We start from the raw sequence: 72089 nt of genomic DNA on the forward strand, positions 1-72089 counted from the left end.
TTTAAAAAACAACTTATTGACTTATTGGCTTTTCCCACCCCATAAGCTAATCCAAACACTTTTTTTAAAAACTCCTTTTCAAAAAGTCCTTTTCAACTTAAATAAGCTTAGCCAAACATGCCCTAAGTGTCTCCTACTTATGCACACCATTCGTATACATCAAAAAGAGGTTGGCCTTCTCACACTTATATATATCACTTCGGTTATGTGTATGGTGAGGTGTAGGGCTGTCCAAAAAGTTCGCGGCTCGGAGCTCGCTCGGATTTAGCTCAGAAAAAGCTCGCTCGATATGGCTCAGTTTGAAAGTGAGCTGAGTCGGCTCGGTTAGAAAGTGAGCCTAGCTCGGCTCGGCTTAGCTCGAATTATTTTACTTATAATATATTTTATTTTTATATACATATAATATATTACAAAAAAAGTGATTATTATTTATATGTATTTAGGCTTGTAGTTTGATATCTATGACATATTTAAAGGTTGATTGTCGTGCTAATGAACAAATATTGTATTTACTTGAAATATAAAACTTATTTTGTGTTATTAAACGTGATTTTGGCTTGTAATGTATTAGGTTGAACTTGTTTTTAATATGTTCTTTTGAAGTATTGAATAATATTTTAGAATACTGAATTTAAGAGCTATGTATTAATTTTTATTTTTAAAATCGAGCCAAACCAAGTCGAGCCGATCCAGCTCGGTTTAAAACCAAGCCGAGCCCGAGCTTAGATTTTCAGTTCGGTTTCAAATCTGAGCCGAGCCGAGCCAGCTCGGTTTATAATAGAGCCGAGCCCGAGCTTGCCCTAGCTTGGCTCGGCTCGGCTCATGAACAACCCTAGTGAGGTGAAAGCTGAAAAAAGTGTTGCCACGTAGGTAAGAATGTTTTCACATTTACCTTTCACTAATGATGAGGCGCGTAATGGACACTTGCAATTATCTTTGTAACACCTCGTGTTTTCGAATGTCAAAGTCAAAGTCAAAGTCCAAGTCAACTTTGACTTCTTTGACTGTAAATGGTCTATTTTATGTTTTATTTGTATTATGTGGAGTAAGTGTTGTTAACCTAAGAAATCGTAGTAATCGAATGTTTAATCGACGCGAACCGATTTACGACTGTGAATGGTAGGAAGTAACAATGCGATAAAGTTAACTAATCAATAATCAAACTGATCGAACCAGCATCGAACTCGAATCTCGAATTACGCGAACTTGGTTGTTGCTATACGTGTGTGTGTGCCTTATGTGTTACTTGTGCATGTTTACTTTATGTATTGTGGTGATCAATCGAATCGAAACTCGAAACTCAAATCAAATGCAATCGAAATCGAATTATGACGAATGGTGACGTAAGGATAGTGTGAAATATAGATGATTGTATGTTAGATATAGTGATTAGGACTGAAAGTAATTTGAATAGTAAACTCCATCGTATTCGTATCGTCATCAATCGAAATCGAAATATAAGAAATCGTCGCACTGAACACTCGAACCAGGCTGTTGATCGATCAGGCTGTCAGCCGATCGAACAGCCCAGCCGATCGGACGGACTGTCCGATCGGGATGCCTAGCCAATCGGCCAGCCCTTTCCTCTTTCGGAGCCTATAAATAGGGTTGTCATTGTCATTCTTTCCACTTTTGGAAACTCTCTGACCGACCAGCTCGTGCTCCTCATCTTTTCTCAGATTTCTTTCGATTCCGGGAAGTTTTCATCCTAAATCTTGTATTTTCTTGATCATTACACACTCCTACACCTTTCTATCTTTCAAATCTTGATTTCTAACCGTGAAATCATCAAGATCTAAGCATTCTAGGATGATGTCATCATGGTGTTCTTCAAGAACATCATGTTTTGGCCACAATCCACCATGAATAGCTCGGATCTAACCGATTTCCACATAAACAAGCCAAGATCTACCATAGATCTGAACATTTACATGGTGTGAAGGATTGAAAGTAGGAGTTTCCAACTTTCTTTCAACTCTTTTACACTCAATGCCTTCAAACCGGTAGGGACGGAGCTTGAGTCAACTCACCAATCATTCTGTGACACTCTAGGTTTTTCCCGAGTAACCCTCTTGTATTAGCAGTGTGTACGTATGAATTATTAAGTGAAAGTTGTGATTATCTTGTTATGCTATGGTGTTGTATGTATGTATGTATGTATAAAATATGTATGCGTGTATATGCGTGAGCCGAGACACAAGGACCCGACTCGAGACCGCTTGGTCTCGAGTGAACAGTTGGGCTGCACTTCCTTTGAGCCCACTGGAAACCGTGGAAAAACCCAATAGGGTGCACCAACCCAAAGCCAAGTATAAAACCCATGCCATCATCCACATTTCCACCCAAAGCTCTCTCACACACACACTTCTACCTTCTCTCTCACTAAAACCCTAACAATCAAGCATCATCCTCTTCCCTTCTACTCGGGACCAACCGACAACAAAACGGCCTTCGGATCGACTTATAATCATCACTCGAAGACTCCACTCTATCACCTTCTTGCACACCTTTGTGTCACACAACAATCGGTTAGTTGTTTCTTTTGAACAAGATAATATTCTATGCAAAAAGTGCTCATTTGTGTGAATAGTTTGATGGGTGATAATAATAATAGATGACAAAGGTGTGTGCTTGATGAACAATGTACATGCTTGGTTCCAAATGTCTAAGATGAACAATATTCTCTTTGGTGAAAAGTGTGAAATGTGGTAGGATAATATCTTGTTAAGATATTTTGAATGATAGTTAAGATTGTTCATCCGATTTATGCTAGATAATTATAGAACAAATGTTTTGTTTGCCTTGGTATCTAAATTATGTGTTCACGGAATGCATGAGTATGGGTAACATGTTGGTTGAATATGAAAACCCTAATGATGAACTGTTTGAATGTGACTTAAATATTTGAAAAGTTGCATGTTTGATCTGTTTTGAATCAATGTTAGACAAGAAAACATGTTTGAGCATTGTGGTTGGATAGTACATAATATCATGAAATCGTAATTCTATTGGTTAGTACAAGTTTGCAGATGTTCAAAAATCAGCAGGTGATGGAGTCGAGACCCCTGGTCTCGACTCGAGACCATCGAACTACAACTCGAGACAGACTTCAGGGACTCGAGACTATCAATGTCTCGACTTGGGATCTCATGGTCTCGACTCGAGACTAGACTCGAGACCTTTGAGGTTGCGACTCATGCCTGCACCACTCGAGACCAGCCATTTACAACTCGAGATCTCCTGGATGCGACTCGAGACCGCGTGTTCTCGAGTCAAGACCGCCTGGTCTCAACTGGGCTGCTTGTCTCCGTTATTGGGCCGAATTATATGGACTGTTCATGCTTGCTACTGTTTAACTGGACTATGTGTTACTATTAACTGATCAGGTGAAAGGACTGGCCCAATAACCGTATATGTTATGTGCACTGTGTGATAGATACGTGTAGAATATACGTGACTTCTCTGTACCCAAACCTGACCTATACTGGTAACCATGCTAGGACGTGGTGACCAGCGTGCTTGACCAAGTAACCTAATCTGCCGAGCAACCCAAGGTGAGTTCACACACTAAAAGCATGCGTCCCAGGGAGGGACACGGACAAACTGACATCTTGGGAAGAATACTTCCAAGCTAATACTTCCGAGGGAAAATACGAATGGGTACTTTTAATTCACTATCTCCGGGGGAGATACGTTTGGATATTATTTATAAATCACAACTAGCAAAACTAAACGAAACTCTATCACATTAAGTCCCTGCTTACAGTACCGATTAATTGCCGGGGGCGAACGGGTTATTAGTTGATAGCGCTATTAGGTTTGACAATCTCACACCGTGACCGGGGGGATCGGGCGTGAACTAGTAGACCTTGGATCCTGGTCAATGACGATAGACATTGACTCGGGGCACAACAACTTTCCGACAACAGTTTCGGTATCTACAGTTTAGTGAGCTTACAGATGGGGTAGCTCCCCATAACGTGATTATAAATGCTTTATCTAAACAACTTACGTTTTCGAAAACTAAAACTTGACACCTCGTGAACTTGCCAATATTATGTTGATACCCTACTGCATGCTTTGAAGGTACTCAGTGACTCAGGAGCTTGCAGCTTGTGGATGTGTAGTGGTCGTCTAACCCATGTGTTGGGTTCTAAACAAACTTGAACTATGAACTTTGTTTTAAACTATTTTGTCTATGCTTCCGCTACTTACCTAAACTACTATTTGAATCTAAAACTTTTGAACTTTGGTTATGATATTTGCTAACCCTATGGTTAGTGAATACTACTTATGTTATTAATTAAATTGCTCAGTATAATTGGTGGCTGGATCCTGGTCAGTCACGCCCCCAGGCGGTGGCACTCCACATGTGGATTTTGGGGGTGTGACAGATTGGTATCAGAGCCATTGGTTATAGTGAAATTGGTTTTAAAAAGGGAATCTTTTTGAGAAAAACCAGACTATAACCCATGACTCGTGACGACACTACACTCCAAGTGCAAGACTCAACACATTAGACCTCATAGCTCGGACTAGTGTTTACTTGCTTGCTTACTTTATGCTTTCTGTTCTGCTATACGTACTAGTGTGCCTAGTTAGATAGATACACCTCCCTCTTCTATCTCATTCTCGCTACATTACGACATCACACTCATACTATGTTTTCTGATTATGAAGACAATGAGTGGACGTGGAAGAGGTCATAGGTCTCCTACACTGGATTGAGAAAGTCGAAGCCGTCTTTGCTGAGGGTGCCATAGGTCAGCATGCGCCTGCGCAACCACATGTTTGTACTTTCAAAACCTTCATGGATTGCAAGCCTCTCCCTCTCAATGGCACTGAGGGTGCCATAGGTCTCCTACACTGGATTGAGAAAGTCGAAGCCGTCTTTGCTGTTTGTGAGTGTCCCCCTGCGAATTGGGTGAAGTTTGCTACTGGTACGCTTGAAGGAAACACGCTTTCCTGGTGGAAGGCGCAAATTCAGATGTTTGGTTTGGAAACTGCTAATGCTACCGCGTGGGAAGATTTTAAGGACATGATTAAGGAAGAGTATTGTCACAGGGATGACATCCACAAGCTCGAAAACGAGTACTTTGAGCTCAAGATGGTTGGATCAGAGATCGAGACATACACCAAATAGTCCAACGACTATGCTGCTCTTTGCCCAAACATGTCTCGACCTATGTATCGAAGGATCGAATTGTACATCAAGGGTCTGGCCCCAGAAATCCGGAGCCATGTGACCGCAGCCAACCTCAATACCATTCAGCCAGTCGTCCGTCTTGCTCACAAACTCACTGATCAGGCTGTGGAACAGGGCAAGCTGCCCAAGAGGATCAGCGTTACTACTGGAACTTCTAGTGATAACAAGCGTAAGTGGGAAGGAAACCAAAACAAGGATGCTAACCCCACTCAGGTCCCATCTCAGCAAAGGAAAACTGAAAACAACAAGGGCCCTCAACAACAGGGTGGCTATCGAGGGAACCACCCCAAGTGCAACAAGTGCAACCGACACCACAGCGGGCCTTGTGGGAAAGGTCAGTGTCAGCGATGTAACAAGATGGGGCATGAGGCCAAGGACTGTAGGAGTCCACGTCCCGCAGGGCAGAACCAACAACAGCAGCAGCAATATCATGGGAATGTCAAGGGTTGTTTACAGTGTGGAGCTCAGGGACACATTAAGAGGAATTGCCCCCAGCTGAATCAGAACGACAACAATCAGGGCACCGGGAACAACAATCAAAACAACCACAATGCTGGGAATGGTGCAAGAGGAAGGGCATTTGTTATTGGAGCTGGAGAAGCAAGGAATGACCCCAACGTCGTGGCGGATAAGTTCCTACTCGATGATCATTATGTTTCTGTATTTTTTGATTCTGGAGCCAATGCTAGTTATGTATCCCTACGTATTAGTAAGAAGCTTAAGCACCCACCTACGTTATTAAGTTCTAAGCATATCGTCGAGTTAGGTAATGGAAGAAACATCGAGGCCTCACATGTTATCAGCATGCAAACTAGTATTGTCTGGTCAGACCTATAGCATCGATCTTTTCCCTATCATTCTTGGAAGCTTTGACGTCGTCATCGGTATGGATTGGTAATCCAAACATCGCGCTGAAATCCTCTGTCAAGAGAAAATGGTTCGCATCCCCAGCCATTCTTGCAAACCCCTCATCGTACAAGGTGACAAAGGCGGAGAAGTCACAGGCATCATCTCGTTCTTAAAAGCCCAGAAGTGTTTACGAAAGGGGCACACCGCTATCTTAGCACTTGTCACCAACACACAGGAAAAGGAAAAGAGGATTGAAGATTTTCCAGTGGTACGTGACTACCCCGAGGTATTTCCTGAAGAACTGCCTGGATTTCCTCCCCACTGTCAGGTCGAATTCCAAATCGAGCTAGCTCTCGGAGCGGCACCTATAGCTCGTGCGCCTTATCGACTAGCCCCCGCAGAACTGAAGGAACTCTCTACGCAACTACAGGAACTATTGGATAAAGGATTTATCCGTCCTAGTTCGTCACCCTGGGGAGCACCAGTACTCTTTGTTAAGAAAAAGGATGGCACATTCCGAATGTGCATCGATTATCGTGAGCTGAACAAGGTTACCATCAAGAATCGTTACCCTCTCCCATGTATCGACGATCTATTCGATCAGTTGCAAGGATCGAGCTACTACTCTAAGATTGACCTACGATCAGGCTATCATCAGCTAAGAGTCGGTAATGAAGACATCTCCAAAACTTCGTTCAGAACTCGTTATGGACATTACGAGTTCCTCGTCATACCCTTTGGAATAACTAACGCGCCAGCGGTTTTCATGGATCTCATGAACCGAGTGTGCAAGCCTTACCTCGATAAATTCGTAATTGTGTTTATCGATGACGTCCTGATCTACTCAAAAAGTCAAGAGGGGCATGAACAACACCTGCGTCTTATCCTCGAACTCCTTCGCAATGAACAACTGTATGCCAAGTTCTCGAAATGTGACTTCTGGCTTCGAGAAGTCCATTTCCTTGGGCACGTGGTCAATAAGGACGGAATTCACGTCGGCCCAGCTAAGATCGACTCTGTAAAGAACTGGCCTACACCTAAAACTCCGACCGAAGTTCGCCAATTCTTGGGATTGGCAGGATACTATCGTAGATTTATTAAGGGATTTTCGAAGATTGCTCAGCCCCTCACAACTCTCACCCAGAAGGGTATTGCTTACAAATGGAATGAAGCTCAGGAGTCCGCATTTCAGAAGCTGAAGGATAACCTCTGTAGTGCTCCTATTCTCTCGTTACCTGAAGGTACCGACGACTTTGTGGTTTACTGCGATGCGTCTATTCATGGGCTCGGTTGCGTGTTAATGCAACGCGAGAAAGTTATTGCCTACGCTTCTCGACAACTTAAGACTCACGAAAGGAACTACACTACGCACGACTTGGAGCTGGGAGCAGTGGTTTTTGCTCTTAAGATATGGAGACATTACATGTACGGTACCAAGTGCACCATTTACACCGATCACAGGAGTCTCGAGCATATCTTCAAGCAAAAGGAATTAAACATGTGACAACGTTGATGGGTCGAACTCTTGAATGATTACGAATGCGCAATCAAGTACCATCCGGGCAAGGCCAATGTCGTGGCAGACGCCCTCAGCCGAAAAGACACTACACCCAAGCGCGTGCGAGCGCTACAACTTACCATCCAGTCTAACCTCCCTACTCAGATTCGAAATGCTCAGGTTGAAGCACTGAAACCAGAAAACATCAGGGCTGAGTCCCTACGAGGATTGAGGCAGAGGTTAGAACAAAAAGAAGACGGCGCTTACTATGTAACCGGGCGCATATGGGTCCCCCTTTAAGGAAAGTTACGCGAGCTCGTCATGGACGAAGCCCACAAGTCCCGTTACTCAATACATCCTGGTTCGGATAAGATGTACCACGACTTAAAGACTACATATTGGTGGCCGGGCATGAAAGCCCACATAGCAGCATATGTCAGCAAATGTTTGACTTGCGCGAGAGTCAAGACCGAGTATCAGAAACCCGCGGGCCTACTCCAACAACCAGAGATCCCGAAATGGAAATGGGAGCAAATTTCCATAGATTTCGTTACTGGCCTGCCTAGATCTCAACGCAGAAATGACACTATCTGGGTGATAGTGGATCGATTAACTAAGTCTGCACACTTTTTGGCTATTAAAGAAACAGACAAGTTCTCTACCTTGGCAGACATTTACTTAAAGGAAGTGGTTTCGAGGCACGGGGTGCCAACCTCCATTATTTCTGATCGAGACGCACGTTTTAATTCTGAGTTGTGGCAAGCTATGCATAAATCCTTTGGCTCACGTTTGGACATGAGCACCGCTTATCATCCACCAACGCATGGGCAGCCTGAACGCACCATCCAAACCCTGGAAGACATGCTTAGAGCATGTGTGATCGATTTTGGCAAGAGTTGGGAGAAGCATCTACCTCTAGTGGAATTCTCGTATAATAACAGCTACCACACCAGCATTCAGGCAGCACCCTTTGAGGCATTGTACGGTCGTAAATGCCGATCACCTCTTTGCTGGGCGGAAGTTGGTGACAGCCAGATCACAGGCCCAGAACTGGTGGTAGACACAACGGAAAGGATTGCCCAGATCAGACAACGCATGGCGGCAGCTCGTGACCATCAGAAAAGTTATGCTGACAAGCGTAGGAAACCGCTAGAATTCCAGGTCGGTGACCGGGTTCTACTCAAAGTCTCACCCTGGAAGGGTGTGGTTCATTTTGGTAAATGGGGCAAGCTGAATCCGCGATATGTTGGACCATTCGAAATTACCGAGAGGATCGGTAAGGTTGCTTATAGGTTGAACCTACCAGAAGAGCTGAGTGCGGTGCACAACGTCTTCCACGTGTCTAATCTGAAGAAGTGTCTGTCAGATGAAACACTCATAATTCCTTTCAAGGAACTCACTTTTGACGAACAGCTACACTTCATTGAGGAACCAATTGAGATCACGGATCGAGAGATCAAAACCCTCAAACGTAGCCAGATACCTATTGTACGAGTTCGTTGGAACTCGCGTCGTGGCCCAGAGTTTACCTGGGAGTGGGAGGACCAGATGAAGCACAAATATCCCCAGTTGTTCCCTAACAAAACTCCCAGCACTGAAGCAACAACCGAATTTCGGGACGAAATTCCAAACTAACAGGGGGATGATGTGACACCCCGTTGAAACGTTCTCACTCATACTAGCTTGTCAGTGGCTGCCTTAACTTTCGGGACGAAAGTTCTTAAAACTTGGGGATAATGTGACACTCTAGGTTTTTCCCGAGTAACCCTCTTGTATTAGCAGTGTGTATGTATGAATTATTAAGTGAAAGTTGTGATTATCTTGTTATGCTATGTGTTGTATGTATGTATAAAATATGTATGCGTGTATATGCGTGAGCCGAGACACAAGGACCCGACTCGAGACCGCTTGGTCTCGAGTGAACAGTTGGGCCACATTTCCTTTGAGCCCACTGGAAACCGTGGAAAACCCCCAATAGGGTGCACCAACCCAAAGCCAAGTATAAAACCCATGCCATCATCCACATTTCCACCCAAAGCTTTCTCACACACATTTCTACCTTCTCTCTCACTAAAACCCTAACAATCAAGCATCATCCTCTTCCCTTCTACTCGGGACCAACCGACAACAAAAGGGCCTTCGGATCGGCTTGTAATCATCACTCGAAGACTCCACTCTATCACCTTCTTGCACACCTTTGTGTCACACAACAATCGGTTAGTTGTTTCTTTTGAACAAGATAATATTCTATGCAAAAAGTGCTCATTTGTGTGAATAGTTTGATGGGTGATAATAATAATAGATGACAAAGGTATGTGCTTGATGAACAATTTACATGCTTGGTTCCAAATCTAAGATGAATAATATTCTCTTTGGTGAAAAGTGTGAAATGTGGTAGGATAATATCTTGTTAAGATATTTTGAATGATAGTTAAGATTGTTCATCTGATTTATGCTAGATAATTATAGAACAAATGTTTTGTTTGCCTTGGTATCTAAATTATGTGTTCACAGAATCCATGAGTATGGGTAACATGTTGGTTGAATATGAAAACCCTAATGATGAACTGTTTGAATGTGACTTAAATATTTGAAAAGTTGCATGTTTGATCTGTTTTGAATCAATGTTAGACAAGAAAACATGTTTGAGCATTGTGGTTGGATAGTACATAATATCATGAAATCGTAATTCTATTGGTTAGTACAATTTTGCAGATGTTCAAAAATCAGTAGGTGATGGAGTCGAGACCCCTGGTCTCGACTCGAGACCATCGAACTACAACTCGAGACAGACTTCAGGGACTCGAGACTATCAATGTCTCGACTTGGGATCTCATGGTCTCGACTCGAGACTGGACTCGAGACCTCTGAGGTTGCGACTCATGCCTGCACCACTCGAGACCAGCCATTTACAACTCGAGATCTCCTGGATGCGACTCGAGACCGCATGTTCTCGAGTCAAGACCGCCTGGTCTCGACTGGGCTGCTTGTCTCCGTTATTGGGCCGAATTATATGGACTGTTCATGCTTGCTACTGTTTAACTGGACTATGTGTTACTATTAACTGATCAGGTGATAGGACTGGCCCAATAACCGTATATGTTATGTGCACTGTGTGATAGATATGTGTAGAATATACGTGACTTCTCTGTACCCAAACCTGACCTATACTGGTAACCATGCTAGGACGTGGTGACCAGCGTGCTTGACCAAGTAACATAATCTGCCGAGCAACCTAAGGTGAGTTCACACACTAAAAGCATGCGTCCCAGGGAGGGACACGGACAAACTGACATCTTGGGAAGAATACTTCCAAGCTAATACTTCCGGGGGAAAATACGAATGGGTACTTTTAATTCACTATCTCCGGGGGAGATACGTTTGGATATTATTTATAAATCACAACTAGCAAAACTAAACAAAACTCTATCACATTAAGTCCCTGCTTACAGTACCGATTAATCACCGGGGGCGAACGGGTTATTAGTTGATAGCGCTATTAGGTTTGACAACCTCACACCGTGACGGGGGGGATCGGGCGTGAACTAGTAGACCATGCATCTTGGTCAATGACGATAGACATTGACTCGGGGCACAACAACTTTTCGTCAACAGTTTCGGTAACTACAGTTTAGTGAGCTTACAGATGGGGTAGCTCCCCATAACGTGATTATAAATGCTTTATCTAAACAACTTACGTTTTCGAAAACTAAAACTTGACACCTCGTGAACTCGCCAACATTATGTTGATACCCTACTGCATGCTTTGCAGGTACTCAGTGACTCAGGAGCTTGCAGCTTGTGGATGTGTAGTGGTCGTCTAACCCATGTGTTGGGTTCTAAACAAACTTGAACTATGAACTTTGTTTTAAACTATTTTGCCTATGCTTCGGCCACTTACCTAAACTACTATTTGAATCAAAAACTTTTGAACTTTGGTTATGATATTTGCTAACCCTGTGGTTAGTGAATACTACTTATGTTATTAATTAAATTGCTCAGTATAATTGGTGGCTGGATCCTGGGCAGTCACGCCCCCAGGCGGTGGCACTCCGCATGTGGATTTTGGGGGTGTGACACATTCTAGTGGATGAGTGGTTCAAGATTCGGATTCTATCTACGAGGTTCACCGATTTCGGATTAAACATTAAACTACCGTTCCGAACCGTTCACCGGCCGGACTTGGGTGGTTCCTGTCCGAGCCGGAGAAACAAGTAAGAACGAAGGTTCCATGGTTCAGCTCGTTGTCAAAATACCTCGATATAACGTCAAATAATCAGAACAGCCTAGATGTTAGACGAACAGGCCGACCAGGTCAGGATGCTGACCGAATGGTTAGGCTGTCCGAATGGACAACCCAACCGATCGGACATGTCAGCCGATCGACCAGGCCAGCCGATCGGCTAGCATATGGCCCCACAAATTGATAACTTCATGAAGTATGGTATTGAGCGAAGTAATGACCGATCGAACGACCGTTTGGTAAACATTACTCTTCGGATCATGAGATACTATGCTTCAACACTTAATCGATTTACAACTCGTAGCAGTACGGAGTGCCACCCGATCGAACATGTTGTTCGATCGATCAGGTGACATCCAGCTGAGGACTCACTATCGAAGTGTCTAACCGATCGGTTAAGCCGGCCGATCGAACAGACCGTTCGATCGATCGACCTGAAAGGTAAGAACACTTCAGTGTTCTCAAATACTACAACGAAAACTTCAAAAGGACAAACCATCATACACAAACACATCCTACTCAAAGGAAGAAACAATCCACTCGAACAGTCCAGCCGATCGAGCCTACCGGCCGATCGAACAGACTGTCCGAACGGACTGTCCAGCTGAACGAACAACCCGTTCGATCGAACCAACTGTCCGATCGACCAGGCTGTTCGACCCATCATCATTTGTTTCCATTCTACATGTTATTCATCGTTATGCTATCGAACTATTCAGGCTAACCCTACTCTCAAGCGCTCCCTTCAATCCATCAATCAATCGCTGTGAGTATACTCGATCCCTTTTTGCTTTTAGCACTTTTGGGTGTTACATACGTTACTTATATCAAAACACAATCGATCACACTACTCAATTATTCGAACGCTAACCAATTATGCATGTATTATGTGACTAAATGAATGCTTGTTGATTATGTTTACACGTGGAATGCTGTCTACCTGCCTTAACGACGTAGTACTATAGTTTGGACTCAGCACCCGTTCACACGGGGGTTGTTAAGGACAATTACTTGCATGAATTATGGTGGTAATCATGTATTGCGAACTGTCTCGGACACTCAACCCGCAGTCATTGGTATCGATAGATCCATGTCGATAATTAACATGCTTCGTTTTCCTCTGTGTACGTGCTGGTTATGCGTAAACTATTTCGAACTCTATATGCTATTATCAAACTTGTATGCTCACCTTTACATCATATGTATTGCCTTTATTTTAACGTATGTGACAGGTGTTTAAGATGTTTGCTTGCTAGGAAAGCGAAGCTAGAATAAAGCTCTAAAGCCCCCCAACAAATAGTTGTCTGACAGGAACAAGCTTCTAGAGCATAGTTATCTGTAGATCTTGTCCGACCGGGTCTTTAGGAGCATTTGAACAATATTTATTTGTTTTATTTAAATCTGAGTTGTCGTAACAGAATTACTTGACTAGTTGTTATCTGTAATAATATATTGTATTATTTGGGATACGGTATGGGACGTATCATTTAACTGAATAGTATTAATAGTTGTTGTGGAAACTTCTGGACAATCTGTTTCGCTCAGTGCCATGCCCCGATGATTCCGCCATCGGTTGGGGTGTGACAGATTGGTATCAGAGCCATAACTATAGGGAATTAGGCTAGACACGACCTAGTCCGGCTCGATGTCTTAGAGACCTAGACTATAGTTAGGAACCAACAGACCAAGTTTAGGTGCTATAACCAGCTACTCTTCACTATCACTGCACTCGAATCAAGCGATTGAGTCAGGATTAGGTGTGAAAACCGCAAACTCCCGACTAGATTACTTGCTTTAATTCTGATTTTATCGATTTATCTATGCTTTCCTCATTATTTTCGATAACAAACGAGGAGAATTTTACCAAATCAGGAGTGAAATCTCTATTTTGATGAATAATCTCCTCAATTTTACTAAAACAAGGAAGAAATTGCTAAGCCAGGGGTGAAACCCGAACCTTGGCAACTTATTCCGACTTTCACTTATCTCACCAAAGCCTCGACGGAACTCCAACGACCTGAACTCACAAGTATGACCTAGGGAATACGTGTTGAAAGCCTAAGAATCGAGGCAGCAACGCGAGCCCAAAAGTGAAAAAGTGACGACAAGTCTATTGTGAATAGTCGAATCGCTTTGGGTAGTCAATGTCTAGTAGCCGTAGACAATCTATCTCTCGATTTCTATGTGTTTTCGATTCTGAGCCGCAGACCGCCGACTCTGATGACTCGTTGTTTTTATGTGTTATATGTGTTTAACTGTTTATGTGTTTAAAATTTTGAGATTTATTCGGTTTTTGCTATCACTTCGATCGACACACACGACTCGTATTGCTATTCTATCTCAAGACACTAACAAGTCGCTACAATTTTAGACAATATTATGCTACGATTATACTATACCACTCGACACGCTATACGACTATACGATGCTACTCGAAAATGCTAATCACGACCTGTATATATATACAAACGACACGCAAGCTTTGAATGATAGGTTTCTGTATTCTGACTGCATCTGTGATGAAATGTGTATGTGCTTCTGTGCTTATGTGTCTCTGTGCTCTACGTGCCTACGTGCTTATGTGCTTCTGTGATTATGTGAATCTGTGGTTATGTGCTTATGTGTTATGAGATACATGTTTCGACGTGTTCCTAAGCCTTAGTAAGTAGTAGACGTGTGAGGTGAGATTCAATCATGTTGTGTTGAGTCCTGTGACGATGCCTGTTGCAGACAATGTCGTCTGGAACCCGACACCATCTTACTCGCCAAGAGAAGAGAGACAGGCGTCTCGCTGCTATCATTGCCAAGAGTGTGGCAAAAGCTGTAAGCGAGGTATATGAGAACGTCAGCAAGTCATCCGAGGAGTCGTGAACTGAAACTCCTAAGGATGCCAACAAGACTGGTTTCAGCTTCAAACAGTTTAAAGCACGCGGACCCAAAGAATTCACCGGAGAAGATGGCCCACCGCCATGTTTCAATGGTTTGATTCGGTCGAAGTCACTCTGCGCCAAAGCGGCTGTCCTGAGAATCTCCGTACCCTCAATGCTACAGGCGTCTTCCAGTCCCGAGCACTAGACTGGTGGACGGCCGAACGAAACAAGCGCGGAAATGATGCAGCTTATGAGCTGACTTGGGAGGAGTTGAAGGCCATCATGATGGACGAATTTTGCCCTCCCCATGAACGCCAAAAGCTGGAGGACGAGTTTTGGAACATCAAGCAGAAGGATGGAGACAACGCTGCTTTAGCTGCTCGCTTCAAGCAGCTTAGCATCTTCTGTCCCGACCAAGTCAAGACGCCAGACATGGCCATCAAGAAGTATATTCGAGCTCTACCCGATTGTGTTGCCGATTTTGTTCATGCTGCCAAGACATCATCAATTGAAGAGACCTACCTGCTTGCCGCCGAGATCAATGACAAGCGGGTAAAGTCTGGTTTCTGGGATAAGCATACCAAGTCTCTGCATCAAGCCACCACCACATCGACCGTCGACGCCTCCACTGCTCAACCCTCCAAGTCATCAAGAAGAAAGAAGAAGCACAACAACAACAGCTCCAGCAGCAAGAACTGTGCTGTGACAATGACTGCTGCTCCTCTGCAAGCCGTACAGGCTCAGCAGCAGTCTCACCACCGATAAGCTCCAGTGATCAATGCGCCGCCAGCCAAGCGCGCTTACACAGGTCCCTACCCGCTCTGCCCGACATGCTCATACCATCACCCGGTGGGAATCGCCTGTCGTTTCTGCGCCCACTGCAACCTCTACGGGCATTTCACTGCGAATTGTCGCTATGGTCCCCGTCAAGCCCCAGTTCAAGCCGCCGCTCATCAAGCTCTACTTCCAGCCCCTCAAGGCCAACCTGCAGCTCAAGCACCAGTGTTTAACGCTCGAGTCTACTTTGCATGTGGTGACCCTAACCACTTTGCAAACATGTGCCCGAACAGGGTGGTGAAACAAGAGCCCCAACAGCAGCAGCCTCAGCAACAGCAACAAGCAAGCCGTGCCAGAACCTTTAACATCAACGCAAGTCAAGCCCAGGCTGACAACAACGTGGTTAATGGTACGTTCCTTGTGAATGGTATTTATGCATCATGTTTGTTTGATACTGGAGCCGATAACTGCTTTGTGTCGTTTGAATTCGAGAAGCTCCTTAGTCGTAAGCGCTCTTATCTCCCCTCGTCATTCGAAGTCGAAGTTGCTACTAGAAGAACCGTCGCCGTTAACTCTGTTCTTCGTGATTGTACCCTTGAGCTCAACAATCATATCTTCCCTATCGACCTCATTCCGATGCAACTCGGAAGTTTCGACATCATAGTAGGCATGGACTTTCTTCGCGAAAACCATGTTGAAGTTGTATGTTTTGAAAAGATGATTCGATTCTCGCTCGCAAATGGTAATCTTTTATGTGTATACGGTGAAACAGCTTCGAAAGGCCTCAAGCTCATGTCATGCGTCCAAGCTAGCAAGTATCTCCGCAAGGAATACAGCGATTTCTTGGCCAACATTGTAGTAGCGGAGAAGGAAAAGAAAAAGAAGGTTGAAGTCAAAGACGTCCTATTGGTTCGTGAATTTCCTCAGGTGTTCCCTGATGACCTTCCCGGACTACCGCCAAGTCGTGATATCGACTTTCGTATCGACCGTATTCCTGGAGCTAACCCTGTTGCCAAAGCCCCTTATCGACTCGCGCCATCCGAAATGAGGGAACTCTCAAACCAACTCCAGGAGTTACTTGAAAAAGGCTTTATTCGCCCGAGCACCTCTCCTTGGGGCGCGCCGGTCCTCTTCGTTAAAAAGAAGGATGGGTCGTTCAGGATGTGCATCGACTATCGGGAATTGAATAAGTTGACAATCAAGAACCGTTATCCTTTGCCTCGAATCGACGACTTATTTGATCAGCTGCAAGGTGCTAAGTGTTTCTTGAAGATCGATCTACGTTCAGGCTATCATCAATTGCGCATACAAGAGGAAGATATACCCAAAACCGCCTTTCGCACTCACTACGGCCACTATGAGTTCATTGTTATGCCTTTTGGTCTAACCAACCCGCCCGCGGTTTTTATGGATCTGATGAATTGCGTGTGTAAACCTTATCTCGACCGTTTCGTCATCTTGTTCATCGACGATGTCTTGATTTATTCCAAGTCGAAAGCCAAACACGCGCAACATCTACGTTTGGTTCTCGAGTTACTCCAGGGGAACCAACTCTACGCCAAGTTCTCCAAGTGCGAATTCTGGTTAGAGGAGGTTCAGTTTCTGGGTCACATCGTGAATAGTCAGGGTATTCATGTCGATCCCGCGAAGATTGAAGCAGTTAAAAGCTGGATTACGCCAAAGAACCCGTCTGAAGTCCGATCTTTTCTTGGATTAGCGGGCTATTATCGACGATTTATCAAAGGATTCTCTAAGATCGCTGTGCCGCTTATCGCTCTTACCCATAAGGACATGTCCTTTGTTTGGGGAACTGAACAAGAATCTGCTTTTCAAACCCTTAAGCGCAAGCTCTGCAATGCTCCTGTTCTCACATTGCCAGACGGAAACAACGATTTCATTATCTACTGTGATGCTTCCAACCTTGGTCTTGGCTGTGTTCTCATGCAACGGGACAAGGTTATAGCTTACGCATCTCGTCAGCTCAAAATCCACGAGAAGAACTATACAACCCATGATTTCGAGATAGGCGCAGTTGTTTTTGCATTGAAGATTTGGCGACACTACCTGTATGGTACCAAGTGTACGATCTTCACCGATCACAGGAGTTTACAACACATCTTTAATCAGAAAGAACTTAACATGCGTCAACGCCGATGGGTAGAACTTCTTAACGATTACGACTGTGAGATTCGTTATCACCCAGGCAAGGCAAATGTTGTTGCCGACGCACTCAACAGACGGAGCTATTTGCTCAGTATTCGCAATACCTAAGCCCAGGACAACCTCGAAACTCTCATCCGCAAAGCCCAGCATGCCTGTTTTAACAAACGCACCTTGAAGAAGGAGAGAATCTACCACGATGGAGCTCAACTGGTAAGCAAGGCAGACGGGATTTTCTATTATCTGGACCGAATTTGGATCCCTAAGCGGAGCGATTTGCGAAAGATTATAATGAACGAAGCCCACAAATCCCGCTATTCTATTCATCCCGGTGCCGATAAAATGTACCAGGATCTTTGTTACAAGTACTGGTGGCCGGGTATGAAACGGGATATCGCCCTCTATGTTGGAAGTTGCCTAACTTGTGCGAGAGTTAAGGCTGAACATCAGCGACCTTCTGGCTTACTCGAACAACCTCCGATCCCCATATGGAAGTGGGAGAGTATAGCTATGGATTTCATAACCAAATTACCGCCCACGCCATCAGGTCACGACAGCATTTGGGTTATAGTTGATCGTCTGACCAAATCAGCCCACTTTTTGCCAATACGGGAAGACTACAAGGTAGAACGACTAGCTCGAATCTACACCGACGAGATCATTTGTAATCATGGTATGCCTCGTGACATCATTTCAGACCGTGATGCTCGGTTTACTTCACGATTGTGGGAAACGTTTCAAGCCGCTCTCGGTACGTCGCTTAACCTGAGTACCGCATTTCATCCTTAAACCGACGAACAGACTGAAAGAACGATCCGTACTCTTGAAGACATGCTCCGTGCGCGTGTCATAGACTTCGGTGGTAGTTGGAACAAATACCTACCGTTAGTCGAATTTTCGCACAACAACAGCTATCATGCCAGCATACAAATGGCACCATTCGAGGCTCTATATGGTAGAAGATGTCGATCGCCTATTGTATGGCACGAGATCGGTCACTCGCAATTAACCGGTCCCGAGTTACTACAAGAAACGACTGACAAAATCCTCCAGATTCGAGACAACTTGTCGAAAGCCAGGGATAGACAGAAAAGTTACGCCGATAGAAGACGCAAGCCCCTTGACTTTGACGTTGGCGACTACGTACTCCTAAAGGTATCACCTTGGAAGGGTGTGGTCAGATTCGGCAAGAAAGGGAAACTGGCGCCTCGATATGTTGGACCTTTTAAGATTCTGGAAAGGATCAGAAAAGTCGCCTACAGACTCGAACTACCGGAGGAACTTAGTAACGTCCACCCAACTTTCCATGTGTCGAACCTCCGAAAATGCCTAGCTGGTCATGATCTGATTGTACCTCTCGACGATCTTCAGGTCAACGAAACACTACACTTCGTGGAAAAGCCTGTCAAAATCATGGATCGCCAAACCAAGCAACTCAGGCGCTCACGCATCCTTATCGTGAAAGTCCGATGGGAAGGAAAACGAGGCGCAGAGTTCACTTGGGAACTCGAAAGCGACATGAAGGCTAAGTACCCGCAGTTGTTCAAATGAAGATCTGAAGCGAGAAATTGGTAAGAACTTACAAATTAACATGATTCACGGTGTTGTGCAGCTTCAGGCCTAATTTCGGGACGAAATTCCCTAAACAAGGGGAGGCTGTAACATCCCGTGTTTTCGAATGTCAAAGTCAAAGTCAAAGTCCAAGTCAACTTTGACTTCTTTGACTGTACATGGTCTATTTTATGTTTTATTTGTATTATGTGGAGTAAGTGTTGTTAATCTAAGAAATCGTAGTAATCGAATGTTTAATCGACGCGAACCGATTTACGACTGTGAATGGTAGGAAGTAACAATGCGATAAAGTTAACTAATCAATAATCAAACCGATCGAACCAGCATCGAACTCGAATCTCGAATTACGCGAACTTGGTTGTTGCTATACGTGTGTGTGTGCCTTATGTGTTACTTGTGCATGTTTACTTTATGTATTATGGTGATCAATCGAATCGATCGAATCAAAACTCGAAACTCAAATCGAATGCAATCGAAATCGAATTATGACGAATGGTAACGTAAGGTTAGTGTGAAATATAGATGATTGTATGTTAGATATAGTGATTAGGACTGGAAGTAATTTGAATAGGAAACTCCATCGTATTCGTATCGTCATCAATCGAAATCGAAATATCAGAAATCGTCGCACCGAATACTCGAACCAGGCTGTTGATCGATCAGGCTGTCAGCCGATCGAACAGCCCAGCCGATCGGACGGACTGTCCGATCGAGCAGGCTGTCCGATCGGGATGCCTGGCCGATCGGCCAGCCCTTTCCTCTTTTGGAGCCTATAAATAGGGCTGTCATTGTCATTCTTTCCACTTTTGGAAACTCTCTGACCGACCTGCTCGTGCTCCTCATCTTTTCTCAGATTTCTTCCGATTCCGGTAAGTTTTCATCCTAAATCTTGTATTTTCTTGATCATTACACACTCCTACACCTTTCAATCTTTCAAATCTTGATTTCTTACCGTGAAATCATCAAGATCTAAGCATTCTAGGATGATGTCATCATCGTGTTCTTCAAGAACATCATGTTTTGGCCACAATCCACCATGAATAGCTCGGATCTAACCGATTTCCACATAAACAAGCCAAGATCTACCATAGATCTGAACATTTACATGGTGTGAAGGATTGAAAGAAGGAATTTCCAACTTTCTTTCAACTCTTTTACACTCAATGCCTTCAAACCGTTAGGGACGGAGCTTGAGTCAACTCACCAATCATTCTAGTGGATGAGCGGTTCAAGATTCGGATTCTATCTACGAGGTTCACCGATTTCGGGTTAAACATTAAACTACCGTTCCGAACCGTTCACCGGCCGGACTTCGGTGGTTCCTGTCCGAGCCGGAGAAACAAGTAAGAACGAAGGTTCCATGGTTCAGCTCGTTGTCAAAATACCTCGATATAACGTCAAATAATCATAACAGCCAAGATGTTAGACGAACAGGCCGACCAGGTCAGGATGCTGACCGAACGGACAGCCCAACCGATCGGACATGTCAGCCGATCAACTAGGCCAGCCGATCGGCTATCATATTGCCCCACAAATTGATAATTTCATGAAGTATGGTATTAAACGAAGTAATAACCGATCGAACGACCGTTTGGTAAACATTACTCTTCGGATCATGAGATACTATGCTTCAACACTTAATCGATTTACAACTCGTAGCAGTACGGAGTGCCACCCGATCGAACATGCTGTTAGATCGATCAGGTGACATCCAGCTGAGGACTCACTATCGAAGTGTCTAACCGATTGGTTAAGCCGGCCGATCGAACAGACCGTTCGATTGATCGACCTGAAAGGTAAGAACACTTCAGTGTTCTCAAATACTACAACGAAAACTTCAAAAGGACAAACCATCATACACAAACACATCCTACTTAAAGGAATAAACAATCCACTCGAACAGTCCAGCCGATCGAGCCTACCGGCCGATCGAACAGACTGTCCGAACGGACTGTCCAGCCGAACGAACAACCTGTTCGATCGAACCAACTGTCCGATCGACCAGGCTGTTCGACCCATCATCCTTTGTTTCCATTCTACATGTTATTCATCGTTATGCTATCGAACTATTTAGGCTAACCCTACTCTCAAGCGCTCCCTTCAATCCATCAATCAATCGCTGTGAGTATACTCGATCCCTTTTTGCTTTTAGCACTTTTGGGTGTTACATACGTTACTTATATCAAAACACAATCGATCACACTACTCAATTATTCGAACGCTAACCAATTATGCATGTATTACGTGACTAAATGAATGCTTGTTGATTGTGTTTACACGTGGAATGCTGTCTACCTGCCTTAACGACGTAGTACTATAGTTCGGACTCAGCACCCGTTTACACGGGGGTTGTTAAGGACAATTACTTGCATGGATTACGGTGGTAATCATGTATTGCGAACTGTCTCGGACACTCAACCCGCAGTCATTGGTATCGATAGATCCATGTCGATAATTAACATGCTTCGTTTTCCTCTGTGTACGTGTTGGTTATGCGTAAACTATTTCGAACTCTATATGCTATTATCAAACTTTTATGCTCACCTTTACATCATATGTATTGACTTTATTTTAACGTATGTGACAGGTGTTTAAGATGTTTGCTTGCTAGGAAAGCGAAGCTAGCATAAAGCTCTAGAGCCCCCCAACAAATAGTTGTCTGTCCGGAACAAGCGTCTAGAGCATAGTTGTCTGTAGATCTTGCCCGACCGGGTCTTTAGGAGCATTTGAACAATATTTATTTGTTTTATTTAAATCTGAGTTGTCGGAACAGAATTACTTGACTAGTTGTTATCTGTAATAATATATTGTATTATTTGGGATACGGTATGGGACGTATCATTTAACTGAATAGTATTAATAGTTGTTGTGGAAACTTCTGGACAATCTGTTTCGCTCAGTGCCATGCTCCGATGATTCCGCCATCGGTTGGGGTGTGACAATCTTGGTGGACAAAACATACAAAAAAAAATTGTTCCCTCATGTCTGTGAAGACCACCACCTTTCTCCTCATCATGCCCTGATAGCGCCCAAGGGGGAGTGTTCCACGCCCCCATGCCTACATGGCATTGGCACTACGTCTCTTTCATCCTTCACAACATATAGTCTTACATGTGGAAGAACTACGAGAATAATTGGAGGAAATGGTATCTTCCAAACAAAAAAGAAAATTCCTAAACAAATTCAAAGAACCTTGATAATTGACAATACGAAATAGATCATTTGATATGGTATTTGTTGATTAGATTAAAGGCTTATACATTTCATACATCTCATCCATATCAAGACAAAAAAACCTAGCCTTCTGGACCCATATGACTTTTACCTATTTCTTTTAAATGTTGAATGGCTAAACCCTGAATTGACGGGATGTATAACCAGGGCTATGAATGAACCAAACATTCAGTGGACAGTTTGTGAACCGTTCAATAAAAAGTTTGTTTATGGTCGTTCAAAATAAATGAACAAACACGAAAAAGAAATTTAGTTTGATAAGTTAAACAAACATGAACAGAGGCTGTGTTCGTTCGTTTATGTTCGTGAACGTTCGCTAATGCGCTCATTTATCTTTGTTCATTGTAAAGGTTTTTTATGTTATATTTTTCTTTCATTGGTTTTAGTTTTAAAAAAATTTAAACCATAATTATATTGTATGCCTCTGCCAACATCCTTCACAGTGGCGGATCTAGAAAATCATTGTAGGGACAACGTTTCAAAAAAAATATATTTCTAAAGGGGGTAACAAAATCGAAAAAACGTCAATTTTTTTCCAAAATTTACACTACCGCCGGAGCGTCAAGGGCAACGGGGGTTACCCCTTGTTAAACTCTATATCCACCCCTGATCCCTCATTTAATCATTTCAATTTCAATTTACGTTAAAACTTGACAAACTTATTAATTTTTATGTTAATCATGTTAAGTATTTATTTATTTATTTTTGGTGGATTCTTCAAAATTTTTCTAATGAAAAATGCAAATTATATTTTTAAATGAATATATATAACATTGGTTTATGTTCATGAACATTTGTTTATGTTATTTTACGCTCGTCTACGTTCTGTAAGTGTTGTTCAACGAACACGAACAAGAAATCTTGTTGAGTAACCGTTTGTAAGCTGTTCATGAACATATGCTTAATTCTTATTCGTATTCGTTTGGTTCGATTACAACCCTATGTATAACATTTGACACTTTACTAGCAATCTATGCATCAAAGTTAACTATCAATTTTCTTGTAAAAGTAGCATCTTTATATATTAAAGATAGTTTAACTCCAGTATAGTATCACATATTTACATCACTTTTCTTTTATACAACTTACTTTTATATTTACTATTCAGCAATGAACATAATTAGAAGAATATAATATAATATAATTATCAGCAATGAATTATAGTTATAATTATAACATAATTATAAATATAAATTGATTTTAACTATTAACTAAAATGTAAAATGGTGATAACTTAGCTTAGCGATATAATATTGACCCATTTTGATCTGTAATTTTATATACAAATGTTTTTTATAAGCTCATAAAAACTGCATATGGGTGAAGTTCATGTAAAAAATGACATTTTTCGTAAGAAGTGCAAGAATGCATATAAATTTAGGGTGGGGGTGATTCTCTATCCAATAATATTATGCCATGTCAACTCTCTATTTTCTACTCAAACACTAGGTATGGTTTAAACACTCACTCAATTAAAAAATAAAAAATTTTGATTTTTTGTTCTCTCCTCTCTCTCTCTCTCTCCTCCATCACTCATCTCCGCCTTCGGTGACTATTCACCGATTTCTCTCCCTCTCTCCTACTCAAACACCCTAACTCAATCACCACGATGTGGTCACCGATCGGTGACTCCACTTCCCCGAATGAGTCCCCGAAACCATACCCCCCACCCTTACATGTAAACATTATGTTTTGAACTTAGGCATGATGTTATTATCAACAATGAATTATAATTATAATTATACGAGTAAATTACCAAAATCGTCCCTGAGGTTTGGACATGTTTACCAATTTCATTAAAAACAACTTTTTTTGTATCATATTGCCCTTTACTTTTGGGATTTTTTGTCATTTTTATCCAAATGTCTAATTTGCTTTATTTTTTGCCAGACATTTGAATGAAAATGACAAAAAAAAAAAAAAAAAAATCCTAAATCTCAGGGACGACTTTAGCAAAAAAGTTAGACGTTTGGATGAAAATGACAAAAAAATCCTAAAAATAAGGGTAATATGGTACCAAAAAATTGTTTTCGATGAAACTGGCAAACATGCCCAAACCTCAGGGACGATTTTAACCATTTTATCTAATTATAATTATAAATTGATTTTAACTATTAACTAAAATATGGTGATAACTTAGCTTAGCAGTATAATATTGGCCCGTTTTGATCTGTAATTTTACATACAAACGTTTTTTATAAGTTCATAAAACCTGCATAATATAATAATTACTATTATCATATATATATACAGTGAAAGTGTATTGTACAATTTGCCTTAACGTACGATTCGTACGCAATGTCAAGTTCACACGTTATAACCCCAGTAAAGAAATCTCGCATGTTGTAAAAACTAAAGGTCGCATGTTCAAAAAAAATGGTCGCATGTTAAAAAAAAATCGAATGTGCAAAAAGAAATCGCATGTGTGTTCAAATAAACCAAAGTCGCATGTTCAAAAAACCATTCGCAAGTTGATACTGCAATCTCATACGCACCGTAAGTTAAGGTAATTTGTACAATAACCAGTCTCTCTCTCTCTCTCTCTCTATATATATATATATATATATATATGGCTCGGTTCAAATAAGAACCACCACGAGTTGTGAGAACCGTGAGAACTTTTTCTTCCCTCGTGAGTTGGGCCAAATTTTTTTTTTTGCACAAACGTAGATGAAAATATTATAAACACATCTGTAAAAAAGGTAAAAAAAAAATTGTCGAGTCGGTAGTTTTGCCTGATGCAAGTTTTTTTTTTACACGCTGGTGTAAATTTTGTACGAAGATAAATATTTTTTTACGCCTCATGTAAATGTGGGTATGCGGCATTTTTTTTTTAAATTTTAATTTTTGCTGAAACAAGTGATTTTTTTTTACTTTTGAGAAAAAAATTCGCAAAAAACCTTTTTGATAGCCTAGTTCTCACGGTTCTCACAACTCAAGATGGTTCTCACTTTAACCCATATATATATATATATATATATATATATATATATATATATATATATATATATATATATATATATATAGGAGAAGGATCCGTTAGGAACCACCCTTTATTGCGAGAACCGCGAGAAACCAATGTGAACACAACCTAAAAATAGCTAAAAAAACAAACAATTTTTTTTCTTTTTTTAAATATTTTTTATCAAAAAATTGCTACTTTTAGTAGCAATTTTTTTTTCGCTACTAAAAGTAGCGATTTTAATATAAAAAATATTAAAAAAAATTTGTGTGTTTTTTGATTTTTTTTAGGCTTTTTGGGGTTTAGTTTTTAGCTTGGGGGGTGGGGGGTTTAGGTTTTTTTTTTTTTTTTTTTTTTTTTTTGGGGGGGGGGGGGGAGGGGGTTAGTTTTTTTTTAGGTTTTTTGGATGGGTTTAGTTTTTAGCATTTAGCTTGGGGGGAGGGGGGTTTAGGTTTTTTTAGGGGGTGGGGAGGGGGGTTGGGGGTTAGGTTTTTTAGCTATTTTTGGTTGTGTTCACATTGGTTCTCGCGCATCTCGCAATAAAGGTGGTTCTCGCATGAACCTTACCCTATATATATATATATATATATATATATATATATATATATATATATAGGGGGCTGCTAGAATGAGAACCACCCCGAGTTGTAAGAACCGCGAGAACTACACCCCACGGAGCGCCGTTCGCCATGATTTTTTTTTTACAAGTAGATGTGCGTATTATAAACACAGCCGTAAAAAATCATGGCGAACGGCGCTCCGTGAGGTGTAGTTTTTTACACCACAAGTTTGGTGTTTTTTAATTTTTTTTCTTTTTTCTTTTTTTTTCACCAAACTTGTGGTGTAAAAAACTACACCCCACGGAGCGCCGTTCGCCATGATTTTTTACGGCTGTGTTTATAATACACACATCTACTTGTAAAAAAAAAATCATGGCGAACGGCGCTCCGTGGGGTGTAGTTCTCGCGGTTCTTACAACTCGGGGTGGTTCTCATTCTAGCGGCTCCCTATATATATATATATATATAGGAATAAGATAAAGAGAAAACGATTTGAAGTATGAGAACAGTGAGAACGATTTTCAGCCATAAGATCTTTGTGATTTGTGGTTAAGAATTTTTGTAAATAATGGGAACCTTATAACTAACAGGAGGGTAAAATAGGAAGATCCAAACAAGGGTGCACATGTTAATCACATGTCATTTCCCACTATCATATTTAAACGCCAATAACTTTTTTATATGTGATTATTTTTCTAAAAAAAATTGCACCATAAAACTCAACGTTTTTTTTATCTTTACAACGAGTATACTATTAATATACTTTTCGAAAAAAAATGAACTGAGTTTTTATGGCGTTTTTCTGAACTGGGTGTTTTATGGTGTTTTAACTAGGTATTTTCATGGCGTTTTCTGAACTAGGTGTTTTTATGGCGTTTTAACTAGGTATTTTCATGGCGTTTTTCTGAACTAGGTGTTTTATGGCGTTTTTTCTGAACTAGGTGTTTTCATGGCGTTTTTATGAACTATGGGTTTTTATGGTGTTTTCAACTGGGTATTTTCATGACGTTTTTCTGAATTGGGTGTTTTTATGGCGTTTTATTTGAACACTCAGTTCATGTGAGTGAGTTTTTTTTGACAATATTACCCTTAATGTAAGTTAGCATCAATGCCACATGTCAACACCAAAATCGTTTTCACCTTTCTCAATTTTTCACCGTTTTCCATAAATCCCGACCCTATATATATATAAACCTAATATGGGTAAGGTTCCTGTAAAAATGACATTTTTTCGTAAGATGTGTGAGAAGACATAGGAATTGACATATAGCTTGGGTTGTTTTGGACTTAGGCATGATATTTTGGGTTGTTTGGCAAGAAAAACACCGAACATAACATTTTAAAACACAATGCAATGTATTATAGACATGAAATTTAAAACACACTACTTAACATTCTTGGCATGGTGTTTTAAGTTTTAATCCTAGAATTCATTGTATTGTGTCTTAAATTGCTATATTTAGTGTTTTTCTTGCCAAAACAATCCAAAACATCATGTCTAAATCCAAAACATAATGTCCACATGCCAATTCCTATGCCTTCTTATATCTCTCACGAAAAATGTTCTTTTTAAATGAAACTAAACCTAATATATTTCTGTTCTTTCTTATGTAAGGAACTCCAACATTGGGGTTGTGGTATCCTAGAAAAGGCGACTTTATGCTCGAAGGGTATTCCGACTCGGATTTTGGATGCTGCAAAGTCAATTCAAAATCAACAACAGCAGGATGCCAGTTCTTTGGACCTCGCTTGGTCACCTGGCAGTGTAAGAAACAAACGTCTGTGGCGCTATCCACATGTGAAGCGGGGTACGTTTCTGCTAGCAGTTGCTGCTCTCAGATCCTGTGGATACAGCAACAGATGTGCGACTATGGTTTGTAGTTTCTTAACACACCTCTATTTGTTGATAATGAGGCCGCTATTAATATAACGAAAAATCCAGTACATCACGCTAAAACTAAACATATAGAAATTCGACATCACTTCATCCGAGATTGCTTCGAGAAGAAGTTGATTCGAATTGAGAAAATCCACACTGACAATCAGAAAGCTGATTTACATACCAAAGCTTTTGACAAAACACGTTTTAAATATCTTTTAAAACTGAATGGTATGAAGCTTTTCTCGGTGTCGGATGGCATTATTGGCGTTGATGAAGGTACTGTTGTAGATGACGATGAAAAAAATCTGCAATGGTTTGCCGATTTTTTACTTGTTTTGGTATTTAAGGGGAGTAGATATATTTTCAGAAAATACAAAAACAGTTAAAAATTCAAAAATACAAAAACATGAGAAAATATAAAATCCAAAAACAATATAAAATCAGAAAAAGAGCTTGTGTGAAAAAGGGAAAATGATAGTACATCGGTTTGACAGTTACTGTACGCTAAAGATTTGTAAAGTTTAAAGCGTTAAACAGTCTCACTGATGATGTGTCGATAGGTTTTTACACATTTAGTAGGTTTGTTCAGGATATAAACATAAAAATTCAAACTTGCTTATTTCGTGGGGAACACTACTTGGATATATAGGTAACCCCTGAAATCTCGTTTGAACGGTCCCTCTTTCTGAAATATTAGGTCTTTATACTCAGTGATATCTAGGGTATTATTCTGGGACTTCTGCTGAATGGAAGTTCTGACCTATCCTCGAATAATACTTTCTGCATTGCTTGAAACACAGCATCACCCTCAGCAAACTGATTAAACAATAAAATTGATAATCATTGTTGTTGAAACAAAAGATCCTCTAAAGGGGACACACCGAAAAGACGAAGCCGTCATCTCTCTGCGTATACAGAAGTATCGATCTGAGCTCTCACGGCCCTCGCATCTAACCCCTTACAGATATCATTTGTGGTATACTCACCTGTAAGACTGAATATTGGGATCTGGATACGGGAGTATATTCAAGAGGTGGGACACATGAATGAGTTAAGTTCTTAAAACATCTAATTTGTATCCTGAATAGGTTGAAAATTGTGTGAGAATTTAAAGTGGATCAGTATATCGACAATCTACGTGAATTGTTTAATTCTGAGTATAAAATTAAAGCTTAACGGTACTAGTGACTTGTCTGATAACTGATATGATTCCCTAACACGCTTACCAAAAATATGTTTGTAAATAGTTTGTTTTTGTTACATTCTGCAATTTGAGTTTCTATATTTCATTTCTAGTTTAGGAACATTATTAAAAATCCAAAAAGATTTTATTTTTGCTTTATTTTCCGACAAACCAAAGTGGAGAGTTGACTGTTGGATTCTTGGAGTTGAAGCAGATGCAGGAAATTTCTGGACTAGAGAACGAGGAGAGCTTATATTGATAAAGTCTGAATTGTTGAAAAGACAAAAACAAGTTCATTAACTTGAAACTTGTTATTTTCAGAATATGTTTGAAAATTTTTGAACTAAAATCAGTTTGATTTGTCAAAGATCAACCAAGGTCATTAAGTTGGACTTGGTAGATTAATTGAGTAATCAGGGTCATTAACTTGGACCTGAATACTTAAGTGGATTTCTAGAACTGATGTAAAGTTGAAAGTTTTTGTTAGTTGGTATAGTTTGAAATGTTATATGTTTGAGAAACAGGTTGTGGATTTCAAAATCCCCACGGCATCAAAATGACAAAGTTTGAACTAGAATTCAAGTCCTAGCATTCCGAGAGAGGGAGTCTGTAAAAGAGGGAGTTAGAGTTCTGGATCAACAGTCAAAGGGGAGGTTGAAGATAGAGCTGGGTCAAGATCATGAACCTGTGTGAAGAGAGAGTTTTTACAATGAGAAGACAGAGTTGGATAGAGACAAAGACTGAAGACTCGACGCCGAAGACTTCGTCAACATCCAAGGGGGAGTCTGTTGGTGCACTGAATGTCTGTTTACTGCTTCTTAATCGAGTCTTAGGTCTAGATAGGTGTTTGGAGTTGGAAAACATGAAAAGTGGATCTTAGAATGTAATTCCGCTTGAAATGACTGGTTAGTCATTTCAAGCGAAATCAGAAAATCATGTAACTCCGCTCGAGTTGAACTTAGAGATTCCGCTCGAAACTTCATTAGAGATTCCGCTTAAATCACTTGGAGCGAAATCAGGGTTCCGCTTGAACCATTTTGAGCGGTGTAGGATCGCGATCTGACCCGAATGAGTCGTTCAGAGGTGTTCTACTCTGTTTCAGGTGCGGAAAACAAGAAACAAAGCTAGGAAAAGCTGATTCTTCACTTAATCTATTGATTGTATTGATATGACAATGATTACAGCTCAATCTTCACACCGGCAGCACCTCGGTATGGAATTCGTACAACACTTACTTCTGATTTCGCTCAGGACCCTATATATAGGGTCCTGATTTCGCCCCAATGAACACATGTCCATAAAAGCGAAATCACCAACTGTCCACATAAGCGAAATCATCACACTAAGACCCTATGAGCGAAATCAGCTCTCTAAACTCTAACATCTTCCTGTTTTCTCGTAAATCGTGCCCTAATCTATACAATTCAATGTATGACTCGATACAAGACGAAGTCGACAGATGCATGCACCAACAAGCGGAATCAGCTGTTCTATAAATAGGTGTAGGCTGTGATTCATTTGTAACTTTTGAGCGAAATCAGATCCGAGGTGCTCTCAAAATTCTGTCAGAAAACGTTTTTGATTTCAGTAATAGAAAGGAGATTAAGAGGAAACAAGTTGTTTTGACTTTGTTTACTTTGATTCCGCCTTAGTAAATGAAGATGAACTGCCTTTACTGACTATTTAGGGTCACGACACGGTCCAACAATAACTTTTTTATATGTGATTATTTTTCTAAAAAAATTAAACCATAAAACTCAACGTTTTTTTATCTTTCCAACGAGTATACTATTGATATACTTTTCGAAAAAAATGAACTGGGTTTTTATGGCGTTTTTCTGAACTGAGTGTTTTATGACGTTTTAACTAGGTATTTTCATGGCGTTTTCTGAACTAGGTGTTTTTATGGCGTTTTAACTAGGTATTTTCATGGCGTTTTTCTGAACTAGGTGTTTTTATGGCGTTTTTCTGAACTATGTGTTTTCATGGCGTTTTTCTGAACTATGTATTTTTATGGCGTTTTCAACTGGGTATTTTCATGACACTTTTCTGAATTGGTGTTTTTATGGTGTTTTATTTGAACACCCAGTTCATGTGAGTGGGTTTTTTTTTTTGACAATATTACCCTTAATGTAAGTTAGCATCAATGCCACATGTCAACACCAAAATCGTCTTCACCGTTCTCACATTTTCACCGTAAAAATGACATTTTTTCGTAAGAAGTGTGAGAAGAAATAAGAATTGACATATAGGTTGGTTTTTTTTGGACTTAGGCATGATATTTTGGGTTGTTTGGCAAGAAAAACACCGAACATAACATTTTAAAACACAATTTAATGTATTATAGACATGAAATTTAAAACACACCGCTTAACATTCTTGGCATGGTGTTTTAAGTTTTAATCCTAGAATTCATTGTATTGTGTCTTAAATTGCTATATTTAGTGTTTTTCTTGCCAAAACAATCCAAAACATCATGTGTAAGTCCAAAACATTATGTCTAAATCCAAAACATAATGTCCACATGCCAATTCCTATGCCTTCTCACATCTCTAATGAAAAATGTTAGTTTTTAAATGAAACTAAACCTAATATATTTCTCTTCTTTCTTATGTAAGAGTTTAGGTTATGTGAGTTTAATATTGGATTGTAATATAAAAAAGTAAAAATTATTTGATTATAAACTGTATATAATAAATTTGAAAAAAAAAAGGTTAGCATTAATAAAAAAAGAACATTTTTTCTCTTTTACATGAGGAACTCCCTCAGCATCTGTATTATATTAGAAAAAAAAAATAACTTGAAAAAGAATATTAAAATTTCTACACTTGTCAATTCATTAACCCCTAAAATCCTTCAAAATATGATTATATAAATTCTTTTAACAAAAAGGTTAGATGCCAGTTTATCAAATTGTAACATATCTAAGAGGTAATGAACGGGTCATTATTTTAAATATTGTTTCACAAATGCGTTCTAATTCTAAATAACTCTAGGTACTTTAATAAAACAAAGTTTGAAAGCAAAACTTTTTGAGTTTTGTTACATGAGCAGGGACTTTTATATAGCAAATATTTGTTGATAACTTTTTTTGTGTGAAAAATGAATATACGTTTTATACTTTATGATATCACTACCCCGTAGGAATAGAGAGATCGCTTCAAGTGAAACCCTCGGCTCGACAGTAGTTTTGCATCAAGCTTTGTACCTAAAGCACATAACACTTAGCAATCAGAACAAAGGCTAATTAGTACACGTAACCCCTTGTCTTTTGGCTATCAACGCCACCACATGATGCATGATTAACCGTCCACTGCTTTTAACATTATTTTCATGAAATTAGTAAAATAATGTTAAAATTAGTGCAATTTCACTTTTGTCACACGAAGGCCCACACATATATACATTATATGCGCACACCTCAACTGGGCCGTTAAAATAAATGTACATATGACATGCAAATTTATATAAGCCTATACGGATCTCCTCCTGTAAATCCTAATTTTTATCCAAATAACTGAAATTTTGAAAACAATGATGATTTTACAACCCACACAAGACTTGGTTTGCCGACTATTCCGTAAGAAAAAAAATTTATAAACCAAGATATATAACACGTTAACGAAGGATACAACAAATTCGGTTTATAAATCCGAAATCAACAGTCGACTACTAGAGTAATTCTTCAAGTTTCTACAGTATATTCATCTGAGTTCTTCAAGTAGTTCATCCTCTTCTTGAAATGGTGTTGAGTGGCGTGCATAAGAAGTAATTGCATGCCCACTTCCATCCATCATTGCTGATCTCACAAGCTGCATATGCAATGAATAACAAGGGTAATATTTATAAGAAATAAAATAATGTTGACAAGTATAATATTATCAAATCAACATCCCTTTCCATCAACTATATATGATTAGAAATTAATAATATTATAATGTTGACAAGTGATCGGTGGTGAGTCCGATATGACGGGTCCGGTAGTTTTTCCACTCCTGGTCATGATCGCATTCACATGCCCACCCAGGTTTGATTCTGTATTACCCGGAAGACCACTTGGGGGCCTTTTGGACATCATCTGCGCCAGCTGACCAACCTGATTCTCGATATTCTGAATCGAGGCTTTCTGACTCCTCATTTCTCCCTCGTTAGCTAGAAAACGATCTTCGCTTTGTTGGTATCGTTTTTCGGAGCTAGAGAGAAGCTGAGCTATCATATCCTCCAGCTTGGAACTAGATTGAGGGGCCTGCTGCTGGGAGCTACTCCCAGTGCCCTGATTCTGGTACGAATATGGACGCTGCTGGTAGAGTTGGTTGTACTGCTGGTACTGCTGACCCAGCTGAGGCGCTGGAGCACGCTGAGTAAATCCCAAAGGATTCTGATTTCCTGTGTTCGCTCGCCACCCAAAATTTGGGTGATTTCTCCAACCGGGATTATAGGTGTTACTGTACGGGTTGTTCTGCGGCCTCACTTGATTACTCACGAAATCTACTTCTTCGTGGCCCTCATATACGACTCCCTGAAAACATGCCCCAGGCTCGTGTGACACTCCGCACTGGTCACATCACGAGCCAGCATGCGCAATCATCTGGGACCTGTCGAATCTCGATGCAAGAGCCGAGATTTGTGCAGTAATGGCCGTGTAGTCGTCTACAGCATGAACTCCTGAGCGAGATGATGATGATGATGCCCGACCTCTATCTCCATCCCGAAGCGAGCTGGATTTCAACGCAGCTTTTTCTATAATATCATACGCTTCAGTCGGCGTCTTAGTTCCAAGATCGCCTCCCGCGTTCACGTCTAATCGCTCCTGCGTATTATAACTGAGCCCCTGATAGAACGTCAAAACCAGCTGTCGCTTGGAGAAGCCATGATGTGGCACCTCAATCAACAAATCCTTAAATCTCTCCCAAGCCGCATGCAACGACTCGCCCTCGTCCTGGCGAAAGGAAACAATCCGGTTCCGTAGCTTGTTCGTTTTCTCAGGTGGAAAATATTTCTGCATAAACTGCTCCGCCAACTAATTCCAGGTCCTGATGGACCCGGCAGGAAGTGACATAAGCCAAGCTCTAGCTTTGTCACGTAACGAAAACGGAAACAACCTCAACCGAATCGCATCCTCCGAAACACCTGTAATCCTAAATGTCGAACAGACAGCGAGAAAAACAGCGATATGCCTCCCAGGATCTTCATGCTCACGTCCGTCAAACTGTACAGAATTTTGCACCATATTAATAATACTAGGTCTAATTTCAAAAGTAGGAGTATCTATAGTAGGCTGAAGGATACTCGGCTCCAGGCCTGCCCTTCCGGGCAGATTTGTTTCATTCAACGGTCGGTCGTCGTCCGCCATGACGACTCTCTCCTCGTCCCCTGAGCTTTCGTCTTCAGAGATAATCACCGGCTCGTCGATTGCATTTGCAATGCGTTGTGCAATGACAAGTGACCTTTCGCGCAGCCTCTTACTTCTTTTTAGATTATGCGCTGGTTCGTCAGTCGTCTCAGCAATAGCGGGCGCGGGAGTTGAGGACATCAACCTGCAAACGAAAAACTGACACGGTGAATATTTTATTAATATAATAATGCTGTTTTTTTTTTAGCTGAAAAGAAACAGAATATGTATAAAAATGGGCTGAAAATTTTATAAAAATCCGAAAATGGACCGAAATTTTTATAAAAATTAAAGCAATGAAAATAATCGAATCGGCTAATTTAAAAACGATTTTTAAGAGCCGAAAACTCAACGAATAAATAAATAAATAAATCCGGATTAGAACAAATAAATAGAATAAAAATTTACAAGTGTACAAAAGAATCACGAAAATGAATAAATTGAATTAAAAGCAAGAAATATTAACAAATAAATCAACAAATAAATAATCACGAACATATACACAAATATTAACAAGTATATACACCGATAACACAATGACTCGGGTCGTTCCTAAAACTCGCCAGTCCCCGGCAACGGCGCCAAAAACTTTGACGTGTGCGTGACTACACATATTTTTACAATGAAATTACACACGATTTGGTTTTAAATTTATAAAAGTGATTATTACTTTTACATCAAAACACACACGAAAGGGCAAGTGTACCCCGTCATATATGTAGTAAAGTATCGGTAAGAACCAAGTATCGATCCACGGAAATGGGCGGATAAATAATACTAGACCTTTGCCACTAAATTACCGGTAAAAACATAATTTGTTTTGGTTTTAATTAATCTAAAGTAAGCATAAATAAATACTTATAAAACATAGTAAATTATATATAAATAGCCTTGCTTAATACACAACCAAAGCATGTCGACTAAGTCAGTTTTGGCACTAGAAGCATTCGGTCAATTTTCCATTTTGAGACAATTAGTATCCCTTTCGGGAATCCTAACATGACAATCATTCGGAAAGTTAAAACGATAAACACACTTTAACCACCTAAAATTGTTCTTTAACGTGCAATTGATAAATGTCTATGAAAATCTCCTAAAAATAAGTTAGTCATCCGTTAGGAGTTTTCTAACCTCACTTAATCAAGGAAAGCGACACCGATAAACACAATGCAACCACCGAGACAAGCATAAACTAGATTAAATCACAACCGAGTTCATTTTACAAATCTTGCACATAAGTTCACCAAGATAGCAATTTTGGCCGAAACTACTAACTAAGCTAACAAATCATGGCAAGAATTCATAACAACACCATCTAACCCGTTAGAGTCCTTCCGTGAGGGCAAGCTCTCTTGATTAACAATAATTACATTTTATTAAACCACTAACCATTTCTAGTATCATGGTGCCCACATTTTAACCAAGTTAAACTAGTTAACCAAATTAAAAGTTTACTAATAAATGATTAATTAAGCTTCATTTTTCAACTATCTTAACTAACCAAGTACCAATCATCCAACACAATTACTTATAATCAAGAAATCAATATCAATAACAAGGTTGCAAACTAATCATCAAAGATAATCATAGAAAATACTTCAAAATGTCATTACAAACAAAGATTAGCATACTAATGGCTATAATCAAGCAAGGGATTGTTTGCGTTTTTGCCCAAAGGCTTACATTAATACATAATAATCAGTCTAATGCTTGAAACATAACAAAATTATGGAAAGATTTAAGAAACCAAACCATAAACAAGCATAAGAATGAGAATCCGTATAGTAACCGAGCTAAACCGGGCAATGTGGCTTGAATCCGGGTGACTGCAGAAGCCTTCGGAGCCTCAAAATCGCCTGCAAAGCTCTCCAAAATTCCAGAGTTACGAACAGAATGTTTCTGTTCTGTTTTTATGCTTTTTCGATGTCGCACGGTCGTGCATGGATCGCACGACCGTGCACTTTAAGCAATAATTGGTGGTGGTCCACCATACTGCATGACATCAGCAGATCGTTGACTAGATTCGATATCGCACGACCGTTCTCCATATGGCACGGTCGTTCATTTCCGAGTTGTTGTTGCACGCCTGGTCGCACTGGTCGTTCAGTTCCGAGGTTGGCTTTGATCATCGGAGATGCACGGGGTGCAAGATCTGGAACGACCGTGCATTCCCGGGTTGGCCTTCAATGTGCTGCACGCGGTGTTGCACCTTCGTTCACTGCCGGGTTATTCTTGATTTATCGCAGATGCACGGTCGTGCATCAGGTGGCACGACCGTTCCACACGCCCAGGTCAGTTTTCTTAACAGAAGGTTTGCAGCTTCGTCGTTTTGTCTGGAAAGTCTTCGTTTTCGCTATCATCTTGTCTGGTATGCTGTTTTAGGCCTATAAACAAAAGTGTAGATAATTAGGTATCCGAATGACGGTTTTACGGCCGAAAACGCATAAAATAGGGGTAAAACGGGGGACTAAAATACGTGTAAATTAGCGAATATCAGCTTCTCTCTCTATCTTCAACAGACTCCCCTTTAACAATATCTACTTGAATATCTTCAGACTCCCCCTCTCGATTTGCTGGCATTTCTTTGTTCTTCAGCAACATCTGCTACAGGATTATTGTCTGGCTTTCACAAGTCCAAGACTGTTGCTTGGCTTTAACTTTCACCACAGAATCGAAACCTGGCTCAAGCTCTGCTCAAGATCGTCACCTGGCTCAGGATTACATCCGAATGTCTTCAGACTCCCCCTCTCGATTTGTTGGGATCGCAGTCTGGCTTGTTAACATCTCAGAAACCTCAGGTATCGGAACCTGGCTCTCATCTATCTCAGATTTCAGAATCGAATGACCTGGCTCAACTTGACTTGCACAATCTTAACCCAGAAGTAAATTTTCTAAATTTAACAATTTGAAAATAACCGTATGCACCAACATACATTCTCCCTCAGAATATAAATGTATGCACTAACATCACGTATGCACTAACACTGACTCCCCCTCAAAACTAACTCTATGATGAACCACTTGTTGATTTAAAAACATGTTTTGACGATCAAAGCACACTCCCCCTCACAACAATGTCATCATGTTTAGCACTTGGAATTTTGAAAATCAGCTCTCCAACATCAGTTGTCGAAAATCTTTTTGACTTTTCAAAAGTTTATGCTAAAACACACACAAACTCTTTTTAGATTTTTCTGAAAGAAAGTAAATGACACCACTTGTAAAGACAAAGACTGACACCAATTGTAGAAACAACAAGATGCAGAAATGAAATATTTACAAAACAATATTTTTGAGAGTTTGCGTAAGAGGATCATATCAGTTTTTGAGACATGTCACGAACACCATTAAGCTGATTACATTTTAAGTTCTAAACAATTCACCTAGATTGTCAGTATATTTGTCCACTTAAATTTTCACACAGATTTCAATTGATCAGAGATACGATGTTAATGTTTTAAACACTTGAACTTATTTGTGTGTCCCACTACTTGAATATACTCCGTATCCAGATCCCAATATTCAGTCTTACAGGTGAGTATACCACAGCTGATATCTGTCAGGGGTTAGGTGCGAAACCGTGAGAGCTCAAGTCAGAACTTTCATTCAGCAGAGAGATGACGGCTCGACTTTTGGTGTGTCCCCTTTAGAGGATCTTTTGATTACAACAGCAGTGACTATCAATTTTATTGTTTCATCGACATGCTGAGGGCGAAGCTATGTTTCAAGCTTTTGCGGAAAGCATTATCCGGGGACTAGGTCAGTACTTTCATACAACAGAAGTCCTGGGATAATACCCCAGATATCACTGAGCATAAAGACCTAGTATCTCAGAATAAGGGACCTTTCAAACAAGATTTCAGGGGTTACCTATATATCCAAGAAGTTGTTAACCCACAGAACAAGCAAGTTTGAAGTTTTAGGTTTATATCTCGTTACAATTTACTAAATGTGTAAAAACCTACTGGCATATCCTCAGTGAGATTGTTTATCACATTTTAACTTTACAATTCTCTAGCATATTGTGACAGCCCACTGATGTACTATCATTTCCTCTTTTCACAACAAAACTCATTTTACGTTTTTATCATGTTTTTGTATTTTTCAAATTTTCTAATGTTTTTGGATTTTCTGAAAATTTCTACTCCCCCTAAAATGCAAACACATTTCAAAGGAAATTTGAAAACAACTAGACTCTTGACCCACTTGAAACATGAAATGTAAAACAAACTGTACAAAACTTGACAACTGACATCGAATCGCATCAAATTTCCATTCTCTAGACATAAACAATTAGAACTCCCCCTTTCACAAACCATTTTCTCATTTAGATTTCAAAACACTTAAGTTTGTTTTAATCAAAATGATTTTTCCGGAAAATGAGTTTGTTTTTACCACTTGAAGGTTTACTACTTTGTTAAAATCGGGGATATGGTTCATCATCTTGTCAATTTTTATCATGTGTAGTAAATCAAGTACAATTTAATGTCCCTGATTTACTGTTTTGCATTCAAGCAATCTCTGTACCAATTGTAAGTATCAGCTGTAAGTATCACAAACAATACCACTTGTAGGTATGACCAACACAATATCAACTGTAGGAATGTTACGTCTACATTTACCAATCAGGATGCCGATTCCTGCTTCACACTTACCAACCTGGAAGCTCCGGCGTAGTCCTTTCACCTGTAAAATTTCAAACACTTTCAGAAACTTTCAAACAAACTCATCAAAACATGAATGATGCCGATTCCTGATCCACGATATAAACTTGGGATCTCCGGCATAGTCCTACGACTTCAAGGGAAACAAACTTCCATCCAAGTCTTTTCAGACTTGATGGATTTCAATTCTTGCGCAGTAGGGTTGTATGTTGCCTTTTTAGTTGCATAAAAGTCTTTAACCCCCTTTGCTTTCCCATTCAACATTTTCCCAAACTTTTTCTTAACACTTCCATTAAATGTTTTCTCGACATCAAACTTAGTTTTCTCAGTGTAGAATTGATTCGAGATTTCAACCTTACCAACCTTCTTTTTGACCTCTTCAAATTTCAGTGATGGAAACTCATCATCATTCACTGAAATTTTCTCCTCACTTTGTGGCTCCTCTGGCTTTGTGGAACCAGATTCATCGCCGACTTTCTCATTAATTTTCTTAGCGACCCACACTTGGTTGTCTTTCTCTTTCTTTTTGTAAAAATTCTTTTTAGAACACTCACCAACCTCATAAGTTGAGTTTTCAAAAATTTTAAATCTTTCGGTTGGTAGTTCAACATCAATTACCTTTTCTTTCACTTTCTGAGAAACTCCCTGTTTTGTTTTGGCGTTTTTCTGACAGTTCCATGCAATGTGACCAACTTCATTGCATCTGTAACAGGTACGAGTTTCTCTTGGATATGACACTTCAGTTCCATTCTTCTTCTTTTCAGCAAGAAACTCCTGGTTTGACTGTCTCCAGAACGGTTTCTTTTGTTCATCTTCAGCACTTCCACCTGACACAAATTCTGTTTTTGTTTTAGAATTTTTATCATTTTTATTATTTTCTGGTGGAATAAAGCCAAGACCTTTCTTTTTGTAGCTACGATTTTGGTTAGGTTTCTTTTGAAAACCAGGACCAGAATTGTAACCCTTTTTCTTGTTTAAACGTTGTTGAACTCTTGAAGTGTATTTTTTAGGTTTTCCATTAAGATCTAAATCTTTTATTTCAGAAATATTAATTTCTGTCATTTTGAAAACCTTTTCATGTCAAAACGAACACTTCTTATTGGAAATTCTTTGTCAGAATATAATTTATCCGAATCATTTAAAGTGTATGCTACTTCAAATGTTTCATCATCCAAATTTGCCTTTGATAACAAAAATTCTTTACTGTAAGAACGTTCGACCGACGATTTTGAACTGTTGACTGACGAATTTGACCCTCCAGACTCAGACTTTGACTCATTCTCATCAGTATCCAACACCTGATCAACCACCTTTTTGATTAACTCAGACTCATGATCAGTGTCAGACGAGGTGAACGTGATATCAATGTTTTCTGGTAATTCATCAGTTGTGTCGGTTTTTAGCTTTATATTGACTGCTTTTTCAAGTTGCTCCTCGTTTGGTTTTCTAGGTGAATATCCTTCCCAAATCGGAGGCGGACACTTGTTATAGCTAACAGTCGGTTTCTTACCAGTATCCTTTTTCTTCGGCTTGTCATCTTGAAAAGCTTCCATACCTGCAACAGTTGGGTAAATTCGGTCAATAAGATAATCAGAGCTAGAATAACTTTGCAATAAACGTCTAATTTTCTCATTCTCAATCTTCTCTGTCTCCAACTCTTGCTTCCACTTAGCACTTTCTTCGATGTAGAAATTGATTGCTTTCTGCTTTGACATCATAACAGCATTCATCATCGTAAGTGCTTGTTCTCTTTCCGAATTTGTCTTTTGGAGACCAGTTACTGTTTTGTTCAAGACATCATATGATTCTTTTACATAGTTGAGGTTGAACAGTAACTGCTCCTTCTTCTTCTCATATTCAGCAATTATTTCATCTTTTGCTGCACACTCTTTGCAAGCTTCAAGACATTTTTCACAATGCTTGACAATTTCAATAATCTTCTCAACCTCGATTGTCTTCACCACTTCTACCACTTTTTCTGCTTCCATCACCTTCTCTTCTTCTTTCACTTGCTCACTCTCAGCAATCTTTTCACCAACATTTTCAGTCTTCATTTCCTGTTGTTCTTTTGCAGCTCTTTTCTCCTTTAGCTTTTCTAGGCGATCTGCAAAATAGAAATGAAAACTTTCAGGAGATAAATGAGTTTTAGCAACATTAAAATGTTTTTCCTCCTCATCGTCACTACTATCATCTGGAGGTGACTAATCAAACTATGCAGACTTTTCAGAACTAGCATCTGATAAACAAGAATCAGATGGTGTTTGATCAAAAACAACTTCTGTTTCTGAGGTAACATCATTCTGTACACTCTCATCTGAACTCTGTGAACCTTCATCAGCACTTTCTGAGCTTTCGTCAGATGTAACAGACTGTTTTTCCACACTTTTCACCGTCTCACCAATAGACTTCATCCAGGTGGCAAACATGTCTGGTTCTCTGACAATCTTAGCTATGAAAGCTTTGTAATCACCCTTTTCATCAACAAACATATCCCAACTGAAGCCTTCAGGTAGTCTTTCATCATCTTGATCGACTATACATGCTTTGCTTTCAGTTGATATGTAGTTATTCCAGTTGAAATCTACCAAGCATGCTCTCTTTGAATCCTCAATCTTCCTACCATGAGCCGTCTGTGAATCTTGTTTTTGACCAACCTATTGATAAATGGCTTTCCGGTAGTAGTCGTCTTTTGCAAACGGATTCTGAGCACCATTAGCCTCCCTGTTCTTGCACTCTCGCTTGAAATGGCCTTTCTCCCTGCATCGAAAACAAGTAACTTTAGATTTATCAAAACCTAAAGTAGATACATGAGCATCGAGAAAGTCATTTCTCCCAGTAATCAGCTTGAACTTTTCAGCTCGTCTGAGAACATTCGCTAGACACCATTTAATGTCCATCAGTTCCATCTCTTCGGCGTCTATTTGATCGTAATCCTCCTTTGTGAGCATAGGATTCCCGATTCGACCAGCAACTAGACCCTCATAAGATAACAACACAGAACCAAGTAGAGCTATGTGGTCTTTAGCAGTTTCCTCAGAAAAACTTTGACCTTCTGGAAGATTTAGAGCGATGTTGCACTGAATTATATAACCATTTCCTGTTTTAGTGCTCTGAGAATGAAAACTCGTGTTTGACTCTTTATGATTAACACTCGGAAATGATGAGAATCCACTGCTACTGTTTGAGCCCTGATCAACTTTTTCTGTTGAATCTCCAGCACTGAATGCGGTCTGGATTTTTGGACTTCTCTCAGCTTCTGGAATCGGAACGCTACCTTTGTAATACATCTTTACATCCTGTTGACCACTCGGACTGTTCATCCTAGCGATCTTCTGTTGTTCCAGATCCTGACTCTCGATCTTTTCTATGAACTGAGAGATAGTTAATCCATCATAAACACCTGTGTTCTTCAGAATCATCAAATACGTTCCCCACTCTTTCTGTGGTAACGCATCAGCCAATTTGTCTACCCACTCTTCACGATCTTTAGTAATACTCAACATCGACATTGATCGTACAAGGTGGCAGTAGTGTTCAATCAGCTTCTTCGTATCCTCTCCCGGTAAGCTACTGAATAAATCAAACTCTTTCTTGAGTAACGCCTTCTTGCTCTTTATCATGTTCTCGCTACCCTCAAATTTAACACGAAGAGCATCCCAGATTGACTTTGCAGTCTTTTCATGCTGTAGCAGAATGAAGATGTCTTCTTTGATAGCTTGTTGTAACAGACTGATCATCATCTTTTCTGCTTTATACATAACCCGTTCTTGATCAGTAAACTCAGATAACTCTTTGAGGACCTGTAACTCTGTTCTAGGCAACACGTATTTCTTCAAGATACATTCCCATGATCTAAGATGGTTTGCCTGTACCCAGTTCTCGAATCTGTCTTTCCACCCGTAATACTCTTCAATGCTCATCAGTTTCGGGGGTTTTTGGGTGGTTTCCGTCTCATTTTCTAAATTCATGGCTTGGGCAATAGCAGCCGGACCAGACGGTGTTGCAAATGCGTTGTAGAACTCGGTATCCATGATGACTTATCACGTTTTTCAAAATCTGTGTCTTATGAGCGAAATCAACAAGTAATCAGTAAGAGCGAAATTCCAAATGACTACAAAAGCGAAATTAGATGCTTGTGCAACTAGGAGCGAAATTATATCACACTTGGAGCGAAATCCCACACTAAGTCTCCCAAGAGCGAAATCAGGGAACAGTTATGAGCGAAATTAGGATGTTTGTGCAGCTTGAGCGAAACCAGACTTGAATTTTGAGCGAAATCAACTTGTCTGTATCCCAGGAGCGAAATTACCCTAGTATTTGGAGCGAAATCTCAGACTGAATACCCTAGGAGCGAAATCAATGTACTGTTATGAACGAAATCAGGATGTGTCCATATAAGCGAAATCAATTCGAAGGGTAATTCGGTCCATTTTTAGTCCGTATTTTAGTGTCAAACTTTCAGGGATTTATCTATGTCCAATAACACACAGTCTGTGAAATTTTGAGCGAAATTTTGACCGTTAAATTTTGATCTGGTGAAGAAAGAAGGTGTAGAAGTAAGAAAACAAGATGAAATCCAGCTAATCTCTGCAGAACTCCTCCTGAGCTCTGATACCACTTGTAGGATCGCGATCTGACCCGAATGAGTCGTTCAGAGGTGTTCTACTCTGTTTCAGGTGTGGAAAACAAGAAACAAAGCTAGGAAAAGCTGATTCTTCACTTAATCTACTGATTGTATTGATATGACAACGATTACAGCTCAATCTTCACACCGGCAGCACCTCGGTATGGAATTCATACAACACTTACTTCTGATTTCGCTCAGGACCCTATATATAGGGTCCTGATTTCGCCCCAATGAACACATGTCCATAAAAGCGAAATCACCAACTGTCCACATAAGCGAAATCATCACACTAAGACCCTATGAGCGAAATCAGCTCTCTAAACTCTAACATCTTCCTGTTTTCTCGTAAATCGTGCCCTAATCTATACAATTCAATGTATGACTCGATACAAGACGAAGTCGACAGATGCATGCACCAACAAGCGGAATCAGCTGTTCTATAAATAGGTGTAGGCTGTGATTCATTTGTAACTTTTGAGCGAAATCAGATCCGAGGTGCTCTCAAAATTCTGTCAGAAAACGTTTTTGATTTCAGTAATAGAAAGGAGATTAAGAGGAAACAAGTTGTTTTGACTTTGTTTACTTTGATTCCGCCTTAGTAAATGAAGATGAACTGCCTTTACTGACTATTTAGGGTCACGACACGGTCCAACAATAACTTTTTTATATGTGATTATTTTTCTAAAAAAATTAAACCATAAAACTCAACGTTTTTTTTATCTTTCCAACGAGTATACTATTGATATACTTTTCGAAAAAAATGAACTGGGTTTTTATGGCGTTTTTCTGAACTGAGTGTTTTATGACGTTTTAACTAGGTATTTTCATGGCGTTTTCTGAACTAGGTGTTTTTATGGCGTTTTAACTAGGTATTTTCATGGCGTTTTTCTGAACTAGGTGTTTTTATGGCGTTTTTCTGAACTATGTGTTTTCATGGCGTTTTTCTGAACTATGTATTTTTATGGCGTTTTCAACTGGGTATTTTCATGACACTTTTCTGAATTGGGTGTTTTTATGGCGTTTTATTTGAACACCCAGTTCATGTGAGTGGGTTTTTTTTTTTGACAATATTACCCTTAATGTAAGTTAGCATCAATGCCACATGTCAACACCAAAATCGTCTTCACCGTTCTCACATTTTCACCGTAAAAATGACATTTTTTCGTAAGAAGTGTGAGAAGAAATAAGAATTGACATATAGGTTGGTTTTTTTTGGACTTAGGCATGATATTTTGGGTTGTTTGGCAAGAAAAACACCGAACATAACATTTTAAAACACAATTTAATGTATTATAGACATGAAATTTAAAACACACCGCTTAACATTCTTGGCATGGTGTTTTAAGTTTTAATCCTAGAATTCATTGTATTGTGTCTTAAATTGCTATATTTAGTGTTTTTCTTGCCAAAACAATCCAAAACATCATGTGTAAGTCCAAAACATTATGTCTAAATCCAAAACATAATGTCCACATGCCAATTCCTATGCCTTCTCACATCTCTAATGAAAAATGTTAGTTTTTAAATGAAACTAAACCTAATATATTTCTCTTCTTTCTTATGTAAGAGTTTAGGTTATGTGAGTTTAATATTGGATTGTAATATAAAAAAGTAAAAATTATTTGATTATAAACTGTATATAATAAATTTGAAAAAAAAAAGGTTAGCATTAATAAAAAAAGAACATTTTTTCTCTTTTACATGAGGAACTCCCTCAGCATCTGTATTATATTAGAAAAAAAAAATAACTTGAAAAAGAATATTAAAATTTCTACACTTGTCAATTCATTAACCCCTAAAATCCTTCAAAATATGATTATATAAATTCTTTTAACAAAAAGGTTAGATGCCAGTTTATCAAATTGTAACATATCTAAGAGGTAATGAACGGGTCATTATTTTAAATATTGTTTCACAAATGCGTTCTAATTCTAAATAACTCTAGGTACTTTAATAAAACAAAGTTTGAAAGCAAAACTTTTTGAGTTTTGTTACATGAGCAGGGACTTTTATATAGCAAATATTTGTTGATAACTTTTTTTGTGTGAAAAATGAATATACGTTTTATACTTTATGATATCACTACCCCGTAGGAATAGAGAGATCGCTTCAAGTGAAACCCTCGGCTCGACAGTAGTTTTGCATCAAGCTTTGTACCTAAAGCACATAACACTTAGCAATCAGAACAAAGGCTAATTAGTACACGTAACCCCTTGTCTTTTGGCTATCAACGCCACCACATGATGCATGATTAACCGTCCACTGCTTTTAACATTATTTTCATGAAATTAGTAAAATAATGTTAAAATTAGTGCAATTTCACTTTTGTCACACGAAGGCCCACACATATATACATTATATGCGCACACCTCAACTGGGCCATTAAAATAAATGTACATATGACATGCAAATTTATATAAGCCTATACGGATCTCCTCCTGTAAATCCTAATTTTTATCCAAATAACTGAAATTTTGAAAACAATGATGATTTTACAACCCACACAAGACTTGGTTTGCCGACTATTCCGTAAGAAAAAAAATTTATAAACCAAGATATATAACACGTTAACGAAGGATACAACAAATTCGGTTTATAAATCCGAAATCAACAGTCGACTACTAGAGTAATTCTTCAAGTTTCTACAGTATTTTCATCTGAGTTCTTCAAGTAGTTCATCCTCTTCTTGAAATGGTGTTGAGTGGCGTGCATAAGAAGTAATTGCATGCCCACTTCCATCCATCATTGCTGATCTCACAAGCTGCATATGCAATGAATAACAAGGGTAATAATATTTATAAGAAATAAAATAATGTTGACAAGTATAATATTATCAAATCAACATCCCTTTCCATCAACTATATATGATTAGAAATTAATAATAATAATAATAATGTTGACAAGTATAATATGATCAGTCAACATACCTTTTCTATTTCATCACAAAGGGGAAGGTTCTCTCTTAAGTACTGCAATGCTCTGTCTCTTCCTTGCCCCAACCTTGACGATAAAAATAGTTATTAAAACATAGATAAGTAACTGGTTGCGCAATTTGTCACAAATTTATGAGTTGAAGATTCTTTTTCCCGCTTCACTTATTTCACCCATTCGGATTCTATTTCTTTGAAATAAAAAAGTTAATTAAAAAAAGCAAAAGTAATAAAACATATGTATCACTAACTATTTAATATTTACTTTATTCAAACCCGTGTAATACACGCGTCTCTCTAACCTAGTACTGCTAATATATGTTGTTAATAATAATAATGATAACTTGGTTTTAAAAAGCGCGATGTGATCAGAAAAACACAAGCGCTTCATGCACATGTGAGTCAAACTTCAAAGTTGGTCAAAACTAAGGGTATGGAGGAGTATGATATGTAAAAACCATCAAATGATGAAAAAATATGAATATTTAATTTTTTTTAGAACGGCTAGCTCACACACCCTCTTAATCGACTCCTAAATCTACACCAGTGTTCACCATGGGGATAGAATCTTCAACCACTTGAGGAAGAGCACCTTTAAAACACACCTTGGTACCACTAGGCTACAAGCCCTTTGGTATGAACGATTCACTTGACAAAGAATGTTAATATGTAACAAAGATGATAGAATTTCAGTTTTTGGATGCACATAAAGCGTATTTGAGCATAGATAGAAAAATGAATCATATACGTGAAGCTCTAGTCGAGCCGGGGGTCTCACTGGAAGCAGTCTCTCTATTCCTACGAGGTACAGGTAAGGTTGTCTACATCTACCCTCCTCAGACCCTACCTTAGCTTTGCTATTGGTGGGATTTACAGAGTATGATGATGATGATACGTGAAGCTCTAGCCTCAGCTTTTGGGACCTAAACACTTCAAAGCGCCTCGCGTTTTTTAAAACCAAGAATGATACAACTAAGAATGATGACCACCAATAAAGTTCTATATTAGTTCTTTCTTTAAGGAGTTCTTGCCTTCTAGAAACAAGTATCCATCCTAACTATTATATTGGTGTTTAATTTCCATACATTTAGACGTTTTCATGATTATCTTAGTTCTATATAACTGTTCGTCTAGTACTATGCATAAATTATTAAAATTTAGGGTTTTCTCACGCCTTTATATTATCAATTTAATTATCATTAATCATTCAAATAAAATACTTTCTTTTCCTTTCTTTTCTCATTTTATTATCAATATATGCCATGTAAAACATAACGAATAAAAAAAGACCAAAATATAATGGAATATAGAAATACAGAATACTATTCTACCTAGAGGTGGGTCAATGGGTCAAAATGGATATTTTTCAACAGACAGAAACCAGTCAAGTTAGGTTGACTCAAAGTCAACTTATGTCCAAAATTTTTTAGTATTTACATATGATTAATGTGTGAAATATGCTAGCGAAGAACATATTATTTCAACAATAATGAAACTTTCTTTTAAAACGATGTAGGAGATTTATGTATTTCAATTACACTTTAAATGACATTCAACCCATTTCCTTTTACCCGCTTGACCCGTTAGATATAAAACAAAGATCAAATCAACTCACACAAATGGCAAGAATATAGTACAAACCTTTGATCTCCATAGCTATACCATGAGCCCTTCTTTAAAACAATGTCCATCATTTCAGCACAATCCAATATACATCCCTACATATAAATTAAACCAAGAGTTAATTACTGTTTTCGTCAAACCAATGGTTACGAAAGTGAAATCACAGGGACTGAAATTGCAATTTTTAAACTAATGGACTAAAACAGTGATTTTTGACAAACCACAGGGACTAAAACAGTAATTAACTCATTAAAACAAGCTATGCAAATGATACATATAGATGTATACTATATATACAAACAAAAAATGTTAAAACAAACCAATTTGCTTGCCCCCTCTCCAAATATAATTTCGAACTCCGCTTGCTTGTATGGTCTTGAAACCTATAAAATATTACAAAGTTCCCAAAAAATAGAGATTAATCATTTTTTTCTGACAAGAACGTCCTTTTGGCGGGATATAAAAGTTTATAAAAATAAACGTTATGCACCTTACTCTTTTGAACTCTTACTCGAACCTTGAGCCCAATGTCCTCATCACCTTTGACCTGTAACACAACCAACAGAGAATATGGGTGGTTATATAACTGTCGGATGTACCGCATTTAAAGCAATAGGTAAAAATGCATATGTAGTTCTCGTATTTCTCAACATATTTCTTGGTTTTGATTTGAACACTCCCCTATGTGTGTGTGTGTGTATAGTTATCAATAGTGAATAGCGGACGATAGCAACAAGCTACCTGTACGCTATTTCATGTTTAGCAATACACTAGAAGAAAATTTAAGAAATATTTTATAGGGTGGGGTTCTAGAGTGAACACTAGTGTATTTGCGAACTGAGTGAACAAATCTTGGCCATTGATCTACACACGTGTATGGCCAGGATCTCATCATCAAATCGTAAAATACACTAGTGTATTTCAACATCAAATCCTGGCCATAGATCTCTACACACGTGTATGGCCAGGATTAGTTCACTCAGTTCGCAAGCTACACTAGTGTTCACTCTTGAACCTAATCCTTATTTTATATGTATATTTACCAAAAAAAAAACAAAAATCTTGCTATTTCCCGCTTGTTGTCGCTACCAACTATATAGCGACACATGAGCGCCTCGCTACACTATTCTCTATAGCGGGCGCTATGCTCGCCATTAACAACTTAATATGATATGTATATATGTAACATAGAGAGAATTTAGAAATTTAGATGTGCTTACCGACTTTATCTTCCCAATAGGGCGTATTTCAAGTCGAACTGATGCGAAAAACTTCAAAGCAATACCTCCACTCGTAACTTCCGGATTCCCATAATATACTCCTATCTAATTTCAAAAAAAAAAAAGAAGTATATTTAGAAAAATGTTTCATAATAATACTACAAACAACTAACATACAAAATAATACAAAATACTGGTCTAAATTGTTTCAAGAAAGATTATAAATAATAAAAGCAAAAACCTTGTATCTAATTTGGTTAAGAAAGATAAGAGTACATCCAGCCTTAGATGCATTCCCTGACATCTTACGCAACGCTTGACTCATAAGTCGCGCTTGCAAACCCATTTGCTGCATTCCAATTTCTCCCTGTATCACAAATTAAATAAACAAAATTTGGAGAAGTTAGAAAATCTGTTCATAAGATAACAATACTACTAAAAAGAAGTGGCAATGTGACAAATGTTTAACACAAAAAAAATATTTATTATTACTTTTAAAATATAGTTTTCTATCACATTTAACATATAGTAAAATGTCACTTTCGTCCATGAGTTTTGAGGTTTGGTCAGTATTGCGACTTTCATCCAAAGGTTTGTTTTTTCGCATCTGGATCCAAAAGGTTTGAAATCTTGCCATTTTCATCCGGCTCGTTAACTCCATCCATTTTTCTCCCTTAAATCAGGGTTATTTCCGTCTTTTTTTTAACTTAAAGGGCAATTCGGTCTAACAAATTTGGTCAGGGATATTTTAAATGCTTGTACACAAAGTGAAAAAGACCGAAGTGCCCTTTAAGTTAACAAAAAAGACGAAAATACCCCTGACTTAACCGAGAAAAATGGATGGAGTTAATGAGCAGGATGAAAATGGCAAGATTTTAAACCTTTTGGATCCAGATGCGAAAAAACAAACCTTTGGACAAAAGCCGCAAAACTGGCCAAACCACAGGGACAAAAATGGCATTTTACTCCTTAACATACAAATAAATAGATTATTTATGAATCCGAATGTGGACTCAAGTTGACCCATTACACACGTACACAACCCCGACTTACTTCAATTTCTGCACGTGGAGTAAGAGCTGAAACAGAGTCGATGCAAATGAGATCAACAGCACCAGACCTACACATACGATCTGCAACTGAAATTAAAAAAAACGCTTATTAATACATCACGCAATTCATAACTGATCATGCATAAGAATTACAGAAGAAAGAAAATATTAGTACTCTCAAGTGCCATTTCTCCGTTATCTGGTTGACAAACGATTAAATTTTCCACATCGACTCCTAATGCTCTAGAATATGATGGATCAAATGCATGCTCTGCGTCAACGAGCATTGCATTGCCTCCTAGTTTCTGCATGATTGGTTAAAAAAAAGAGTATGTTAAATTATGATAAATAATAATTTGGCGTAAGAAGTGACTTGACATAGCGTACAAGCAGTCAAAGTCAACCTGTACTTCTGCAATGGCGTGTAGTGCTAAGGTGGTCTTTCCGCTGCTTTCGGGTCCGTAAATCTAAAACAAAAACAACTAAGATTATCAAATCGTTCAAAGAAATAATGCCTAAAACAACAACAACAACAACAACAACCGTACCCAGTATATCCCACCAATAGCAGAGCTAGTGGTAGGGTCAGGGGAGGGTGAGATGTAGGCAAGCCTTACCTCTATCCCTTGGGGGTAGAGAGGCTGCTTCCAGAAAGACCCCCGGCTCAAAAACAAAAGCATACGAACAAACAGACGTGATACAAGCAGAAAAGACGGTACCATAAGTGAAATAAAACTACCAAATATCAACAGGAGCGAGCCATATACTACATAAACATTTATAGCATCATAAAATAACCAATGCACATGTTACCTAAAGACAATCATGTACTAAATCCCCCCTTTACAAAAAACTAGGCTACCTATACGCTATCCCTTAATAGTCCTTTACCTTTATCCTATGTCTCCACGAATCCCTATCCCGGATCATGTCCTCAGAGAGATGCAACTCTATCAAATCATATCTAATCCGCTCCTCCCAAGTTAATTTAGGCCTGCCTCTACTTCTTCTCCCCTCCACAATAAAGTTTTCCACTGCTCTAACTGGCGCCATAGTCTGCCTTCTCTTCACATGCCCAAACCATCTCAATCTCCCTTCTTTAATCTTCTCCGATATACTAGCTACTCCTACCCTTTCCCTGAAAACCTCATTTCTTATCCAATCTAGTCTTGTGTATCCACACATCCACCTCAGCATCCTCATCTCTGCAACCTCCATCTTGCGCGCCTGTGCCTTTTTGATGGCCCAACACTCTGTTCCATACAACATAGCAGGTCTAACTGCAACCCTATAAAATTTTCCCTTTAATTTAGTTGGGAACCGCTTGTCACACAAGACCCCAGAGGCTGCTCTCCACTTACACCAGCCAGCCTGGATGCGGTGGGCTACGTCACTATCTATCTCTCCATCCCTTTGAACAAACGATCCTAAGTACTTAAACTTAGTTACTTGTGGGACTGCTTGGTTTTCAATAGTGATTTGAGTGTCCTCGCAATCACCAGCACCACTGAAGTTACAATAGAGATACTCCGTCTTTGAGCGACTAATCCTTAAGCCTCTCCCCTCTAAGGCTGTCCGCCACTCCTCCAACCTTACATTCAGGCTTTCTTTAGTCTCTTCAATTAACACTATGTCATCTGCAAAAAGCATGCACCATGGGACTGGCTTCTGGATGGACTTTGACAACTCATCTAGGACAACCGCAAATAGAAACGGGCTTAACGCCGACCCTTGGTGGAGACCCACCTCCACTGAGAAGAAGTCGGTATCTCCTAAAGGAGAACGTACGCTCGTTTCGGTCCTACTATACATATCCTTAATTATATCTATATACCTCCCAGGGACCCTTCTACCCTCTAAACTATCCCAAATCAATCTACGGGGCACACTATCGTACGCCTTTACAAGGTCAACGAAGACCATATGTAGATCCCGCCTTTTCTCCCTATACTTTTCCATTAATCTTCTGATAATATGTATCGCTTCCGTGGTTGATCGCCCTGGCATGAAACCAAACTGGTTTACCGTAACCTGAGTTTCTCTTCTTATTCTAGTCTCAATTACTCTCTCCCATAATTTCATAGTATGACATAACAACTTAATTCCTCTATAATTTCCACAACATTGGGCATCTCCTTTCTTCTTATATATGGGCACTACTACGCTACTCCTCCATTGATCTGGTATTTTTCCATATTTGAAAATAAGATTGAACAGAGTTATCAGCCATTGAACTCCTTCGTCTCCCAAACACTTCCAAACCTCAATCGGTATGTTGTCCAGACCAACTGCCTTAGCCCTTCCCATCTTCCTAAGGGCAATCTTTACCTCTCCCTGGGTGATATCCCGACAGTAGCAATTATTCCTTTGTCGGCTCGGTGTAGTTGGGTTGTCACTTTCTTGTTGGTAGACACTCCTCTCTCCATTGAAAAGATTGTGAAAGTAAGTTTGCCATCTTAACTTTATGTCATGTTCCTTAATTAAAACACGCCCATCCTCCCCTTTTATGTATTTAACTACTCCTAAGTCCTGCCTTCTGCGCTCCCTAGCTTTGGCAATCTTGAACATATCATGCCCCCCCTCCTTAGTTTCTAAGCGTGCATACATTTGCTTATATGCTAAGTTCTTTGCCTCTGTCACCGCCTTCTTCGCTTCCCTCCTAACAGTTTTGTATCTCTCCCTCAATCTCAGATGCTCGCCCTCGTTTGTGCACCCTAAAACACATATATATAATTTTTTTTGGGTAATCAACTTGTTTCCAATGTGAAATACTTTTAGTCTAGTTCTTTATAAATATTTGTGTGTGATTATGATTGTAAAAAAAATAACTATTAGTTTCTACATTCTTTAAATAAAGCAATTAGTGGGTTGTATGAATTAGTAATAAACTCTAGAGTAAATTACACGAACGGTCCCTGTGGTTAACCAAATACTTGGATTTAGTCCCAAGCTTTTTTAAAGTATACAGATGGTCCCTGTGGTTTGCACTTTGTAACGCATTTAGTTCCCAACTTTTGCCAAAAGTACATGGATGGTCCCTGTGGTATGCACTTTGTAACACATTTAGTCACTAAACATAGGGGCCTAATGCGTTATGAAATGCAAACCACAGGGACCACCCAAGTACTTTTGGCAAAAGTTGGGAACTAACTACGTTACAAAGTGCAAACCACAAGGACCATCCGTGTACTTTTGGAAAGCTAGGAACCAAATCCAAAATCTTGGTAAACCACAAGGATCATTCGTGTACTTTACTCTAAACTCTTAGGTAAATTTCAATATTTCTGACTCGTTTTGTTTTTAGGTTGAATCTCATATTTTAACATTTGCCCATTTAGCGATAAAACCTAACCCAAATCGACTACTTCATAAGTATATGTGCCGAAATTGCCACCTGTAAATATCATGATATTTAAATGAAAAGTGAACGAGTAAAAAAGGAAGTCAATACTTCTACAATTCTCCCTTTAGGCAGGCCACCACCTAACGCAAGGTCTAAGGACAAACAGCCGCTTGGAAACGTTTCACTGCAATAAGAAAATATGGTTCATAAAGTTAATAATTAAAAAGATTTTAAACTTGTTTACTATTCAAAAGAACAAGAATTTTGCTCTCTTAGAGATAGAATGAAAGAAATATTCTAGTCATTTTTAATATGGAACCATACGTCTATGAAATTATGATAAAAATGGAACTTACACAAGAGCACCACCAAGACTTCCAAGTCTCGTCACGCTTCCTTTTCCAAATGAGTTGTTAATATCATTCATTGCTGCTTCCAATGCTTTTTGCTGTAATGGCAACATGGTAATTTAATGAGGAACATGTCTTGTAAGACATGACATGCTTTGGTTGGTTATAATGTAATATATCTCCAAGTCTCCAACGGACCAAACGGGTAAAATAAAAAAAAGTTAGCAATACGGAAAACAGGTTAACGGGTCAAAAGGCACTCACAGGAGCTATTGCAGTGTACAAGTGCATTTCGTGGTTTTGAAAATTCTTGCCTCAAGTGCAATTATCCATAATTGCAATATGGAGAACCAAATTATTCATCAACTGAAGAATGAAGTTTAATCAAGTCCATCCGAGAAGAAGGAACGGTTTTCGGGCCGGTATCGTTTTTATTAATTTGTTTTTAGTTATAATGGGTCAAAACAGTTTATGTCTATATTATGTATTTGGGCCGGAGGCCAAGTCTAGTGGGTCGAACGATATGTCAAAGTCCAGTTAGGTTATGTAGTGAATAGAGAACAAGCGGGTTGGGCCGAGAGCTTTATGAACCGGTACGTTTCAATGTAAATAACCGCATGAGTGGTTATCATGGAACAACATATCTCTTCGTTGAAACGTTGTGACGTTTGGAGACGTACCCGTTCATCACGTATAAAGCCGGCTGCAGATCCATTTGTTCTTCGTTCGTTCAGTTAGTAAAAAAAGTTTCTGTATTTACAAGTTATCGTTATTCTAAGTTCAAGTTCGATCAAGTTATATTCGGTTAGTTTTGTTATCATTCAGAAGTTCAGTTTTATTCGATTCATAATGATGCACTGTGATTATTGTGGGTTGTATGAAACCGATTGTGTGTGTGGTCACAACACCGTCCGTTCCGAATGGTCCTGGGTTTCCGATGACGATGATACCAACATCAACCAACCGTTAAAAAAAGAATTTATTCTAAAATATTGTGCCAAATAAAGAACTCTCTTTGGTAGTTTATGCAACTTACAGCCGTTAGAAGCCAAACTATACGATAAATGTTAAACTAAGGCCAACTTTGAGCACACCCAACGTAAGTTATGCTACCACATAGAATTTGACATACGTTCACCTAAAAATTCTGGATTTTTCCATGAATATCATTCCCTCCATTTCAAAAATACATCTTCGGACATCCATATTGATGTTGGTGCAACTTAGTGGATGTTTGGATATGCTGCAAAACAGTATTTAGTTCTGTAGTTTTTTTGTGAAAACGATTCCAATTGTTTTACAGCCAACACATTCAGATTTGAAGACGCGGTTAAACGTTGCAGAAAAAAAACTAATGACCGATGATAAACCGAAAATTTCCAGACTAACCCTAACTTCAATCAAATGATTACATGATTACAAGACTATCACTAACTTTATAAAATTAAATAAAGAAAATTTCCAGACTAAACCTAACTCTAATCAAATGATGGTATGATTCTAAACTTCCAAAAGGCCCATCCAACATGTTCTCATTGCGGTTGAGAAAACTACATGAACTTATGGCATTTAACTACAGTTTTTCAAGAATTTTGAATCCCAAAAGTTGCAGTTCTGATTCTCAAAAGGGGTTTCCTTATTTGGGTCAGTAAACCTAAATCTTGGATGAACTAGAACAAAAAAAAAAAAAAAAAAAAAAAAAAAAAACTTGAGTAATGAAACAAGCATAGCAACATTAAAGCACACAAAATTCAAACTTGAAAAAAAAAAAGATTTAGAGAAAATACCCTGTCAAGAAAAGTGGAATCTGGGTCAGGTGAAAGGGCACCATTAACCTTAGCATCAAGATGGGAAACAACCCTTGTTTTTTTGGCGGCAAAGAGGGATATTGAGCGAGTAAAATTGAGGGTTCTGTGTTGAAAGTTTGAAAGAGGTGAAACAATGGATTGGTGATACACTTGTAGTAGTTGCGAATGGGGTTTTGAACAAAACGTCAAATCCATGGTGCTTCAGGAAACAAAATAGTTACAGACACAAGGGGGAAGAAGCAGTGACAGCCATTGTGGAAACTGGGAAGTTCAACTTGGGCGGGCCTTATCGAAAATAGTGAAGAAATAGTGGGCTTTGGTGTAAGAATACCCCATAAATTAGGTCCATTTATACATAATTTTAAATTTTATTACTCGCGCTAAGTTATGAGGTTTCGGTCAATTTCTATTTTGATTCAATATAGCAACTGGAAAAATATGCCCAGAAGAATATCTGCACATGTTTACATTCACCGAAAACTAGAAAAAAAATAATTGGACAGCGGTACGGGTTGATTTTAAATTAATTGTAAATAGAAACTTAAACGCTATCTTTAATATAACTTTAACGAAAATTTACATCTAAACGTAAACCAACTTGAATTTATACTGATATGTGCATAAAAATAAGCATCTAAGAAACTATTGTTTTTAAAGTTAAAGAATGGTATGGCGCGTTGCGACGGTGTCGAAACGTAAAGTGACTCGAATTTATACTGTTTAATGAAAATGTATTATATTTGACCCGCATCGTTTCCGGATAAAATTTACGTTGAAAACCTACATAAAAATAAGAAAAAAAACGTATTATATTTGAATCGGCTCATTTACGAAAAAAAATTACTTCAAAACATAGACCAACTGAAAGCGTAAACATAAGAAATTATTATATTTGACCCAACTCATTTTCAGGAAAATTTTACATTGAAGCGTAAATCAACATATTATATCAACATTTTCGGGAAAAAAATATACCAACACGTACATAAATATAAACACGTAAAACTCGATTATAAAGTCTTTAGAAAGTTAAGGGGTTGTAAGTGTCAATGTTGAAATATGAGGGTAAAACTTCACACAAGTTTCTAATTGTATTATAGTTAATATAGTTACTTGTTGGTTTTATCTCAAATGATTTTTTTTTTGCCATATCATTTACATAACTCACGTGTGTGTGCATATATAAGTATAATTTATTTGTGTTAACCATTTTGTAAATCGTTATCCTTTTCCTGCATGATGAAATTTAAAATTAAACCACTTGTATCGCAGATGTCCGCGGATGCCTGTGTCCGATTTGGAATAAAGATAAGTAGGGAGGGGGCATGGAAGAGAGAGACGCATCTAGTGATCCGTCTGTAAGGACATGTCCATGAGGAGAAGGTAAGTGGGGAAGAGAGAGGGCTGGATTGCCGTACTTGAAAAAGGCGATAGATAACGGGTTGTAGCTATAAGGATCTATTAATAGAAAATGTAGATCATTGTAGCGATTGAGGAGATGGTCTTGATACTTTACAAACACTTGTGTAAAAGCACAAGTACATAATCACTCAAAATAAAAGCACAAGTACATAATCACTCAAACACTTGTATTAGACGTTGATCTGGCAAATCAGGAGCGTTGGGTTGGATGGGATGACAGGTTTGAACTAGGTTTGGTCAAGACAGGACGTTTTAAAATATGGTTATTTTGGCTCGGGTTTGAACAAGTTTTGGCAAAAATATATACATGCCGTTGTAACAGATTACTCGAGGGTCAAAAGGTTTTTTGCGACAGTTTTTAAAAAAACCTGAAAGTTTTTTATGCATTTTTATTGCGCTGATTTTTTAACTTGATTTACAAATTTTTTTTTCTTGCGGTTTTCTGGTTTTTACTTGAGTTTTAACCATAGACATAGTAACAGAGACCAAGAATATAGTACTGGCCAGTGGTCATGAATGCAGATTATCATTTTCAACACAAGATGGATCATGAACAATATTTGTCAGTAGGATAATTTTTGTTATGGACAAGTAGATATAACAAAATGATATGAGAATCCAATATTCAAGAAATTCAATGCTTTTTACAATTTTACATCATGAGAAACCTGATTAGGAGGTAGCTGCGAGAAGATGGTGATCGAACGACCCTGTAGCAAAGAGTTAAACTTGCGATGTAATCTGGAGTTCTGCTCTAAAAAAAACCTGTGATAATCTAGAGTCGATAAAAAAGGAAGGCGATGGTAGTCAACCAAGATCAGTGAATTTTGGAGCCCCCCACAGTGATCCGTTAAAATCAGACACAAATAAAAACTTACATATGGTCCTAAATAACCCAGCAGCATATCATAATTGATAATACAGACCCATTTCTTCATTTCAGAATCTGCGTAGGTAAACAACATAGCTAGGGATGAGCTCGGTACCGATACCGAAAATAACAAAAGTGGGTACCGGTACCGAACATACCCGGTACGGTATGGTTTGGTACCAGTATTTGAGGGTAAAAACCGGTAAATACCGGTACCGGTACTGAAAATCTCAAAAGTCAGTACCGAAAGTGTACCCGGTTTGGTAAATTCGGTACCAGTACCGGTTCGGTCCTGGGTACCATTTGCTATCCCTACCTAGAAAAACTGAAATGGGTTTGCTTATAATTTTTTGATTGAACATCCAAGAACAACTTGCCATCTACAGATTGAAGTTGCTTAACCTACAAGCAATCAATTTTAATTTCTGCAAAATATATGTTAATGTAGTAAATACCAACTTATTGAATCTATTCATCCACATCTATTTAAACATCCAATTTTCAAATATCAAAACACAAAACCCTAATTCAACTATGAAATCAAAACACGCCTAAAACAATCCCAATTTAAAAAAAAAAAAAAAAAAAAAAAAAAAAAAAAACTTCATTTCCAAAACCTGTACACACAAATCAAAATCTAAAATCTGATTAAAAAAACAAACAAATCTGGTATATGCATATATGTAGATAGAAACAAGATTCTTGATAAGGGGTAAAACATACCAGATTCAAAGATTCCGGCGGCGGCGATGAATTCATGAAGAATCTTGATTGGTTGCAAATGAAGAGACATATTACGAGTTTGTGCGTGAATCTAACGAACCAACAGATCCTGTCTGGCAACAAACAAACAAACAAAAAGTATGATTACTGGTGATGTGATAAGATTAAGGATCCTTAGATTCACGCACAAACACGAAATATGGCTGTTCGGAAGAGAAGAGATTAGATCTGAAGAAGAAGCCGGCCGGTTTGGTTTGGTTTTTCTTATGCGCGTCAAGAAAGTTTACATAACAGCTGGAGATGATTTATACACAACGCCAAACGCATACGGTGTCGTTTTGGGATTTTATGTTGCGGCTGGCTGATAAATGATGTTAGACAGTGCCCTATATTTGTTTCTGGTAGTCTCTTGGCAGGTAGGTAGGTACGGATACAAAAGTGTGTAGTAAAGATGTTGGTTATTAAATGGTTGGGGTAATTAGACTATCTCCAATCTTCCAATGTTAAATACGTCTTTAGGCGTCCTTAGCTGCCACATCAAATTCCACGTAATATCCTTACAAATCTTTAAAAATCTCAATTTCACCTCCAATCCTACAAATATCCTTACCCTTCTTGATTTCCACCTCATCACCTATTCATTACACACAGTATTTAAATAAAACATTTCTTTTTCTTACTTTGGGCTCACCTTATCTGTAACACCCCGTGTTTTCGAATGTCAAAGTCAAAGTCCAAGTCAACTTTGACTTTCTTTGACTGTAGATAGTCTATTTTATGTTTTAGTTGTATTATGTGGAGTAAGTGTTGAAATCAGCAAGAATCGAAGTAATCGAATGTTTTTAACGCGAACCGATCTACGACTGTGAATGATAGGAAGTAACAATGCGATAAAGTTAACTAATCAGCAATCAAACCGATCTAACAATCATCGAACTCGAGACTCGAAATATGCGAATTGTGGTATTGTTATACGTGTGTGTGTGCCTTATGTGTTACTTGTGCGTGTTTACTTTATGTTTGGTGCGGTATTCAAGTAAATCAATCGAAAATCGAATCGAAACTCAAAAGGCAATCGAACTCAATCGAAACCGACATCGAAACGTGACTTATAGAAGATTGTATGTTAGATATAGTGATTGGGACTGAAAGTAATTTGACTAGGAAACTCTCTCGTATTCGTATCATCGTCCATCGAAATCGAAACGTCGAAAATCGTCGCAAAATACTCAAAGTGTGTCGCGGATCGAACAAGAGGCATCCTGATCGAACAGGCCAGCCGATCGGCTAACATCTTGCCAGCCGACCGAGCAGCCCATTCGATCGGAGCTCCTGGCCGATCGGCTGCCACTTTCCCCTTTTGGAAGCCTATAAATAGGGCTGTCCTTGTCTTCATTTCCACTTTTGGAAAGTTCTGACCGGCCAGCTCCTATTCTTCATCTTTTCTCATATTTCTCTCAACTCCGGTAAGTTTTCACTCTAATTCTTGTACGTTTTTTATCATTACTTGATTCTACACCTTTCTATCTTTCAAAACTCGATTTCTAACCGTGAAATCACCAAGATCTAAGTGTTCTTGGGTGATGTCATCATGGTGTTCTTGAAGAACATCAAACTTTGGCCTCATTCAACCATGAATAACTTAGATCTAACCGATTTCCACATAAACAAGTTAAGATCTATCAAAAATCTAAACATCCACAAGTTGTGAAGGATTGAAAGAAGGAATCCCAACTTTCTTTCAACTCTTTTACACTCAATGCCTTCAAACCGGTAGAAACGGAGCCTGAGCCAACCCACCGATCATTCCAATGGTTGGATGGTTCAAGATTCGGGTTCTATCTACGAGGTTCACCGACAATGGGTTAAACTCTAAGCCGACATTCCGAACCGCTCAACGGACGGATTTGGGTGATTCCTGTCCGAGCCGGAGAGACGAGTAAGAACAAAGGTATCATAGTTCAACTCGTTATCAAACTACCTCGATATAATGACAAGTAACCAAACAGTCAAGTGTTAGACGAAAGGCCGACCAGGTCAGAAATGTTGGCCGAACGGCTAGGCTGTTCGAACAGCCCAGCCGATCGACCGGGCCAGCCGGTCGGCTAGCACATGGTCCCACACTTTAAAATTTCATGAAGCATAGTATCGAGGAAGGGATGTTCGATCGAACTGCATTTGGTGAACATTACTCTTCGGATCATGAGATACTACTCTTCAACACTTAATCGTTTTCACAACTCGTTCGTAGTAGGGAATGCCAGCCGATCGAACAGACTGTTCGATCGAGTGACATTCTGTTGAGAATCACTCTAAGGTTCCCAACCGATTGGTTAAGCCGGCCGATCGAACGAACCGTTCGATCGATCGACCTGAAAGGTAAGGACATTCTTGTGTTCTCATATACTACAACGAAAACTTCAAAAGTTCAAATCCTCAAACACAAACACACCAGAAGAAGAAACAATCCACTCGAATGGCCCAGCCGATCGAGCCAACCGGCCGATCGAACAGGACTGCTCACGGAGTTACCAGCCGATCGAACAGCCCGTTCGATCGAACCTGCCGTTCGATCGACCAGTCCATTCGATCCACCTACACTTGTTTACATTTTTGCGTTACTTATCGTTATGCTATCGAACTATTCAGGCTAATCTTACTCTCAGCGCTCCCTTCAATCCACAATCAATCACTGTGAGTATACTCGATCCCTTTTTTTAGCACTTTTGGGTGTTACATACGTTACCTATCAAATCACAATCAAACACAAACTATTTGAACGCTAACCATTTGCATGTGCTACTTGACTAAATGAATGCTGTTTATTATGTTTACACGTGGAGTGCTATCTACCTGCCTTAGCAACATAGTACTATAATTTGGACTCAGCACCCGTTCATACGGGGGTTGTTAAGGACAATTACTTGCATGGATTACGGTGGTAATCATGTATTGCGAACCGTCTCGCACGGTCAACCCGCAGTCGTTGGTATCGATGGTCCCATGTCGATAATTAACATGCATCGTTTTCCTCTGTATACGTGCCTGGTTATGCGTAAACTATTCGAACTCTATATGCTATTATCAAACTTGTATGCTCACCTTTACATTTTATGTATTGACTTTATTTTAATATATGTGACAGGTGCTTAAGTTGCTAGGATGCTTCGTGGTGATGAAATCGAGGCTAGGGAGTCTAGAAATAATAAACAATTGTCTGTAATAATAATTGAATCTGAGTTATCGAAACGGAATTATTTGCCTAGTTGCTTTCTATGATAACTTGTTTATTTATTTGGGACACGGTATGGGACGTGTCATTTAAACTAAATTTATATAATAGTTGTTGTGGAAACTTCTGGACAATCTGTTTCGCTCAGTGCCGCGCCCCGATGATTCCGCCATCGGTTGGGGTGTGACAGATTGGTATCAGAGCCATAACTATAGGGAATTAGGCAGACACGACCTAGTCCGGGTCGCTGTCTTAGAGACCTAGACTATAGTTAGGAACCAACAGACCAAGCTAATGTGCCCTATCCTGCAATTCTGCGCTATCACTACACTCAAATTTTCAACTAAAGTCAGGCGATTTAGTCAGGAATAGGTGTGAAAACCGCAAACTCCCGACCAAATTTCATAACTTATGGGGATTTTACTCCTTCATCTCGACATTTCGCCAATAAACGAGGAGAATTATACCAAACCAGGTGTGAAACCTCCATTTTGAAGAAATTCTCCTTAAAAATTTTACTAAAAACAAGGAAGAAATTTCTAAGCCAAGGGGTGAAACCTTAACCTTAGCAGTTTGTTCTGGATTTTATTTATCTCACCAAGGCTTCGACGGACTCCCACGACCTGAACTCACAAGTATGACCTAGGGACGCGTGTGGAACGCCCAAGAAGCGAGGTAGAAACACGACCTCTAGAGTCGAAAATGATGACAAGTCTACTGTGAATAGTCGAGTTGCCTTGGGTAGTCGATGTCTAGTAGCCGCAGACAATCTACCTCTCGATTTTCATGTGTTTCGATACTGAGAACCGCAGTCGCGTACTTTGATGACTCGTTGATTTATGTGTTTTTGTGTGCCTTCTCTGTTTTGTGTGTTTGTATTTTGGATATTATTCGATTTTGCTACCATTTCAATCAACACACACGACTCGCAATTGCTGTTCTATCTCAATCCAACATCCAGTTGTCGCGAATCTAGACGGTATCATACTATGTTATGCTATACGACTAAGTTAGGCTGTACTATACGATGCTATTCGATACGTTATACGAACGATACCCGAACTTTGAATGATAGGTTTCTGTATTCTGACTGCCTCTGTAATCACATAGGAATACGTCCTGTGTGTATGTGCTTCTGTGCTTCTGTGTTCTATGTGCTTATGTGCTTCTCTGCCTTTGTGATCCTGTGCTCTGTGTACTTCTGTGCTCTATGGTTTTGTGTATCTGTGATTATGTGCCTACATGTTACGTGATGTATGATTCGACGTGATTCTAAGCTTTAGTCGTCTAGACGTGTGAGGTGAGATTCGATTTCGTTGTGTTGAGTCTCGTGACGATGTCTAATGCAGACCATGTCGTCGTCTGGATCCCGACACCGTCTGACTCACCAAGAAAAGAGAGACCGACGTCTTGCTGCTATCATCTCCAAACAAGTGGCGAAAGCCGTGAGTGAGGTGTATGAAAATGTCAGCAAATCGTCTGAAGAATCCCGAGCTGAAAACCCTAAGGAATCAAGCAAGGCTGCTTTCAGCTTTAAGCAGTTCAAAGCATGCGGACCAAAAGAGTTCACTGGAGAAGATGGTCCTACAGCCATGTTTCACTGGTTCGACTCAGTCGAAGTCACTCTGCGCCAGAGCGGATGTCCCAAACATCTCCGCACTCTCAATGCTACAGGCGTCTTTGATGTACGTGAAGTGTGTTATATTTTAGATGTATATTTAAACCCTTTTTACACTTTTAGCCAAGTTTTAAATTTATAAAACACGATATTTACTAACACTAAACACACATATGGGCAAGTGCACCCATCGTGGACGTAGTATAGTGTTGGTAAGATACCGAGGTCGTCCAAGGACACAAGAGCTTTTAGTACCGGTTTATCCTCAACGTCTAATCAAATCAAAAAGTTAGAAAAGATTTTTAAACTAAGAAAATAAAAACTAACTAAATGCTGAAAATAAAATAAAAATAAAAACAGATAGACAAGATGAATCACTTGGATCCGACTCGTGTATTAGTATAACCTTTGATTATTTTCGCACTTTTGCACTTGTTTAAGAGATTATCTTAGTTATTGTAGTAGGCCCCTCTTTTGAAGGCGACGTTACCCTCAACCCAGTAGTTTGAGTCAGCAAGGATACAATCCTAAAGGGTTGGATTATTGGAAGATAATGAATTAAGTTATTAATGCAAATTATGGTAGGCCCCGCTTTTGGCGGTGACGTTACCCTCGACTAAGTAGTCTGAGTCAGCAGGGATACAGTCCTAAATAGCCGGGTTATAGTATTAATAGTAGTTAACTTATGAGGGGGTCAAAGAGTTTGGATCCCCGCTATCCAATACCTATGGGCATTGAAGGAGATCCTACTAAATTTGACCCAGGTCCCTTGCATGACCTCTAAACGCTGAACAAGGGCAAGACCCTTACCAAACCGTTCCCTTAACCCCCGACCAGGTAGCCAACATACCTCCATATAGACCGTGGAGATATGAATGGTGAAAATCTTTTATTTTATATAGACAGTAAAATAATGCCAAGACACCACGGATAAACGATAAGGAAATATCACCTTCAACATAAGCAACTAGTTATTAAAGTCATTAATACAAAACCAAATAAAAAGTGCAAAAGATTAAAAATAAAAAGTATTATACTAAACACTTGTCTTCACCAAGTGATGTAAGAGACTTAGGCAAACATGGCCTTGATTGTCAAGAACTCTTACGATCAATCTTGGATCCCGAGACGACTCACACACTCTATGATGGACAATGGATGATGGTGGAGGATGATGGTGTTATGGTGGTGGTGGGTGGTGGATGAAGTGTGAGAGAGGTGGTGTGCCAAGGGATGAGTTGCAATGAAACCAAGCACTCCTATTTATAGGCTGAACAAAAGGCTGGGCACGGCCCCGTGTCCGCTGGACACGCCCCCGTGCCTGTCTGACACTCTTTCTCTTCATTAATTGTAATTCGCAATTACAATTAATGCGCCTGCTGTACTTTCACCACGCCCCCGTGTTCACTGGACACGGCCCCGTGGTGGGCAATAGAAGCTTCTATAGGTTTGTCTTTCCTGCTGCTTCTTGGGCACGGCCCCGTGCTGGCTGAGCACGGGGCGTGTTCAGTCTTCTGTCTTCTCTATTTTGCTTGGGAGGATGCTATTGAGGGGTCGGGCAATCCACTTATGTTCCTTTTCTTGTATTTATGTTAGATTTAGCTGTCTTTTTGCTTCTTTTGTGAATTTGAGCTCATTTAATCCTGAAAATACAAAAGGAAGACAAAAGCACTCTTTTTCCAACATTAGTACTTAAAAAGGGTAAGTTTTATGCCTTATTTGATGTATTTTATATGTTGCATTTTACACACATCAAATATCCCCACACTTGAACTTTTGCTTGTCCTCAAGCAAAACTCTTTAATATGTGGCTTACACTCCCAAATGGAATGGGTAGAAGAGAAGGTTTTGGCTTGTCATAGAGTGTCGGGAATCCAAGATCTTTTTGGGTTTTATTTTTATTTATTTACAATCCTATTCGTTAGGATTTGTTTAGAACGTTTCATAGGAAAAATTACTTATTTGGGCATAACATGCCTTTTTTAAAATTCCATTTATATACAAGTTCACATACCTCACGGGAGAAATCACTCACACTCGGCCGAAGGTGTATTTTTAGTGAATCACTCGAGAGCGGCATGGAACTTATTCCTACCATAAGCTTGCCAAGAAATCAATCCTCCTCCTTTTTAACTTGTTACCTTTGTAAATATCAAGAGGACTTTTTTGGGTAAAGGCTTGGGCTAAAGGTGGGTGAATGGGTTAGTGGTTAGTAGAAAAGGGCGAAAAGCGTAAAAAGCATCGGTTTTCGTAAAACATTTTGTTTTAGTGACTTTTTATTCCGAAGTATTTCTTCAAACAAGCTTTTGTTTCAAGAGCTTTGTTTGTTTATTTCTAACTTCATTTCATCATTTTTTTTAGTCACACGAAAACCGAGCTTGTTACTAAAATAAAGGGTAAAAAATAAAAATGGTTTTTTTGGTGGGTAAAAGGGTTTTAGGGTAAAGAAATGAAAGGTTTAGGCTCAAAGGGGTTAACTAGGGGGATTTTGGGTAGGTGGTAAAAAAAATATGAAAAATAATGGTGTGGAAAGAAAAAGGGTTAGTCCTAATGCCTCCATCATTTACTTACATGGGTTTAAGTTGGTAAGGACCAGGAATGAATCGTCGTGGCAAGTTCTAGAGTCGTAAGAACCAAGCGGCTATTCACACAAGAAACGGAAAATGAGCATTTAGTCTAAAGATGTAAATTTCTATGCTCAATAAAGGCTCAAAACTCACTTTTTGTGGGAATGGGTTTTTCTATGTGGTCTAGTATATATAATCAAATTTTAACTAAGCTTGTCATGTCGTTTCATAATTTTTTTTATGTTGGTTCTTTTTATCACGACGCTCTCGGTTGTAAATTTGTAAAAATATAACCTTATTAATCTTAGGATTCCTAACTTAAACTTTAGACAAGTAAAAAAAATGAGAATTTTTGAAAAAAATTGGGGTGTTTAGCGGTTCCAATAGAGTTATGTGTAAGGCTTGTTAATAGGACTTGCAAAATTCAAGGTTTTAGCACCCCCCCACACTTAAATTACACATTGTCCTCAATGTGTCCCAAAAATAAGTTTTTTCGGCTGATTAAAATGTGTAAAAGTGGGTTAAAAACAAGATTTTATGGTACTGGGTAGCTGAATACGGGGTGGTGTTGGCTGAGCACGGCCCCATGTCCAGACTGCCAGTACCAAAAGTAAACAGAAGGCTGGGAACGGGGGCGTGTTCAGTGAGCACGGCCCCGTGTCCAGTTACCTGAACTGGGCATTTTCTGCAGAACCTTGGGCACGGGGCGTGTTGGGTGAGCACGGCCCCGTGCTGAACTTGCAGTAATGAAGAAAAATTGTCGAGAGGCTCTGTTTTTGTGCATGGGGTGTTGGTTCAAGCTTCCCTTAGTATCCTTCACCATCCCGAGTGTGTTTTATTCCTGCAAATTAAAACTAAACTAGAAAGCATAAAAGTTAAACTAATCTAAAACTAAGGATAGTTCCGCAGAATGCCTCCGTGGTGCGCCACGTTTATAAGGGTCCTTGGCTAGACCCTCCTTATCGGGTGGTTCTGGCTCATCTTCAATTAGGGGGTCATTATTGCCAAAAGGATATTTCATTGAGCGCTCAAGATCTATGCTCCTTTTGAATGCCCCTAATTGAAGAGGTAGATTGTTGTACTTCCGATTTTTCAAAGCTTCATGAGTTTTTACAAAAGGCCGTCCCAACACTAGAGGAGCGTCATCAAGGATGACAAAGTCGGTTGGGATTACCATTTGATTTGTTTGAACCAAGATATCCTCAACTACACCGATTGATTTTATTATTTTCCGATTAGATAGAAAAATGGGTATTTAAAGTGGAGAAAAATCACTAATACTTAATTTTTCGAAAATGTAGTTTGGCATTAAATTAACACAAAGATCTTTATCAAATGTAATATTACTAATAAAGGGATTTTGAAAAAAAACATGGAACCGGTGTAATGTTAATTTCAAAAGGATCTTCTTTTATTAGCGAAGTTTGATCATTAGTTAACTTAACACTTACCATTTCTTCAATTTTAGTATTAGTGTTTAGCTCTTTTAAAAACTTAGCATGAGGGGTTACTAAACAATGATTTTCAAAAGAAGGTGACAAGAGATTAATTTCTTCAAAATTAGACTCTTTTTGTAATTTAGCGTTATCAACCTCACCTCTTTCGTTGTTTAACTCATGTGTCGGTTTTTCACTTATTTGTTCTTCCATTTTTACATTTTCAACTATTGTTTCTTTTAATTCTTCTCTTGCGCGGGACTCCTCTTCCCTTGCGCGAGATTCTTTTATGCATCGTTCGATAGTTTTAATGTGTTCTAATATCCTAATGGTCACTTCGGTGATAGAGAAAGGATCAGGATTCTCAAAGCTTGAATCCGGTTGTTCGATCCTTGGTTCCTCATGGTACTCATATGAAGTAGATGGTTCACACCATTGTTCTTCATTGTAAGTATATGATGGATAAGGGTCGAAACTTTGTTCTTCATAGTACTTATATGAGGTGGGTTGTTCACACCATGGTTCCTCATAATAAGTGTATGAAGGTGGTGGTTCATATCTTGACTCCTCAAAGTATGAGTACGAAGGCTCATACCTTGGTTCATCAAAATATGAGTACGAGGGAGAAGGTTCACACCTTGGGTCTTCATAGGATGTGTATGAAGTTGATGGCTCGTACCTGGGCTCCTCATAATGGTTGTATGAATTGGATGGTTGAAACAAGTTACAATATTGTACCGAGTGCGGGTTTCCACAATTAGTGCAATAGTCTCTCATATAATCATCCTCCTCATAGGTGTAGTTGTAACCTCCTGAGTATTGATCCATAAGAATCACTCAGCAGACCACAACTGAGTCTCGGGACCAGAAAACAAAAACAAAGACGGAAACAGAAGGCTGGACACGGCCCCGTGTTGGGTGAACACGGCCCCGTGTTCAGGATCTGTATCTGGGCGTTTTAATTAAAGTTACTGGTCACGTTGGACACGGGGGCGTGTGTGACACTTCGGGTTTTCCCGAACAATCTTCTTGTGTTAGCACGGTGTGTGCATATATTATTAAATGGAAATTTGTAAATTTTGTAAATTATATGGGTGTGCTATGTGATCCTTGTATTAAACTATGTGCATGTAATAAATATATATATATATATATATATATATATATATATATATATATATACGACTATAATAGAGAACCGAGACCAACGAACCCGACTCGAGACCACTCGGTCTCGAGTAAACAATAAAGGTTGGGCCGGATTGGGCCATACACCCCTTTGAGCCTACTCGAAACCCTTGTAGGGTGCACCACCCAAACCGAATATAAAACCCCTCATCCACCTTCTCCCTTACACTCTCACACACTCTCTCCCTCACTAAAACCCTAGAACTACAAGACCTCCTCTCCCTTCTCTCGGATTCAACCGGCAACAACAAGAACCTCGGTCAAGCTCGTCATCATCACTCAGACACCTCATTTTCTCACCTTCTTTCTTGACTCGGTACCTTTTCATCAACCGGTTAGCATCTTTGACTTTGACTAGGTGTTTATGTGTATAATAGTGCTATTTGCTTTGAATGATTGAAATGATGGATGATATGTGTGAGCTCTTGATAGTTGAACGATGAATGATTGATAGGGTAGAGTGTTTATGATCATCCGATTTATGTTGTTAGTATAGGTCATAGTGTTTAAAACAAATGTTACATGATTGTTGCTTGTGAAATGCATGTTTGAATGTGTTGAAGGTTTATTGATTTGCTTCTATGTCCACGTGAATAAATCGGTGAATCATATGATGAATATGTGTTGAATGTGTTGGTTGAATAATCAAGTTAAGAAAACCCTAAAATGATGAACATATGATGAATATGTGTTGAATGTTGTTACAAATATTTGAAAAACTTGTTGTTTGATCCATTTTGGTTAAGTGCTAGACAAGGGAACATGTTTGTGAAACCTTATTGGATAGTACATAAGGGCATGAAATCAGAATTCTGTTGCATAGTACAATTCGGGCAGATGTATCAGAATCAGCAGGTAAACGACTCGAGACCAACGGTTGCGACTCGAGACCATGGAGCCACAACTCGAGACCGCAACGGTTGCGACTCGAGACCTGGGCCAAGAAACTTCAAAACGGACTTCAGGGACTCGAGACCCTCAAGGTCTCGACTCGAGACCACATCGTGACAACTCGAGAGGGGACTCGAGACCTCCGAAGTTGCGAGTCACGCCTGCACCACTCGAGACCAACCATTACAAGCCGAGACCTCCTGGTTGTGACTCGAGACCGCATGTTCTCGAGTCGAGCCCACCTTGTCTCGACTGGGCTGTTCACTTTAGTTATTGGGCCATAACGTGATTTGTTTGGGCTGCCTGTTTAACTGAACTATGTGTTAGTTGATACTGTTGACTGATCCAATAGTAGAACAGGCCCAATAACTCAACATGTAACTGTATGCATGCTATGTGTTAGATTATGTGTAAATATACGTGACATTCTCTGTACCCAAACCTGACCTATACTGGTGACCATGTTAGGACGTGGTGACCAGCGTGTTTGACAAGTAACCTAATCTGCCGAGCAACCCAAGGTGAGTTCACACACTAAAAGCATGCGTCCCAAGGAGGGACACGGACAAACTGCCAACTTTGGGAAAAAAATACTTTTGAACTATTATTTCTGGGGGAAATCCGAATGGGTATTTACTATCTCCGGGGGAGATACTTTTGGATATTATTTATAAATCACAACTAGCCAAGCTAAACGAAACTCTATCACCTTAAGTCCCTGCTTACAGTACCGATTAATCGCCGGGGGCGAACGGGTTATTAGTTGATAGCGCTATTAGGTTTGGCAACCTCACACCGTGACCGGGGGAGATCGGGCGTGAACTAGTAGACCTTGCATCTTGGTCAATGACGATAGACATTGACTCGGGGCACAACAACTTTCCGTCAACAGTTTCGGTATCTACAGTTTAGTGAGCTTACAGATGGGGTAGCTCCCCACAACGTGATTATAAATGCTTTATCTAAACAACTTACGTTTTCGAAAACTAAAACTGGACAACTAGTGAACTCGCTCAACATTATGTTGATACCCTACTGCATGCTTTGCAGGTACCCAGTGATTCAGGAGCTTGCAGCTTGCGGATGTGTAGTGGTCGTCTAACCCGTGTGTTGGGTTCTAAACAAACTTGAACTAAGAATCTTGTTCTAAACTATTTGTCTATGCTTCCGCTACTTATCTGAACTGTTACTTAAACTTAAATACTTTTGAACTTTGATTATGATATTTGCCAACCTTGTGGTTGGTGAGTATTACTTATGTTATTAATTAAATTGCTCAGTATAATTGGTGGCTGGATCCTGGTCAGTCACGCCTCCAAGCGGTGGTGTTCCGCATGTGGATTTTGGGGGTGTGACAGATTGTATCAGAGCCATTGGTTATAGTGAACTTGGTTTTAAAAAGGGGAAAATCTTTTTGAGAAAAACCAGACTATAGCCCGTGACTCGCGACGACACTACACTCCAAGTGCAAGACTCAACACATTAGACCTCATAGCTCGGACTAGTGTTTACTTGCTTGCTTGCCTTATGTTTTCTGTTTTGCTATACGTACTAGTGTGCCCAGTTAGATAGATACACCTCCCTTTTCTATCTCATTCTCGCTACGTTACGACACCACACTCATACTATGTTTTCTGATTATGAAGACAATGAGTGGACGCGGAAGAGGAAACATTAACATGACTCAGGCTCAATTCACTAACCTGCTTAACACGGTGGCTGCAGCTTTCGCAGCTCACCCTGGAGGTAAACTCGTTATCCTAGGATGTTTAGATCCTACCGCCGCATCGTCTTTCACTCCTAAACCTATTCGCTTCGCTTCTCACAACAGGTCAGCATGCACCTGCGCAACCACACGTGTGTACTTTCAAAACTTTCATGGATTGCAAACCCCTCCCATTCAATGGCACTGAGGCTGCCATAGGTCTTCTGCATTGGATTGAGAAAGTCGAAGCCGTCTTTGCTGTCTGTGAGTGTCCCCCTGCGAATTGGGTAAAGTTTGCTACTGGTACGCTCGAAGGAAACGCGCTTTCCTGGTGGAAGGCGCAAATTCAGATGTTTGGTTTGGAAACTGCTAATGCTACCGCGTGGGAAGATTTCAAGGACATGATTAAGGAGGAGTATTGTCACAGGGAT

At 39.3% G+C, this 72089-nt stretch overlaps 1 protein-coding gene and 1 long non-coding RNA gene across 3 annotated transcripts; both read right to left on the reverse strand.

The window, feature by feature from the left end:
* Window positions 1-46130: 46130 nt before the first annotated feature.
* On the reverse strand, window positions 46131-56309 carry LOC110890130 (DNA repair protein recA homolog 1, chloroplastic). The gene is made up of 13 exons (XM_022137700.2): window positions 55985-56309; window positions 54204-54295; window positions 53956-54031; window positions 50909-50971; window positions 50680-50809; window positions 50506-50591; window positions 49694-49819; window positions 49453-49557; window positions 48723-48779; window positions 48553-48615; window positions 48251-48327; window positions 46607-46679; window positions 46131-46440 (listed from the first exon to the last, which is right to left on the reverse strand). Exons 1-13 carry the CDS (start codon window positions 56198-56200, stop codon window positions 46333-46335), a joined length of 1272 nt encoding a protein of 423 aa, XP_021993392.1. The 5' UTR covers window positions 56201-56309; the 3' UTR covers window positions 46131-46332.
* A 1663-nt stretch (window positions 56310-57972) lies between these two features.
* LOC110890129 lies at window positions 57973-59415 on the reverse strand. Of its 2 annotated transcripts, XR_002564230.2 has the most exons (3): window positions 59022-59415; window positions 58306-58373; window positions 57973-58192 (listed from the first exon to the last, which is right to left on the reverse strand). It is a non-coding gene; the product is annotated as an uncharacterized LOC110890129 (long non-coding RNA). The 2 variants fall into 2 exon arrangements; XR_002564227.2 differs by having other exon boundaries at window positions 57973-58373; window positions 59022-59412.
* Window positions 59416-72089: the final 12674 nt, after the last annotated feature.

This window comes from Helianthus annuus, chromosome 11 (genome assembly GCF_002127325.2).
Source record: "Helianthus annuus cultivar XRQ/B chromosome 11, HanXRQr2.0-SUNRISE, whole genome shotgun sequence".
NCBI lineage: Eukaryota > Viridiplantae > Streptophyta > Magnoliopsida > Asterales > Asteraceae > Helianthus > Helianthus annuus.

What these genes read in the sequence shown, in the direction of transcription:
- LOC110890130 (XM_022137700.2), bottom strand. Translation starts at nt 56,200, where the DNA reads ATGGATTTGACGTTTTGTTCAAAACCCCATTCGCAACTACTACAAGTG. An exon ending in CGGAGAAATGGCACTTGAGA is followed by an intron (nt 50,592 to 50,679) that starts GTACTAATATTT and finishes TTTTAATTTCAG; the next exon opens with TTGCAGATCGTATGTGTAGG. An exon ending in CTCCACGTGCAGAAATTGAA is followed by an intron (nt 49,820 to 50,505) that starts GTAAGTCGGGGT and finishes TTTGTGATACAG; the next exon opens with GGAGAAATTGGAATGCAGCA.